The 59,599-nt window shown below is 47.6% G+C and overlaps 2 protein-coding genes across 4 annotated transcripts; one reads left to right on the top strand and one right to left on the bottom strand.

The window, feature by feature from the left end:
• Positions 1 to 673: 673 nt before the first annotated feature.
• On the top strand, positions 674 to 5,978 carry SPMIP11 (sperm microtubule inner protein 11). Its single transcript, XM_081845493.1, has 4 exons — positions 674 to 977; positions 1,775 to 1,912; positions 3,483 to 3,627; positions 5,798 to 5,978. Exons 1-4 carry the CDS (start codon positions 893 to 895, stop codon positions 5,844 to 5,846), a joined length of 417 nt encoding a protein of 138 aa, XP_081701619.1. The 5' UTR covers positions 674 to 892; the 3' UTR covers positions 5,847 to 5,978.
• A 2,910-nt stretch (positions 5,979 to 8,888) lies between these two features.
• ADCY6 (adenylate cyclase 6) lies at positions 8,889 to 57,711 on the bottom strand. Of its 3 annotated transcripts, XM_081844331.1 has the most exons (24): positions 57,230 to 57,711; positions 55,143 to 55,511; positions 53,474 to 53,586; positions 52,072 to 52,894; positions 45,928 to 46,077; positions 45,475 to 45,596; positions 45,068 to 45,179; positions 44,270 to 44,397; positions 40,925 to 41,083; positions 39,201 to 39,342; positions 38,333 to 38,461; positions 26,568 to 26,593; positions 26,229 to 26,376; positions 25,992 to 26,089; positions 23,814 to 23,901; positions 22,874 to 22,990; positions 22,197 to 22,358; positions 21,425 to 21,600; positions 19,884 to 19,919; positions 17,952 to 18,081; positions 16,331 to 16,594; positions 14,547 to 14,751; positions 14,286 to 14,410; positions 8,889 to 11,784 (listed from the first exon to the last, which is right to left on the bottom strand). In XM_081844331.1, the coding sequence occupies exons 4-24, from the start codon at positions 52,891 to 52,893 to the stop codon at positions 11,659 to 11,661; spliced, it is 3,465 nt and encodes a 1,154-aa protein (XP_081700457.1). In that variant the 5' UTR covers position 52,894; positions 53,474 to 53,586; positions 55,143 to 55,511; positions 57,230 to 57,711; the 3' UTR covers positions 8,889 to 11,658. The 3 variants fall into 3 exon arrangements, with proteins under 3 accessions (XP_081700457.1, XP_081700459.1, XP_081700458.1); XM_081844333.1 differs by lacking the exon at positions 55,143 to 55,511; XM_081844332.1 differs by lacking the exon at positions 57,230 to 57,711 and having other exon boundaries at positions 55,242 to 55,736.
• Positions 57,712 to 59,599: the final 1,888 nt, after the last annotated feature.

Below are 59,599 nucleotides of genomic sequence, written 5' to 3'. Positions count from 1 at the left end.
TTCAGTGTGTTTTATGCGGATTCATAAACTGAATGAATAAAAATATCTGTATATAAACTTATTTCTAATTGTTCTACTGTCTGAATGTTCTACTTGTTAGAATTGCAGTGCAGGAGAGCATTGTCGTGACAATGTATTACACCAATAAAATGCTGGTTAAATTGGAAATACTAAATAAACACAACAAACTAAAATAAAATAGCTGAGAGTAGATTATAAAACTAACTTCAGACAGACTACACCTCTTCAGTACAAAAGCTTAGCAAAAGAGGTAGTTTCTTCACCTTCCCCCTAAAAGTGTATAAAGATGAGGTAAGAAACACCTCAGTGGGACGATCATGCCTGAGTTTTGGAGGTGCCAAATATTTGCCTATTAGAGTCGGAAACAAGGCTGACACACAGCACACACTTATCTATCTTTACTCAGAGCACTCCACTGAGTGAACCACTCTTCATGGCTGGCATTTCAAGAAGACCGTTTGGCTCACATCTACTAGAGACAACACTAAAAGCTGCAGTGAGTGCCAGATCTCCCTAGAGGAGAAAATACAGCCATCTGGTTAAATACTTATTTCATCACTGGGAATCACATGCAAATAAATACAAATTAATGAAGTCATAAAGCTGGAAAAAACACAAGGTTAAGGGTCACTTCTCCCCTTTTCCTTTCTAGATACCTCCTCAAACCAAACCTCAGTACATTTTTCTCAAGGTATCACAATTGCCCTTTCACACACTCAAGTTTTCATTGCTTAAGAAACTCCCAAGAGACAGGGCCGAGCTGCACATCTCCATGGTAACATAGCAAACATGCTTTAGAAGGCTGAAGGCAGAAGGCTGCAGTTGGGAAGTTGTGGAGTCAGTTGAACCTACAGCAAATTAGGTGCAGGAAATGTCTTTCTTTGGATTAACTTTTATGGGATATCAAGACCCCTTTCGGGACAGAAAACTAGAATTACCAAAGTATGAAGTACCAGGTAAGGAAATTATCCAAGAACACTTCACTGAAAAACAAAGCGCTTCCTGGGATTCACCAGTGGTGATTGCTCTGTACGCACAAAAGTCTTAACTGTCATTCCTTCATCTCGGAACCCTGGGAATGGCAGTGCTCTGAGGAAGGCTGTGGGTCTTTAATGGAATTCCCACCACTGTCACTAAACTACTATTGCCAGGATTCTTGCCGGGAAACCATGACTGAAGATGGTAGAAAACTGATACAGAGCAGTTGCACAGATAAGCTCTTTGTGTGCTGTTCATACACATCACCCCTACTGTACAGGAGGTTCCTGGTTTTGTCTATTCAATCCCTTTCTGAAATTGAAGGGTTGATGGCCATCCCACAGTCTTTCAAAGGCGAGAATCATGCACTGGTCCACATCAGAGAGAATGGTTTAAGCCTTTCTCCCTCAGTGTGCTAGTTTTATGCCTAGAGATTGTTTGTATATTAGTGAGATATTTTTCATCCATGTTGTCTTCCAGCTGCAATCTGAAGTGGTACATCTGGGATCTAGATTGGACTTAATTCCCTGGACACGAGGAAATTCTCCTGTTTCCAACATGACCATTTTTGTCCCTAATTTCATTACTTCTTTATTTGGCTGAGGCCCCATCTGCTCAACACATTTCAAGCAGCATCACACCACTTTAAACAGTCATGGCTTTGCCCAAATAATTTTGGGAACTCTATTCCCCTAATCCTCTTGTTCCATTTGCTTTCCGTTTTGCTATATTCCAGAATTGCATTAGTTTTCTTTCTTCTTCTGTCCATCTTCAGTGGGAACACCAGCCCCTAAACTGGAACTTTTCTACCCAAAGCTGCCACCCATAGGACCAAGTGGATATGATGGCACAGTACACAGGGGAAGCTGCAGGAAGTATCGAGAGGCTATCAAAAAGATGAAGCTCAAAAAATGTAGGTAAATAATTACCAGAGGCAGGGTTTAAATAGTGGTTTCAGCAAAAGCACAAGGAGCCTTTAGGATTCTGTAGAGGGACATCCATACTTATGAGTCAGAGCACTGGGACCAGGACTAGGAGCACTGACCTCTGGGTTGGCAGGAGCTGTGTGTGTGCATGCATGCAAATCTAAGAGGCAGGTTTGGAGGAAGGAGGAGGGTTGAAGGCCCCATGGTTCTTTGAAGAGGATGTCCTTGCAGGATTTCCTGTACAGATCTGGTTGGCCAGTCTGAGGACAGGATGCTGGACTAGCTGATCCTTTGGCCTGATCCAGCAGAGCTCTGCTTATTCCTACGATGTTGGGCTCCAGGCAGGTGCGCCACCTCCATACTCGCTGCACAAACATGACAGCTGGCCCTTCCACACAGCAGGGAAAGACAGGGAGGAAACCTTTGGCCACGTAAAAAGGAAGTTTGTTGTCACAAATTTTTAGTGAACATGCAAACCAATTTGCTATACTGTGTATACAACCAGGTGGAAATGTGATGTTCAAGAGTGCTCCTGAGGAAGAACAGTACAGTGATACCTTGGGTTAAGTACTTAATTCGTTCCAGAGGTTCGTACTTAACCTGAAACTGTTCTTAATTTGAAGCACCACTTTAGCTAATGGGGCCTCCTGCTGCTGCCGTGCCGCCGGAGCACAATTTCTGTTCTCATCCTGAAGCAAAGTTCTCAACCTGAAGCAATATTTCTGGGTTAGTGGAGTTTGTAACCTGGAGTGTATGTAACCTGAAGTGTATGTAACCCAAGGTACCACTGTAATTTGAAATGTGTTGGGTTTAATAATCAAAAGCAATTTTTCCTGTGTACCTGGGGTTTTGATCTCTTTCTCTGATTTCTTTCCTCCTCCTCCTGGACAGCAGGCTAGTACCTCTAGGAAACTGATAATGAGGAACCAGTCACCTCCCACTGCCTCCTAAAAGGCTCAGGACATCTTGGGAAGCCACTTGTCTCCTAAGTGCCTGTGTCAGCTGTCATTGGAGCTTGGCTTTCCAGCTTCTCTTGCCTGTTTCTCTGTGAGCACATTTTGTGCTGACCTAGCGATGGGGAAGCTGTGGCCCTCCAGATGTTATTGGACTTATAACTCCAATCATCCCTAGCCAGCAAGACCAATAGTCGAGGATGTAATCTGAAGTCCAACAACATCTAGACCTGCAGTGCTGAAACCAGGGCACCAAACAGGTTCAGGAGCATTAAGGACACAGTAGTTATTAGTTTCTGGGGGAATGGGAGGAAAAGACAAGCAGGAAATATGATAATTCTAGAAGGGAAGGGGCCATAAGTCAAAAATGGCAGATCCCATGTTGAGCTTCTGAACTCAATATGTACAGTGGTAATTTAAACCCACAGATTATTAGCTATCTTCTCAAGCCTCCATTGTTGCTCAAGCTCCTGCTCAAGTCAGTGGATTTTTAGCAAGTGTTGACAGCCAGCCCAAAGCCAAGATCCTTCTCTCCCACACCTCCTCCAGACAGCTTTTGGTTTCTCCTTTCTAACAGCCCAAGCTCTCTGTCTCTTTTTTCTAGACCCAAATGAAGAGTACAGGGAACCAATGACCTGTGGACAAGAGATTGGCTGGTGGCTGCCTAAGAACTGGTCAGTCAAGCCAGAAGATGCCATCCCTTGGATAAGGGTGCAAAGGCATCCCCAGCTACGGAGCTCTATGACCAAGTGAGCATACAATGGGAAGCAGGGAATCAGCCCGACCACCACTTCACCCAGCCAGGGTGCTTTTCAGCATTTACATGCAGCCGCTGGGAGAGATCATCAGGAGGTTTGGGCTGGGTGTTCATCAGTATGCGGATGATCCCCAGCTCTACCTCTCTTTCAAATCAGAACCAGTGAAGGCGGTGAAGGTCCTGTGTGAGTGTCTGGAGGCGGTTGGAGGATGGATGGCGGCTAACAGATTGAGGTTGAATCCTGACAAGACAGAAGTACTGTTTTTGGGGGACAGGAGGCGGGCAGGTGTGGAGGATTCCCTGGTCCTGAATGGGGTAACTGTGCCCCTGAAGGACCAGGTGCGCAGCCCGGGAGTCATTTTGGACTCACAGCTGTCCATGGAGGCACAGGTCAAATCTGTGTCCAGGGCAGCTGTTTACCAGCTCCATCTGCTACGTAGGCTGAGACCCTATCTGCCTGCGGACTGTCTCGCCAGAGTGGTGCATGCTCTGGTTATCTCCCGCTTGGACTACTGCAATGCACTCTACGTGGGGCTACCTTTGAAGGTGACTCGGAAACTACAACTAATCCAGAATGCGGCAGCTAGACTGGTGACTGGGGGCGGCCGCCGAGACCATATAACACCGGTCTTGAAAGACCTACATTGGCTCCCAGTACGTTTCCGAGCACAATTCAAAGTGTTGGTGCTGACCTTTAAAGCCCTAAACGGCCTTGGTCCAGTATACCTGAAGGAGCGTCTCCACCCCCATCATTCTGCCCGGACGCTGAGGTCCAGCGCTGAGGGCCTTCTGGCAGTTCCCTCATTGCGAGAAGCAAAGCTACAGGGAACCAGGCAGAGGGCCTTCTCGGTAGTGGCGCCCGCCCTGTGGAACGCCCTTCCAGCAGATGTCAAAGCGATAAACAACTACCTGACATTCAGAAGACATCTTAAGGCAGCCCTGTTCAGGGAAGTTTTTAACGTGTAATATTTTACTGTATTTTTGCTTTCTATGGAAGCCGCCCAGAGTGGCTGGGGAGGCCCAGCCAGATGGGCGGGGTATAAATAATAAATTATTATTATTATTATTATTATATTATTATTATTATTCCCTCTTATCCATTAATTGTTATGTGTACAGCAGACATCATGGCCAAATCCACCCCATACAAATTACATTTTATCACATAGCTTCACCCAAAGAATCCACGGAACTATAATTCTCAGCACCTTAGCAAACTACAGTTCCCAGGGTTCTTTGGAGAAAAATGTGCTTTAAATGCATGGTCTGGGTTTGCACCGAGGGGGTTGCATGATTCCTGCCACCTTCCAAAAGCAGCCGCCCAACATCTCCTTTTACTCGCAAAAGACAATGCCATTGCAGTTGGGAGTTTTCCCAGCACCATTTCATTGACTGCTGCTTGTGGTGGGTTTGTGTGTGTGTGTGTGTGTGTGTGTTTAGGGAGGTGTAATTCTGAATGCCATGACACAACAGCTTGCACCTCCTCCCATTAGGTATCATTGTGCAGATGTACAGAGGAGATTTTGGGTGGCTGCTTTAACTGGATCCAAGCACCCTTTGTATTGTCTAAGAGATCCATGCTTTTGCTTGCCTGGAGGGCAGATGGAGGAATGGCTGCGGGTGTGTGGAAACCTTTGACCTTTGTGTGGCTGGAATATAGGCTACTGTACAAAGGTTAAGAGTAATATGTGTTGCTGTGCCAGCTTTGCCTCTTACCCACTCATTTGGCCCACTGCCCCCCCCCATAAGGCAATGTGGTCCCTGGCTGGAAAAAGGTCCCCCAACCCTGTGCTAAGATGTGCTTCTCAAACACTGAACCTTTCTCCCCAAGGAACTGCTGTTTGCTGCCCACAGAGCTAGTTTCCAGTACCCTTAACAAAATACAGTTCCTAGGATTCCTCTGTGTGTGCTTTGAAGACCTTCCTCTTTCAACAAGCCTTTTAAAGTTGAGGTCTTTCCCAGTCTGCACCTATTTCGAAATGGCTTTAAAGATGTTTGTTTTTATAGCTTTGTCAATTGTTTGCCACCCTGGGCTCCTTTGGGAGGAATGGTAGGGATATACCGGTAAATTTAACAATAGATAAATAAGGTCCTGGCAGCTGAAACAGTACCCCACGAGACAATGGAACAGCAATTTAAAATGTTTTCTTTGTTTATTGTAGATTTGTTGACAGCATGATAGCGAGCGACCGCCTCTTCAGCATGTTTTGAGAACCATTTGGAACCATAATAGGAACCTGAGGCGCATGGCAGCACCACTGTGTCAGTGAGAGCTCATTGGCAATAACCGGCTCCCATGTTTTAGACCTATTTATTCTACAAATAAATAGGAAATCAGTACAATCATCTGTGTTTGGGGGTTTTTTGCCCGCAAAAAAATGGGAAAAGAAAGTGGGTGGATATAAATTACAAGTGAGAAACCTGTGGCTTCTAAGTGTTGTTGGGACGCCAAATCCCATCAACCCAGCTAACATGTTCAATGGTCAAGGATGATGTGAGTTGTGCTCCAGAACATCTGGGGAGTCCACAGCTGGTGAAGGCTGGTCTATGGCCTTTTATCTTGTGCTATATCTATGCACTCCCTGCTTCTTCTTTTAAGAATTAGTACAGGAATGAGGATTGTTCCTGACATTTCAATATCAAAGCTCGCTGTGATTTAAGTAGATGCTGGCAAATGTGTGCACCTGAGCATGTGTTATGTCTACATTTGACCAATACAGTACATGTTTCATCCAGGGACAAATGGATGACATATGCCATACAGGCAAGGGCAAACTCAGCCCTCCAGATGTTTTGGGACTGGACTGCAACTCCCATCACCCCTAGCTAACAGCACCAGCGGTCAGGGGTGATGGGAATTGTAGTCCCAGAACATCTGGAGGGCTGAGTTTCCCATGCCTGATGTTCTAAAGCAGAATAAAATGTTTATGGGCAGCATTATTGAACTTCAAAATAGATTATCTCCACCCCAGTTCTCCCTTGCATTTTCCATTACAATAACTTTACCTGTCACTATAGCAGTGCTTCAGGAAAGGGGAGGAAAATCAATGCTAGAAGGACCCAAATTGATAAAGGCAGGGCCTGCAGGCAGACTAGTGCTGTCCTCTTACTCTCCCCCCCCCCCACCTGCATTTCTCAACCACCTTAACAGAGAAATTGAACAACTCTGTTTTTTCATAAATTTCCTGCTTCCCAATCCACTTCCCTCTAGGAAACTTAAAAGCAAGCTTTAGAGATGCTTGCACACAACCACCAAACCAACCCACCCTTCTGTGCTCTAGCAAGGGTGATCACTAAGGTGATGAGGCGGCTTTCAGGTTTTACTATTGTTTTACTAGCTTAGCATAGATGAAGTCAGAGGAGAACAGTCAAGGAGAGACTGGAGACACACTTTTCTTTGATGGGGGTCTAGTTTGCCACTGTAAGAACAGGACACTTTTCTAGATGAGCCACTGGCCAGATCCAACAGGCTTTTCTTACAGGTTTCTGCTTTGTGCAAGGAGTTTAAATGTATGACCTATTGAGCTTAAGGAAAGTTACTGTCACTTAACTATATATAGAATTGCAGTCATATGGTATAAATGCAGGTCATCTTAGCAGCTACTTTGTTGTTGTTGTTTAGTTGTTTAGTCGTGTCCGACTCTTTGTGACCCCCTGGACCAGAGCACGCCAGGCCCTCCTGTCTTTCACTGCCTCCCGCAGTTTGGTCAAACTCTTGCTGCTAGCTTCGAGAACACTGTCCAGCCATCTTGTCCTCTGTCGTCCCCTTCTCCTTGTTCCCCCAATCTTTCCCAACATCAGGGTCTTTTCCAGGGAGTCTTCTCTTCTCACGAGGTGGCCAAAGTCTTGGAGCCTCAGCTTCAGGACCTGTCCTTCCAGTGAGCACTCAGGGCTGATTTCCTTCAGAATGGAGAGGTTTGATCTTCTTGCAGTCCATGGGACTCTCAAGAGTCTCCTCCAGCACCATAATTCAAAAGCATCAATTCTTTGGCGATCAGCCTTCTTGATGGTCCAGCTCTCACTTCCATTCATCACTACTGGGAAGCAGCTACTACAGCCTAGCCAAAGTTCCAGCATGCAAACCCTCTGCAGTACTGGTCTGCAGTACCAGTGGGTCACAGCCTGATCCAAAGTGGGTCACAACAGGAGCACTACCTTCATGCAATTATATGGTAAAATTTAAGAAATGGGTTCCCAAATGCATGTTTGGGTTAAGCATGAGACTCTCCATCTCAGGGTCATGGGTTCAAGCCCCACTTTGGGCAGAAAGATTCCTGCATTGCAGAGGGTTGGGCTAGATGACCCTTGTGGTCCCTTCAAACTCTCAAATTCTATGGCTCTAAATGTGGTTCCTGGGACTAAAAAGGCTGACAATCCCTGTTCTACACCACCCTGTGGCAGCTCACCTTTCTATAATGATTAGATGATCCCAATACCTTGGGCATTATCCTATATACTGTTGGCAGTGATGTGTGTAAAATATGTAACGTGTTTCTGAATTCTCTGTTTTTGGTATAAGCTTTCATGCGCATGCACACGTCTTCAGATACCTGAAGAATTGTGCATGCACACGAAAGCTTATACCAAGAACATTACACTTTGGGTTCTTCACAGTGATAGTTGTTCCTTAATGCCTGAAATAATGTAAGGAGATTTAATCAGGGATGTACAAGCTTTAGTATATTGATGATAAACCCTGCAAAATACCAATGCATAGGCATGTAAGTGTACACAAACTGCTTGGGCTGCAATGATTACAGTCAAATTGACTTAACAAATGTCTTTAGCCTGAATCAATCAGGTGCTGATATCCATCTATATCAGATTTAAAAATTCAAGAACTGTTGTTCACAGGTACTGTCTTGAGAGGTGCATCATCTAAAAATTAGTGAGGTGTTTTCTTCAAAAGCATCTTTATTCATACACAGATGGCATGCAGTTTAAAATCAAATAAAAACCCATGTGATTCAATTGTACAATAGTGAAATCTCATGCAAGTGTGCTCAGTGGTCAAGTCCCACTGGGTTCAACGGGGCTTACACCCAGGTAATTGTGTTGAGGATTGCAGAATAGAATTTCCTAACTGTATGATAGCCCTAACATTCACAGTTCTCACAAGTTTCCATCTCCCTATATTCCATGTATTTGTGCACTGAGCAACTGGGGTTGGGAGGAAGTTGCCCAGGGAAGAAGAGAGGTAGTATATTCAAGTTTATGGCACTGGGAAGGGAGAAGAGAAAGAAGGAAACAATGTAATAGAAAGTGATCTTTAATATATAATTTATATATACACACACAAAAAGAAAAAAAGTACCAAATAAGTGCCATATTGCCCACTCTGCTCATACACCTCGCCCAAGGAACACAACTGAGCCATTTTCGCAGTAGCCCTAGAGGGAGTGGGGAGATCTGGGTTAGTTTTGTCTTTTTTTACAGCTCACTCTCTCCTCCTACATAGTCTTCCCCATGGTGAGCATAAATAACTCATAGGCTATGCACAATGACAGTTGTCCATTAAAAATAATCTTTTCTTTTTAAAAAATTTAAGGAATATTAGAGCTTTTTAAACCATAAAGTAAACTAAAAAAGAATAATCTTCAACTTCTTTCCCTTCTTCTTTAAAAGGCTCATTTTTTTCAATTAAAAATAGTTGTTTTCCACTTTATCCATCCTCTTCAATGGAATAGAGATTTCACAAAGCTACCTTGCTTCCCCATGGCTTAGATGTTCCCCAATTTAGGTGTCACTTGTGACAAAGAGTTGAGCAAAATAAACCTTGTTTCCAAGGAATCTGGTTCAGTACTGGAATCCTATGTAACAAAAGGTGGAAAGGGGGACTGTAACTTGCCAACATCAGATATGAGAGGGACAAGACCCAAACTATGGTAGTGGGTGGGACATACCCATACACATGCTTGCAACCAATTCAGTCCACAGCTGCAGATAAAAGACTCCTTGGAACAGGGTCAAGTGAAAATAGGCCAAAGGTGGTTCCTCCAAAGGGGGAATTGCACCCACTGCATAAAATGGGAAAATTATAGAGGAAACAGGCAGAATGTAAGCAGGCAGCATGCCTGCACTATCCAAGGTGCCCCTACAGGGGCTAGAGAAGTAGATGGAGCATTTCAAAATGGCAGCCACAACTCCATCGACCTGGGAAATAGCAAGTGCTCAATAACTGTGCCATTGGCCAGCCACGCCAGCTACTGACCACATGGACCTGCCCTTCTACACCAAGCAGACACGTACTTCTTTTCAACACACTTTCACCACTCAACAGTGAGCTCTCTTTCAAATCCTTTTTACACATGGTTTCTGAAGTTCCTATGACCAGTTAGTACTTTGGTGCAAATAGATCCCCCTTCCCACCCACCTAGGCTAATAAAAATAAAAGGAGTCCAGGGTCTTCTCCTCTTCCACCTCAGTGCCATCTTCTCGCCAACTTAAATCCGGCAATTAACACAGAGCTCTCACTTTGCTGATTTTGTCATCTACTGTATTTCCTGCCAATCAGGAGGGTCAGAGCAAACATTCACTAGGGCAGCCAGACCCCAAATTTGTGGAAGTCCATTTTGCTTAGGATAAGCACACCCACCCACCCTCAAGCCTTCCAACATCTGGGATAAAGAGAAGAAGGGGGGGCGGGTACGTTATTATTTTTCTGGAGCTACATATATAATATGTATGAGAAAGACGGGAAAATACCCTAACACCCCCCAAAATCAAGGTCAGTTGAACCAACTTGACCAACCTAAAGATGGATAAAACAGGGGGCAGGATGAGTGGAGAAGAGACATGGCACTTAATAGCAAAAGATCCATGAGAGTGGGCTAGAAGGAAGGAGCTTGCTCTGTCTGCCAATTCCAGCTCCTGTTAAATAATTTCTACTTTTTTATTTTGGGGTCCCAAGTGAGTAGGGAAGAAGCTCCCTTCTGCAGAAAGGTGGAAGGGGAGGGCTGCAGACAAAACAACCAGTCCCTTTTACTTCAGGCACCTAAGGCAGGTTTGCATCTCCACAGGGCAGCAAAACCTCATTCCCTGGCTATTACAGGAGATGGAGTGGCGGGGGAGGCAGGGGAAAGAAGGCCTGTTTCCTTCCCGTCTCTTTGGCATCAAAACCACAACCCCCAGCCACCGTCCCATTTCCCCCCCCCCAAAGCACCCCAAGTGCTTGTCATCACTCCCCTTCATTCCAACCAGACATAGCAATTTGGCAAATAAGAACTGTACCCCAAATGACAATCCCTCAGAGAGACAGACAGAGAGAGAGAGAGAGAGAGAGAGAGAGAGAGATATTCCCAAACATCACAGTGAGTTTGTGAGAGCGTGTTATGTGTGTGAGAGAAAGGCACACACACACACACACACACACACACACACAGGAACAAAAAGACAGAGTGGGTGTTTGCTGAGAGATGTGACCAACAAAACGCACTGGGGGAAAGTCACCTCCCCCAAGAGAAAAGTGCCATTGCTGCGCTTCTGGAAAGTCTCAGCAAAATGGCGCCATGAGGAAAATGGAGCCCCGCTCAAAAAACATCCGAGCAATGCTTCAGGGTGGAGGCGGGGCAGAAAGAAAAGGGTATAGCCTCCCTTCAACAATAAAATAAAAATGTCAGCTTTCTGGATCCACAGATAGAGAGGGGTGGGGTCTTCTAACCCCTACTGCAACCTCCCTTCACCAGGTCCTTTGGTCGATCCCAAGAGCGGCAGAAGGTTCACAACAAACTTTACCCCAAAATAGCACCCACACGGGCCCAAAAGGAGGCACTCCAAGTTAGGCTTTGCTCCAAATAAATAAAAAATAAGTCTTGTATGGGGTAAAGCGACCCCCCTGACATCTCTTCTGTTTCCAACACTATCAAGGATCCCATTTCAGAAGCTGTAGGGGTTTTTCCCTTTTTAGGAGGGTGTGTTCCAAAATCCAGAGCAAAGAGAGAAAAACAGAGAACCAATCAACCCCATGGTGCCTGACTGAGCCCAGCTTAATGGGTCCCTTTGTTAAGCAAAGGCTCTTTTCTTGCTAACTGGTGGGGCCTCCATTCAGGAAATACGTGGTCATTTCGCCTTTGCCCTTGACCTTGATGACCCCACGACACTCCAGCTGATAACCTTTGGCTGCCAATACCTGATATAGGTCAGTTGTCACCTAGAGAAGGGGAACAACAAGTGTTAGGAGGAAAGGGAACACGCAGTTCTGGGCAGGTGGAATTACGAGTTTCCAATTTTGTCCCTCTGCTCACAGAAAGCCTGTTGCTCCAGAAGAGGATTCTGTACATGGGAGTGGGAGGCAATTTCCACAAATTCTCCCCTTTATCTTGCAGTCATATCTCCCCATCCCCCAGCACTGTTCCAAAGGGTCCCCAAATCCTCTGGAGCAAAATTTGGATGGTAAAAGGAGCCTGCAGAAGGTAGTTGCAATCAGCAAAAACTGCCTTCTTGCCCTGTCTTGGTGAGAGGGGAAAAGCCAGACTGCTGAATAAAGCCAAACAGGTGATGTGAATCCTGCTGTTTTTGACAGCAAGCAGTTTGTGACTGAGGACAGCAAGGAAGCCAATGCAGCCCCCACCCTGCCCAAGCCTGGCATAATTAGTGCACATTTAAGCAATGCAAAGATCCAGCAAATTCACTGGAACTGACATAGAGATACTATAGAAACAAATCTTTTGCCACATCATCCAGGGTTTAAATCACCCAGAAAAACCATAGCAGCCCCTCTGAAATACCTGTCATGGAATATCTCAGGTTGGGCTAATAAGTCATGTAGGGTTGCCATACATCAAGAATTCCCTGGAGATTGCTGGGATTCGGCCATCGGAAAATGGCCTGAAAAGCGCAACAACTTTTGTGTCCGGATGTTCACATTTTGAAATATGGCAACCCTAAGTCATGGGATTTGGGGTTTTTTTGAGCATTTGTCTCCACTTCAGTTATTTGGCTTACAAGAGACCTAGTCCCAAAGTATTGAGGTTCAGGGCTTTAGTAGGCTTTCTGTGTCCCGGGGAAGGACCATAAGAAAGGAAAATGGTGTTGCTTTTGGTGTAGCCACTAGGTCTACAAGCAAGGGCTCAGTCAATTGATACTAACTCATTCTGTCTTCAGACTATTTCCCTTGGTGAATACAGCCCCATGAATTCATTATCTCAAGATTCTGTGATGGCCACCCACTTGGATGGCTGTAAAAATAGACTAGGTAGCTTCATGGAGGATGGATCTACCCGTGACTATTAGTGGCAACAAGCGGAACACCCTGAGGCAATATACACCCAGATGCCACAAGGGGGTGCTGCTGCTTTTAGGTGCTGCACATGGAATCTCTGGAAGCGTCTCATAGACCATGCTGCAAACAGGATGCTGGGACTTTTGGCTTGGTCTGGCAAAGGAGTTCTTACTCATATAGTAACCAGAACTATTCAGAAGTGGTCAGCAGAGGGAGCCTTACTGACACAATGCTCCCGTAATATTATTTAATAGAAATGTGGATATCCCGCCCCTCCCACTCCCATGGTCTCTGAGGCAGCTCACAACAAAGCCTGAATTGCTGCTCTTCTCACTGAAGTCTCCTCTGGACAGGATTTCCAGCTTTCCCCACCAGCCCCAATAGTGCCTCCCCCCCAAAAAAACCCATTTGCCAGGAAAAACTGGCAGCAAGTAACAATTTCAAAGCAGTTGGTGGAAAGCTTTTCCTCCACCAGAAATGACTCCCAACAATTGGCAAAAAATAAAAATAAAAATAAATAAATGGTGATGGTGGCACAGGAATGAGTCAGCAACAATCCTCACTCCGATCCAGGTGTTCCAGCTGCTGGGTCTTAAAAATATCCCATCATCTCCTCGTGGGCTGTGTCACAGCTGCCCCCACATTGAGAAAATGCTAGCTATCAACAGCAGGGCTGCCATGCTTGAGGGAAAAGAACTCCTTTTTTTTTTTTCTTAAATTGCTACCCAGAAATTCAGCAGCTGTTCAAAGTGCTGGCACTGTGTTCTTAAGGTTCAAATGCCCCCAAGAGCAGGATAGATGGGTTTGCCTCCTTCTAAACATTTGTCCCTTATCCTTAAGGAGAATCTTCAAGATGGTCCTAGTTAGGGTGTCCTTACATTTGAAGCTCAGCAGGAGGCTATCAGATCAGGTGGGAACTCTTTCTTAAGGAAGGCTTGTTTGGACACTACTCCCTTCCAACTTTTAACAAACCAACCCCAAAACATCATCTCTTTTTAGCAGGGCTTTTAGATGCAGAAACGATGGGTGCTAGTGTGGAGTGAATCTTGCTGTTCAATGTTGCTGCTTGTTTTGTAAGGTTTGCTGTTTTGTTGATTTTTAACTGTTTTAACTTTGCATGGGATATATACTTTTTTTGTTAGAACTCCTGTGACTAAGCCGCTCGGCATAGATTATATTATTACAGACCTATTGAACCTCTCCTAAGGAAGTAGACTTCCAAGGTTAAATCCTGGCAACCATGAGCCTGGGATGGGGGTCTTGTTCTTCGCATGACAGTGTAAGTCAGGCAGGCCCCCTGGCGGGGTCCCCGGCCAGCTTATCCCCCCAAGGCTGGGGGCAAGCTTACCAGGCTGCACCCTCGACCTCTGCATGGGCCTGCCAGCAACCTTAACCATAGTCAAAATAGGTCATGCCATCACCACTCTCACCTGAATACGGTCAGGGACACCAGTGCTGTCCATACGGCTAGAGACATTCACCGTGTTGCCCCAAATGTCATACTGTGGCTTTCGGGCGCCAATCACCCCAGCCACTACTGGCCCAATATTTAGCCCTGTGGAAGAAAAGGGAAGAAGGGATACAAAAAGGAAAATCAGTCAAAACTGAGCAGCCAAGCCACTTGCCTTAAGGACACCCAATCTCTCCCCCCAGTGTGGAACACCCACCCACCCTTCCCAGGCTCCACTGACCAATTTTCATTTGGAAGTTATTGAATGAGTGTTCGTTGATATATTTCATCTGCTCCATGAGCCGCATTGCGTAGTCTGCCAGCGCTGTAATATGGGAGCGCCCCTCGCGGTCATACGTGCTGTCATTCAGCCCTGAAGCCGCCATGTAGGTACTGCCAATCGTCTTTATCTTCTCCAGCTGCCTGAATGGCTCATCACTGATAATCTACAGAAAGAAGCAATGGAAGGTAATTTCTACGAATGCTGAGAGAGTCTCCTTTCATCAAAATTGCACATCTGTTTTAAAACACATACAGCTCCCAAGTTAAAACAGTTCAACGCATTGTCAGAGAGTTACGACCTCTCCTAGACAACGACAGTTCTCTTTCCCAAGCTCTGGGAGGAAGACTTTTCATTGCCTACAGACAGCCGCCCAATCTTAAACAACTCCTCACCCACAATAATACAGCAAGCAGACTTAACATGGACACTGGTACCAGAGCCTGCAATAAACCCAGATGCCAACTTTGCTGCCACATACACCCAGACAACACCATCACTGGACCTAACAACATCAAACACACCAACTCAGGACTATTTAATTGCTCATCTTCTAACATTGTGTATGCTATCAAATGCCAACAGTGCCCTTCAGCTCTCTATATTGGACAAACAGGCCAAACCCTATGCCAAAGGATAAACGGACATAAATCTGACATCAGGAATCACAAGACAGAGAAACCAGTAGGAGAACACTTCAATCTCCCAGGACATTCTATACAAGATCTCAAAGTAGCTGTCATATTACAAAAGAATTTCAGAAATAGACTGGAAAGAGAAGTTGCTGAATTACAACTTAGTACCAAACTTAAAACCATGGAGATACCTGGTCTGAATAGAGACATTGGATTCTTATCTGATTATACATGATGTAGCTATTTTTAGCCATCTCACCCCTCGCTTTTTCCTGTAAGACCAATTGCAGTTGTTAACAGTCGTCAACAGGTTTACCACACCTATCAGCCAATCACCCATTCCCACCACCCTTCTGAGTAAAACCCCTCCCCACCCTCTCACTGTATATAAAGGTCTGGTGACTTCTCTTTCAGTGTCACAGCTGTCAACGTTTCCCTTTTTTTAAGGGAAATTCCCTTATTCCGAATAGGATTCCTCGCAAGAAAAGGGAAAAGTTGACAGCTATGTTCAGTGTATCTGAAGAAGTGTGCATGCACATGAAAGCTCATACCAAGAACAAACTTAGTTGGTCTCTAAGGTGTTACTGGACAATTTTTTTATATATATTTCTACTGTTTTAAAACCTTCCACGGCCACTGCTGCACTTCTCCTGAGCGGCAGAGATTTTGCCTTGGTTCTCAAAAGTCTCTCCTATTTCTGCTCTGTACTCGTGCAAATGCCCGGCACTAGGTGAGAGCCGTCCTCAGAAGAATGCCATGCAGAGAGCGCCAACCTCACCCTGGCACAGGGCCCCCTAGTGGGCACAGAGCCAGATCCGGATTAAGACCCCTAGAGGCCCTATGCAGCTCAGAAAAGATTATGGTGACGCCCCCTGTGTAATTCACAATAAAAACAATACTAAACCACAAAACAGTAAGGAAGACTAACCAATATCAAATATCCATTCACGTGGCACTTTCAAAACTGAAGTCACAAACAATAAACATGTCCTCCTCCAGCATCTTTTTTTGGGGGGGGGGGGGAGGGGGAACCTACTCATCTTTCAACCTCTGCCAATCTTTGGTACCTCCCTTTTTCCAACCCAATGCAGACAAAAGACACGCGGTTACCTCATCGAAGTCAGCAATTATCTCATTGAGGAGCCGCAAACATTCAACGCCTTCATTGTTGGCTTCCAGCTCCACGTAGAACTCTGAGAAGTTACTGATCGAGGCAAACATGACGGCGACACATTCACACGACTGGTGGTACAACTCGTCGTTGAGGCGCTCGCGGGCCAGGAAGTGAGCGGCCACATCTTTGGGCAAGATGTTGTGCAACAGCCGACGGTTGTAGGCCTGAAGCTCCTCCATCTCCTCTTTCTCACCTGTAGCCTGGGAGAGTCGCAAAGGGAGGAAATGAAGAGGGTACCAATTATCCAAGACGTGCGATTTCATTAAGCCTTTTGAACTTCCACTGTTGAAGGTACTGGCCCTCCAGATGTTCTTGGGATTCCAACTCCCAGAAGCCTTAGCAAACAAGGCTGGTGGTCAGGGATGACAGGAGTTGGGAGTCCCAACATCTGGAGGGCCACAGTTTTGCCCAGCCTGCACCACACACACCAGGCACAAATTCTGCAACCTGTAGAAGTTCTGTACATCCAGCAGGACTGCACATATCTGCATAATTTATTCTTTCCTGCTAGTCACAGAGAGGGGGAAAGAGCAATGTTTGGGACTAAAACTTACTACTACTAACAAAAGATCTTGCGCAATCCACTCTTCAGTTTCAGGTTTCATCACTTGTTGCACTGTCAGTAGCCATAATCTTTTTTTTTTTATAAAGATTTTTATCAAAATTTTAAAGGTTACATAAGTACTAAAAAAAATAACAACAGAAAAACACCCAATTAAACCAAAAAAGAAAGCAATACATAAAAACAAGTCACATCCAAGAAAAAAAGATAAAAAATGGTCAGTAGCCATAATCTTAAACCACAGAAGCTTACACCCCTAGTCAAGAGACGCAGTACCAGTCACTCTCCTTCCTACCATTTATTTATTTAACTTGTATATGCTTTATTTTTAGATGAATCTCAGAGACATTTACGTCTTCATTCAACACAAAAATACAACAAAATACACAACAAAATGCAACATTGTGTGTGTGTGTGTGTGCATTTTTATATAATCACATTAATATTACATAAAAGGATCCTCACGCGAAATAATACAATTCAGGAATTCAAGAACCATGCTGTCATTACACTCTCCTTGCACCCATCACATCACTCCATCCTCTCAATTCTCACTCCAGTGAAACCCTCAACAACCCATAATTACGTATGAATCCAACAGGTGAAAGCCAACCCTCCCCCAATCATTTCATCTCCATCTCTCACCTTTGGGGCTATACAAACACCTTCTCCCTCTATCTCCCCTGGGGAGATCAAGTTCTCCCTCTCACTCTGGGGTAGAAGGGTCTCTGGACACAGCCACCCACAGGCTTGACTCTCACACCCTCAGAGGGAACATCCCAGTCAATCAAACAAAAATAAAGCAAATGTCCCTTAAAATAACTTTGAATTTACAAAAGCACCAAACTAAGTCCTTTAGTTCAGAGCCAATTAAAGAAGGCATGGCAAAGAGCTGAGTAAACAGCAAGAACTAACAGCATCCTTTGGAATTCACTGGCACCATGAGATCTCCAGAGTCATCCCAGCCTTGGCAGAAACCTCAAACTCTCCACTACCTGTTGTTTCCAGAGAAAGTCCAGCCGGGCCGTAGACTCCACCTGCTGGGCATGCAGGTAGAGTGCCAAAGCAAAGAGCAGCAGGATGACAGGTGTCATGTACTGTAGGGCCACTTTCCCCTCGGCAGAACTAGGAGAAAAGAGAGTAAAGGCAAGCTGTTATCTTTCTGCGCTCCTGTGCCCAATACAGCCCTGACACAACCCGTTTGCTCTGCCTGCTGCCACAGCCTAGGGAAGCCCCCTGCTCTTTAAAAACCAAACTCAGCCCATTCTCCCTCTCTGTCCCTTATGCTTGGAGTACCTTCCTGCCATGACACCAAGGGGACAACCCAAATGCACTGTCATTACATGGTTGTTATCTGGCTTGGGTACTACATGCAGAAGGTGGAATATAAATCGAAAAGGGGAAAAATTAAACCACCGTTGTTACTCCGTAAAGTTCATCACTTCCACAAAGCATTTGGCATTTCCCTTTAGCTGCCATCCCAAGCTGAAATAAAAGCTGTTATTTGTGACTCCAGTTTTAAAATTTTTTTATTTGTGGTACACAGTTACGTCTTGTTTTTATTTAGCTTTCCTTAGGAAGCTTTGGGTTGTAGCCAAGTTATTCCTACTCAGAGCAGACTTGACTACCTTGGGTCCATTAATTTCAATGGGTCTACTCCAAGTATAAGTTGGATAAAACCTTTCACCGAATAATGCATTTTCATTCAAATCACTCAGAGATTGTTATATTAAGTAGTACACAAAATCCATATATAATTTGCTTAAATTTCATTTCACCTCAACGATTTATGTATATATATCACTTAAACCTAACTACATACAGTGGTGCTTCGCAAGACGAAAAGAATCCGTTTCGCAAGTCTCTTCGTCTTGCGGTTTGTTCGTCTTGCGAAGCAAGCCCTTTGACAGCTTAGCGGATTAGCGCTATTAGCGGCTTAGCAGATCAGCTGATAAGCGGCTTAGCGGATCAGCTAATAAGCGGCTTAGCGGATCAGCTGATAAGCGGCTTAGCGGCTTAGAAAAAGGGGGGGGGAGGAAAAAACCCCGCAGGAACTCGCAAGACATTTTCATCTTGCGAAGCAAGCCCATAGGAAATTCGTTTTGCGAAGCACCTCCAAAACGGAAAACCCTTTCGTCTAGCGGGTTTTCCGTCTTGTGAGGCATTCGTCTTGCGGGGCACCACTGTATACAGTGGTACCTCGGGTTACATACGCTTCAGGTTACAGACTCCGCTCACCCAGAAATAGTACCTCAGGTTAAGAACTTTGCTTCAGGATGAGAACAGAAATCGCACGGCAGCAGCTCAGTGGCAGCGGGAGGCCCCATTAGCTAAAGTGGTGCTTCAGGTTAAGAACAGTTTCAGGTTAAGAACGGACCTCCGAAACGAATTAAGTACGTAACCAGAGGTACCACTGTAACTGCATTTGCTTATCGGTATATTTGTCCCTTGCTATCATTGCTTCACCATTGCTAGGTTCTCTCCTCTCCCCTCACGTCTAAACGTGGACAGTAAGCTCCTCAGGGCAGGTACCTATATAGTGCTTCTGTCACATTGTTACTGATATAGCACCACAATATATAAACGAAACAGCACAATCTGATGCTTGCAAATCCAAAAGACTTCTAAAAACCAGAATCTACCACTGTCCCAAAGCCTAAAAAACAGCCTTTGGACAGTTTCCCCCAAACTAGTACCCTCCAGATATCGTTCGACTGCAACTCCCATCAGTATGGCTTATTGTCAGGAAAGGTGGGAGTTGTAGTCCAACAACATCTGGAGATGTCACCTGTACCTCCTTGCTGTACACTTAACTTTTCCAAAGCTTTGGTAATACCTTCACCAAACCTCTAGGTAGCCTTTATAACCACAACCCTCCATTCCCTACAACCACATCAAAATTGGCTCCATTTCTGGTTCCAACTCACCAATCTTGACTACTCTGGGTCTCATTGAAGGCTGGCCTGTTGTGAGAAGGGGGAGAGAAGAATTTTTATAGCGAGAGGCCCAAGTCACCCAATACCAACACCCCAAGCCACCTCCCACAATGCAAGGCAAATGAGATTGAGGGTGAGTTAGACATGGGGAAATGGGCTGGGGGACAATGAAGATTCTGGTAGTAGATGATGCACCTGAATTCTGCCCCAAGCATCTTGCAATGGGAAGAGACTGAGTAGCCTCCTCCTTAGTTTAACACCCATGTCCAGATAGAATGGATCACAATTAGAGGTTTCTGAAGCTTTACAGAACACCGCAGGCTCAGCGTGGTTTCCTTTTTCTCTGCTCCCCAAATTTAGCTGTTTACAAATCATGTTTGCCTATGCCTGGTTTATTTTTTGTAAACCACTTCTAAGTTTTTTTACAATCCAGAGGTATATAAATTTTGTTTAATAAAAATATGCAACATTAAGTTACAGTTGTTTCCTTTCTTTCACTTCTTAGCTAACAGAGCTGCTTCCATATATAATTTGAAGCAAATTATTTTCTCAGAGGAAGGGATGTTCTTACTCCTTTCACCCAGAAATAGATTTTTCTGCTTTAAAACTCCCCCCCTCCTGAGGAAGCTGTTCTCTCCTCTTCCTGGGTGGGGAAAAAGATGTGGGCACCCAAGGTGGGGGGGAGGTGAGCACAGAAAATACAGAAGCAGTTTGCCCAGTGATGGCTTGATGGCTTTTTCCCCCACACATGGTAGAAATATGAACAAGTCAAGAAATATTCAGGAAGAATGGGTTCAAGTTCATTCTGAAAGAATTTTTGGATACAAAGTCCCACTGCATCCGGTCATATTCTTGCTGGATTATTCGGAAGGGTCAGTGAAGGAAGAACATAAGGATATAATTTATTGCTGGCTAGCAGCTGCTACGATCTTACATGCAGCTAAAAGGAGAATGGTTACAGCTCCTGACGATTAAAGAACAGCACAGTAAGATACAGGATTATGCAGTAGCGGCAAAATGAACTTATTATATAATATTGTAATTGTAGATGACATATGTTAAAATGGAATAAGTCTGTCAATTATTGTAGGGCATATTGTTTTATCTTCCAGTGCCAATTATGGATTTTCTATGTTGTGAGCTGGCTGGGTTTTTGTTTTTAAGTGGGAAAAGTGCCAAAGGAATAAGAAGCCCCTCTCATGAGATTATGCATGAATGAGAACCTTTGGGAATCCACAATTCAGCTGATATCTGAAGGGCCACATAACCACCACCTCTGGTGTAAAGTGACAGTGCTAGATCATCTTTGTTTCTGGTGTTATTTGCTATTGTGGTGGTTTGTAGCTGGGCCCATTTTCTCTCGGTTACTCATGGCTGTTTGGAAAAGTTATATTTGAGGGCAACATGGAAGAAAACAAGTGCAGGGTGAAAGCTGGAAGACCCTTCCCAATTTAAATCACCCAGACAACTTCAAGGCCCAGAGCTGAAGGTTTGAGATTTTTCCAGTCCCAGAGGAGAGGGGGGATTCTTACAGGGCATTAGCAGCCACCATCAGGTCGTAGTTGTTGAACAACACCCCCTGGGGGCCCTCGGCCACGGCCAGGTACACCACCTCCATCCCTATCAGCAACGCCAGCTTCCCAAGGCTATTGATGTGCAGGAAAACAGAGGAAGCCAGTAGACTCAGCAACACCGAGTATGTGAAGTACTGCAGGGAGGAAAGGATAGAGATGTCAGAACGCCCCTTACAACAACTAAACGTGCTCCCCAAAGCCCACACTCATTCCCTTGAGACAAGCGTGACCTCTCCTTCTCCCCACTCTTAAGTTGGATAGTGTTTGCTGCCAAAAGATTTTTTTAAAGGAGAGATTAGATAAGTTCAAGGAGGATGGTTCTACCAACAACCACTATCCACGGACAAGCAACCAGGGTAGATCATCGCCCTCGTGCCTTGCTTGTGGAGTTCCCATAGGCACCTGGGTTGTGTGAAACAGGATAGTCAATTGACCTTTGGTCTGATCCAGCAGGATCCTTTTGGGTTACATTCTCCTCGTGTCTTCACAGATATGCCACCCGCCTCAGATTTTGCACCTGAGCAACCTTCAAGGCCCAGTCAGAGCCACAAACCCACAAGATATCAACGCACTCTGTGGGAGCAAGGATGTAAAGGAAGGGAGGAGAGACCATCCTTGGACTTAGAGGTAAATGCTGACCCCAGGCCCAGTGACTGAACCCCCAAGTCCCACCCACAACTCTTCACACCTCATGCAACCCCCCCCCCCGATCTTTCAGAAATACACGTACCTCAGGGAAACTGCAGCTAGAAGCACCATTCCCCTGGCAGGGCAGAGTGTCTGATGCCAACGAGTAGTTGAGGGCATGTAGGTGGCAGGGCCCCACGGCGGCTGGAGTAATGTTGAGAAACCCGGCAGCACAGTCTTGGAGGCGGAGCCGGCTGCAAGCAAACTGGGTTGAGGGGGGAAAAATGGCCGACTATGTAGGGCTGACAGGGAACTCAATGCTGCTCTTGTTTGCTCTGGACTTGCCCGATCCCACCCAATGCCAGAGACTTAGGGCAACCAGGATAATGGAGAGCCAATATCTGGGCTCTGGGGCCGGAGACAGACAAAGGGTTCTTCGGAGAGTTGAAGGTTCGGAGAGGGTTGGAAGTGGGACTGCTGCTCATAATGTATATTTTCTTCCCACTTTTGCCCACTGGTAAATACAATTTTGCACTGTTCCAAACACCTGCTTGATCCGGGGAAACAGCAGGACATGAGAAGTATGTGCATAACTCCCCCAAAGCACTTTAGTGTCTCTCTCTCTCTCTCTCTCTCTCTCTCTCTCTCTCTCGTGTGTATCTCCAGCCTAGAGCATCCTTTGTGCTCTTTCCTGACTCCCATATTGCCTTGGTTCTCAACTGTCCCCACACCAGTCAAGGCCTCACTACAAGACCTGCCCACCTCTCCCAACCCTCATACCATGTTGACAAAAGCAGAGATGAAGACCAGCAGGATGGCAGCAACACCAGTAATTGTGCTGTTCATTCGGGACTGAATAATCTTGCGGGAGACACGCTGCAAGGCGGCTGGAAAAGGCTGTAGGGAGTCACGAGAGGTCGTATGAGATGGGGGGGCCACCACCACACACCCTGTTATGCCCAAGAGGCTAGAACAAAGGACGGCTCCAGGAAAGTGGACGCCTTGACTGCCCCCTCACCTGCACCAGCCTGGTTACACCAGAATCAGGTGTTAAGCATTCCAACCCACAGCAGGTTCTGAACCCAGGCGAAAACAGGTGGGGATTTAGCTTGCGCACTTAGGGGCAGAGCTCCTGCTTGGTATGTAGAAGGTCCCAGGCCTACTCCCTGGCATGACCAGTTGAACAGACCAGGTTTGAGAGACCTTAGAGAGCAGTTGCCAGCCAGGGCAGCACCGGGAGAACAAAAAGTCTGGCTTGGTATAGAAGTTAGCTTCCTGAGTTCTGACTGGTCTGAGGAGGAAACTGCAGGGAGATTAGCCAGAAAGCCTCTTAGCTACAGTAGGCCAGAGGTGGTCAGAAGATACTCTCAGATCCATGTAAAACCTTCCAGACCCAACTTGTTCATTGGCCTGAACAACTAAGGGACCCTCCTCCTCCTGGCTGCTGACTTGCTTTGCCTTTCCTCACCCTTAAATGGACAGGAGCCTGACACCAGGGCAGCAGGGCACATCAAGGGCTTAAGGGGCAAGGGGGTGACGCTGTGGCAAAAACCCAGGAGCTGCACATGGAACCAGACTGAACCCACACACTGCACCCTCAAAAGGCATAAGGGGTGTTCCCAGGCAGGGTCCAAGGGCTGGCAGAGGGAAGGTCAGGGAGTCCTTGGGATAGTCATGAGTCACAAAGACATTGGGTCCCAATGAAGAGAAAATCACTCACGCCAAGGCAGGAGTAGATGGCACAGACAAAAAGGATGGTGGCCAGGATGACAAAGATGCTGATGTAGGCGCCAAGCATCAGAGGGGAGCTGTGGGGAGACAAGGCAGAATCAGCCCCACCAGTCAGGAGAACACCATAACGCGTGTAGCTTTCCACCACTCATCAAATGTTGGTGGACTCCAACTCCCACCAGTCCCTGTCAATGTGGCCAATGGTCAGGGATGACAGAATTGTGGTCCCAACAAGATCCAGGCCCCAGGTGCAGGGAAGGCAGAAGTACTGCGTAAGTTAACAATATTGTGCATATTGTTGGAAGACAGAATGTTAAATTTAAAAAATTTAAAATAGTGTATTGTGTGGGTTTTCCACTTGTGGTGACCCCTGACTCCCAAGACCAGTTTGGCTGTGTTGGTAAGTCACTTCTCCTCCTCTTTTTACTTAAGAATCAGCCTCAAAGCAAAAACCTCCACAACCACAGACTGTGCTCTCCCCACTTCCCCATTTACCCCTCCTTCGCTCAGTGATATCCCCAAATTAGCCATTTAATCAGTCTAGCGTATCGCCTTTTCTCACAATGTTGTCACGTGGCATCTGCCGACCCCTTCTGCATCAGGTGTGTAACACAGGCGAGAGGGGGAACTTGGGTGTCGTGGTTCAAAGTGTAAATATACTCGCAGGTAGACAGCACATCTATGCTCCCTAATAACTGCAACTGAAATTCTTCCCTCCTCTTCCCCTAAAACATTTGTGGCAGCAAATAATTTTACTGACTGGAATCCAGGCAGAGTTGGCTAAATATATGAGGGATATCCTGGGTTATCCAATTGGAAATTGAAACCCATTGGTTCAAGCAGCGTTCCTCCACACTTGTGGACAAGGAGATGGAGTTGAGAGAAGGATTGTGGTTTAGTGGTATGACACCTGCTTTGCATTCAGGATGTCCCGGACTCAATCCCTGGTGTCTCCAGGCAGGGATCGGAAAGACTCCCGTCTGAAATCTCGAAGAGCTTCCACCAGCTGGTGCTGACAATAATGAGCAAGAAGGGGGCAATAGCTGGAATTGGTAGAAAGCAGCTTCCTAAGACTCTGAGGTTCCCCCAGCCCAATTTCTTCCACAGTGTCAGGGTGTGCCTGGATTGGGAATCAGCGGCTTGAGGGTCCTGTGCATCTGTTGGTGGCACATGATGGCAAGTAGTGCATAATAAGCCTTTAAGAGAACTAGGTGTGCTTAGGACCAGTACGTTTCCGAGCACAATTCAAAGTGTTGGTGTTGACCTTTAAAGCCCTAAACGGCCTCGGCCCAGTATACCTGAAGGAGCGTCTCCACCCCCATTGTTCTGCCCAGATGCTGAGGTCCAGGGCCGAGGGCCTTCTGGCGGTTCCCTCATTGCAAGAAGCAAAGCTACAGGGAACCAGGCAGAGGGCCTTCTCGGTAGTGGCACCTGCCCTGTGGAACGCCCTCCCATCAGATGTCAAAGAGACAAAAAACTACAGTGGTGCCCCGCAAGACGAATGCCTCGCAAGATGCAAAACCCACTAGACGAAAGGGTTTTCCGTTTTGGAGGTGCTTCGCAAAACGAATTTCCTATGGGCTTGTTTCGCAAGACGAAAATGTCTTGCGAGTTCGTGCGGATTTTTTTCCTTTCCCCCCTTTTTCTAAGCCGCTAAGCCGCTTATCAGCTGATCCGCTAAGCCGCTTATCAGCTGATCCGCTAAGCCGCTAAGCCGCTTAACAGCTGATCCGCTAAGCTGCTTCACAAGACGAAAAAACCGCAAGACGAAGAGACTCGCGGAACGGATTCTTTTCGTCTTGCGAGGCACCACTGTACCTGACATTCAGAAGACATCTTAAGGCAGCCTTGCTCAGGGAAGTTTTTAATGTGTGACATCTTAGTGTATTTTTGGTCTTTGTGGAAGCCGCCCAGAGTGGCTGGGGAACAAATAATAAATTATTATTATTATTATGCATCTGTACGTGCTACCTTACCTCACCTATGGCTACCATATGCAGCGATGGAGAAGTGTAGGATGCAGATCCACTGCACATACTGGGATCCTGTGAAGTGTGTGCCTTCACTGCGTGTGCACATGAAGGCACACACATGGGCATGAATGCATATGTACCACGTTTGCAGAAAGAGTACATGACCAACGTACTCTTGCATATGTGTCACTCACTGCGGGAAGATGACAATCTGGATGCAGCAAATGAAGCAGAAGACAAGCACGGTGCAAGCCACGTAGCCGCCAAAGCGGGTGTCCACCTTTTTGGAATACTGCAGAGTAGAAAGAGAAGAGAAAGGGAAGTTACCAGCGGGGAGTGGGGGGTGGTTCTGCCTGAACTGGAACAAAGAAGTGTGGGATTCCCATGCCCAGATTGAAAGCTGAAAACTCCAGAAGCAAATGGGAAGGTACCTTCTTCTCCAACTCTGGCTTCTGGAAAGTGAGCAGGAAGCGCTTGACATGGTCCTTGCGCAGCTGGTCAATGCTTCGAGCATCAATGGCTCTGCCCAGAAACTCATCAACTTCATCTTCAGGGTTCAGGGCCTCCTGCGTGCTTCGGCTGCAAGAGGCAGATGTCTCAGTTTTATGACTAGTTGTGGAGGCATCAAGTGTCAGTAGAGCAAGCCTTGCCGGCGAAGTCCCTCCCCCCATATTCATCTCGCCACTCGTTGCACAATCAGCTCCCAGACTCTAACTGGCACAGCCTCCCTGCCCGCTGCTAGGGTCCCAAGAGCGAGGCAAGATACTCACTTGTCTTTGCTGGAATCATCAATACCCTGAGAAAGGAGAGGGAGACACAGAGAGGAAACAGATATTTATATTTATTCATAAAAGTATTTTTGTACCACCTTATCTTAAAATACTAGGGTGGTTTGCAACACCAAAATATTAAGAGCCATTAAAAACAATTCAAAAAATCATCCAAGTGACTGGCTAATTAAACAGCTGCAAAAGCCTGTTGGCCTAAAAACAGTATTCAAGAGACACCAGAAAGTCAAAAGCATGGATGCCCATCAGATCTTTGCTAGAAGACTTCTCCACAGTGTGGATATCATTCAAATGTTCAAGTGTTCACAGCAGATTTTAAGAAAATTGTATACACATGCACAAAAAATGTAGAACTTGTGCTATTTTTAGAATATTAATATATATAATCATGCAATCTTTACTGTGAATGTCTAAAGTGCAGAAATGGCTAACAACTGTGAGGGAATGCTATTAGTCTTAAAATACAGTGGTACCTTGGGTTAAGTACTTAATTCGTTCCGGAGGTCCGTTCTTAACCTGAAACTGTTCTTAACCTGTTCTCATCCTGAAGCAAAGTTCTGAACCCGAGGTACTATTTCTGGGTTAGCGGAGTCTGTAACCTGAAGGGTATGTAACCTGAAGCGTATGTAACCTGAGGTACCACGGTACCTGCAATATTTATTTATTTATTTATTTATTTATTTATTTAAGAGAGCGGTGGGGAATCTCCAGTGCATTGGTCCATTAGGGGGTCCAATTAGGGCCCTGGGGTCATATCCCCCAAACCACACACACACACCTGTCAATCAGCTGGTGGGTTGGGAGGAGAGTTGTTTAAAATCCTGCTAAGTATTGCTTCACCAAAATACTGCTAATGTGGTATAGTGGTTAGAGTGCCTGGGAGACCAAATCCCCACTCAGCCATGAAACCCACTGGCTGACCTTAGGCCAGTCACCACCTCTCAGCCTAAACTGGGATAAAATGGGGAGGGGAAGAACTATCAATACCAACTTGAGTTCCTTGGAGAAAAGGTGGATAAAAATAAAATATGAATAATAGTAATAATAATAATAATAATAGACAAATATCTATGTAAAATATTAAAACAGCAGAGCATAACATACAGTTATTAAAACCACATAAGATCAGGACACAGCAGTAGCAAAAAGACCTGGGGGGAGGGAATGGTATTTATTCACCTGGTGCTGAGAAGATAAACCAAGTCAGTGCAAGGCAAATCGCTCTTGGGGAACACATTTCAAAGGCAGGGTGGAAACAGAGAGAAAGTTCCATCTTGGCTCCCCTCCCACCTCTCCTTAGATGGAGGGAGCACTTGAAAATGGGCTTCCAAAGTCACCCAAGTCATTTAGAGACCTGAAGGTCAAAACCAGAACTTTGAATCGTGCCTAGAAGCAGACAGGAAGCCAGCACAGTTGTTTTCAAAACTGGTGAGAGACAATCAAAACCCCAAATTCCCAGCCGCAATCTTCAGTATTTTAAACCACCTGAAGCTTCTAAGGGGGCTCCTCATATAGCACACTAAATACAATAATCAAAATGGGATGTTATCAGTGCATACTAAACTGCAGCTTGGAATCTCGGCCAAGGAGAAATCACATCTGGTGTACCACCCAAGGTGGCAAAAAGGATCCAGAAGCCGAGAAAGCCACTGGGTTCTCCACCAAAAGATAACGTCAGTCCGAATAGCATACAAAGACTAGAGATTTAATCCTTAACCGCAGCCAGAACAGGCTGAACCACACTTTCTTGGTCAGATAAGCCATGCATAGTAGCTCCATCCTGTCTGGATTGAGTTTCAGTTCAAGAACCTTGCCCCAAAATGGAATGTTTGTAATGTTAGGGGGGGCGGAGGAGGGAATCTTTGGGTGCCCTTTATCAGGGATGGTCATAGAATCATAGAGCTGTAAAGTTGGAAGGAACCCCAAGGGTTATCTATTCCAACCCTCTGCAATGCAGGAAAATGGTAATACCTTGATTTTCTTTAAAAGGTAGTCTTATCTCAGAAAGAGACATTTTTAGCCCCTAGACCCAGCAGATGAAACTACCCCAGGCAGATGTAATGAGCCAGGAAGGGCAAGGATTGAGCATCCAGGCAACAGGCTGCCCCCATCCCTCATAGCAACCTGTCGATGGCCTCAGGCCTCAGCGACAAAATGTGACTCAGTGGTGTTCTGAACATGATCACAGAGACGGCAGTAAAGGAGGCATTCCAGTCCGTGCAGATATGAGCAATTCTGCCTTTGAAATGATTAGCAAATAAGTCGCAGCTGGCCTCTGGGGAGTCTTTAACACCTGGATATGGGCTCAGATGGAAAAGGTCACATACCCTCCAGTGGATGGCATTGTGAGGTTACAACGGTGAGGGGGAAGTGTTGTTCCTTCACTGAATCTACTCTGTGTCAATAATGGCAATCATGAACAGTTACCTGTGTTTGGTTGGATTCGCTACTGCCAACACCATGCTAGCCAGTGCAGCAAACCAAGGAGCAAATGGATTCTTTCTAGTGGGAATGATTACCGTATTTTTCGCCCTATAGGACACACTGTCCCATAAGGCGCACCTAGTTTTTTGGGGGGGAAATAAAGGGGGAAAAATTATTTTCCCCCCCAGGCGCGGGGCTGGTGTGGGGGAGGCCCGAGCTTCCCCGGACCCCAGCCCCCAAACAGGCAGCTCTCTGCAAGTCGTGGGAGCCCAGCGCTGGCTCCCGCTGCTTGCGGAGAGGTCCGCGAAGCCTGGACGCGCTGAGCTCAGTGAAGGGAGGCTTCGGCATGCAGGCAACTCTCCGCAAGCAGCACTGACCCCTCTCGCTCTCCAGGCTTCAGCGAAAGCCTGCATTTGCCCCATAGGACGCACACACATTTCCCCTTCATTTTTGGAGAGGAAAAAGTGCGTCCTATAGGGTGAAAAATACGGTATTTCACCTGTCTGAGTCACCTCCATGTTCCACAAAGCAAAGCATTGACAAAAACACTAGCCCCAAACTGCCCAAGGCCCCTCAGGAATCCAACAGCCTCTGAAAGCAGGCCATCTTAACAGGTTCCTCTTCAACGGGATAGCCGTAATTCTAAAGTCCTGTTCAGGCACTTCAGTCAAACTCATAAGGGCCCACCCAGACTGTGTACGGGTTGAAGGAACATTGGCCCCGCCTTGCAACATCCCCAACATGCAGAGTTCTTGGTCATCATCCAGCTGAATACACTTTTAATCTCTTTCCAGTCCTGAATGTGAGAAGCCTGGGAGCAGATATGTGGGGCATTGGGGGAAAGGCTGTTGCTGGTGACCACAACACAGTTTTTTGCCCTCACGCCTTTGGCCAAGTAGGGCTTAATCTGAGCAGAAAGCGACCCAACCATAATTAGAGGAAAAGGTAAGTAATTCAGAAATTCATGTAGGGCTGAAGTGCCCCCAAACTGCTTCACTCCTAGGCCCCAAGCACAAGTCAAAGCCTAAGCCCAGAGACTTTCCTGAGGCACCAGAACCACCAACAAACCATTCCACTGTACTGAATTAGCTAAACCACAACAACAGGTGCTGGGAGCAAAGGGCACTGCCAGATCACGCAACAGCCACCAGTATCGTGGCAACCAATCAGCCATTACCAAACCATGTCAGACAATGGGCTGCCACCACTGGCAGAGTAGCTCCTTCTCCCATGCTAATGAAGCTCCTCCTAAGATGCAAAGAATGCCATGGCAACAGATGCCACACCACAAAACCCACTGAGCAACCAGTGCCATAGCAACAACCTGCAATCGAGCAATCAACAAAGTAACAGCAACCCTTCACAGTGAATGACACAAGACCACGGGTCGTCCCTTAGCAACCAGCAAACTGTGACAATATGATGAAGAAGAGCACATTAAGTGGTAGTGGTGGGTTTTTAAAAACTCTGGAATTATGCAAATTGGCTTAAAATCTTGCTCAATTCACTCTTTACACTTTTGAAATCAGGGTAGCGGCTACAAGGTTCTGCATAGAAGTTTTCTATTGCCAGAAATTGAGATAGTCTCTATGACCTATCATTTCTTAGACTAAGAAGTCTGGATAGATATTGCATTAAAAAACCAACCTCAATGCAGAGCTGACAGTGTTTAAAATCCCTAGACAACCATGTTTTATTTATGCAGGGCAAATGGGATTTTTCCAACACAGAAAAAAGGAAGGTGCAGTGAAAACAAACAACTGTTGCAATGCAAGAAGTCTCACTTTAAAAAACCCAACACTCTGGTTTTGAAACCAGGGAAAGGCAGCTTCAGTATCGGGGGATCTGCCATCTATTCTCAAGAAACGTGTCTGTGGGCTGGGAGTATATTTTGTGGCACAATCGGATCCCTTCAGATGCGGTCAGGCTCTGTGATAAAGTTATCAACATCTAACAATAAGGGCCCTCATAGCCGTTGAACAAGTGTGTAGAGACACAGCCAAGGTCATTCTGCAGAAACTCAGAATTTAAATGTCACAGAGTTTGCTTAAGCATTGGTGATCAGCTAAAAGGGTCTTGTGGGTCACACCCTGGCCATGAGAGCTGAAAACTTAGCCATCTGTATTTTCTCATTCACACATGGGCTGTGGGGGCTACAAACTTGCTTTGGTTTTGTTTAAAATAAAAGCCAAGGCTCTCAGGATTCTGCAGAAGCTGGTAGATTTCATGCTAAAGCCTCACTCAGTTCATAGACTCATAGAACTGTAGAGTTGGAAGGGACAACAAGGGTCATCTAGTCTAACCCCCTGCAATGCAGAAATATTTTGCCCAACATGACTTGAACCCACAACCCTGAGATTAAGTCTCTTATGCTCTACTGACTGAGGTATCCCAGCTATTTAAATAGGTTGTCACCTTGGCTTTTTGTGAGAATCTCTCAAAGCAAACAACATGTAGTAACTTATTTTTTTATATACAAAAAAATGCTTCCAAAGTCCTAAAGCTAGCCAGCACATCAAGATAATGGTCATAGCCATGTTAGTTTCGAAATCTCCCCCTCCCTGTCACACACAAATTGGGAACAATAGCTGCCCCAATGTGCAACAACTGTTGCTATAACAATGCTTCATGCAATTTATGAAGCAAAATAGGGCTGGGAGGAGGGAGACTTAGAAAAGCAGAGCATTGTGCCGAGGTCACAGGAAGGAAGTAAGAAAGACTCAGGGGAAGCAAGATTCCAGTTCTCCTAGAAAGACCAAGGGTGAGGCGTGCCGGCGGGTGGGAAGAAAAGGGTGAGAGAGAGATAGCTGGTGGCTGTGGCGGCTGATAGCAGGAGAATGAAACAGGGTCCAGAAGGGGACCTTCCTCCAAGACTCTCTTTGAGATGTGCTCGACACCTGCAGCAGAACGGAGGCAGTAGAGCAGACCGACTCTAAGCAAGAGGGGAAGGGACGTTTTTGAAAGCTTTTCCATAGAAGAGCACTCCATGCACAGAGAAAGTAGGTGAGGAGCTGGTCTTAAAATGGATCTCTTCTCAGCTATGCTTCTTTTATTACATGGGCAGCATACAGAAGTGACCCCATACCTTGCGTAGTCAAAATAGCACCATTCACACATAAACATACAGAAGAACCCCAGAGTTTGCCAGTATTTTTTTTTTTTTTTTTAAAAAAACAACCTTCAAAGCAGCCCAAATATGTTCAGCGGGCAGAGAATGCTGGCCAGTTGCATGTGAAGTGGGAACAGAAGAGGTCAAAAGTGGTTGGGATCCTGAACAGGAAACTCAATCCTACTACAGTGGTACCTCAGGTTACCTACGCTTCAGGTTACATACGCTTCAGGTTACATACGCTTCAGGTTACAGACTCCGCTAACCCAGAAATAGTACCTCGGGTTAAGAACTTTGCTTCAGGATGAGAACAGAAGTCGTGCTCTGGTGGCAGCAGGAGGCCCCATTAGCTAAAGTGGTGCTTCAGGTTAAGAACAGTTTCAGGTTAAGAACGGACCTCCGGAATGAATTAAGTACTTAACCTGAGGTACCACTGTATATTTTGTTGCAAGCCTCACATGTACCAGCTCTCGAGACCTCATCCTGCTCCATAGGCAGACCCAGCCTAAACTTCATATACTGGGAGGGGGGGCGGTGGGGGGGGATGTGGATGATTAACAGGGAGGGGAAGAATTACTCCTTCCAATGCTAGATCAGTAAATCCTAAACCATATGCCATGTAATAAATTTAACAATTTATGTAATTTGAGCCGCACCAAACTTGGCAACAAAGGAAATGAATCCACTGCAACTCTGCACAATTTCACTGGGTGGTATACAATACTTGTCCTACTCAAAGTAGGAGACCCACTGAAGTTAACAGCCATGAATAACAAAGGTTGGTTAATTTCAGTTGGTCTACACCGAGTAGGACCTAGCTGAATAAAACTCATAGACCTTGCCTTGCCCCTTCACAGCAGCCTCTAGTAGGAGCAATTAATTCTGCTACATCACTCCGCTGGGTGCATCTGGAGCATGTAAATACACTTCATGTATAGATAGACATGGCAGAATTCCTCACCCACTAGGAGGCCAACAGTTACATCTCTGCCTGAGTAGCAAAACCAGGTTTGCACACTGGCACCAGGGTCTTGCACAGAAATCTAGGGGGCGACCTCCTTTGAGAAGTAAGAGACCTCCTCTTACTTTTGCACATTTTCTTAACATAAAATCTGTTCAGATGAAATGGAGGCGGGAAAAGGTGTGCCCTACTTATCAGAAAGTAACTTGGGGAAACACCGGATTAAGGGCAGAAAGGGCTCAGGCTTTTGCTGCATGAATGCCCAGAAAACCTTGGGAGGTTCCCCTACCCACCGAATAAGCACACAAGCAACTCTCATTCTTTCCACCCAAGCAAGATAGTCCAGAGTAATTCAGGCACAAAATTCTTCCTAGTTAGCTGCTCACTTCACCTCTCGCTTGGGTGAGTGACTGATTGGAAACAACCTGCACTGAAACTGCCCCAGGCAAAATTCACCAGCTCAGAATGGCCGCTATCAACCCACCCACCCAACCAACAAGCCATAAAAAGAGAATCTGGACATTCTCCCGCTCCCCACAAAAGCCACCACTTCAAAAACCCCTCACACACAGAATATGGAGAAGAACTGTTCTACTTGTTTTCCACATGAAGGAACAAACTCCCCACAACTCTGCTCCTGCCTTCTGTGGTAAAACAATCCAGAGGGCTGTAATAAATGCTCTTTCACATGTGAATGTGTCCATCAGCCCTAATGCTTCAAAATAATCCTCCTAGTTCCTGAAGCAAGCACCTTCTGTCCTGATAGCTGTTGTATTTCTTAAACAGCCTAAGAAACCCAAATGCTTCAGATTTATTTGGCAAAGCCATGTAGTCCCAACGCCTTCAAATTCCGCATTGTAACTAGACATTTCTTCACCTGAGGCCAGACTTTTAAGAATCCACACTATGCCTCCACCCATTCAGTTTTCAGATAAAACAGTCAATTGTGATTCTCCAGTTGTAGAACGCTGCACTTTTTAGCTCTGCTCCACATCTGGGTCTCCAGACATTTTGGAAATCGTCCTGTTTCAGCCAACACAGAGCCAGGGTGGGTGGGTTGGGGTGACATGGTCATGGTACCCAATTCCTGCCTGCTTACACAGTCCATTGGAAGCATGAAAGAGTTTCCTTCCCTCAGCCCCTTGTTGTGCCCCCCCACCCGAGACAGCTGGGCCCCAGGTATTCAGGAACCGAGAAAGCCAATTTACTTTCTGGCATTTCTATCCTTCCTATGCTCTGAGGAGTTCCCAGTTGTGAGCACAGTTCTCCCCCTATCCCACTGTATCCTCACAACAACCATGTGAGGTAGCTTAGGCTGAGAGAAGGTGACTGACCCAGGTCACCCCATGAACTTCCTGGCTGAGTGGGGATTTGAACCCTGGTCTCTCAGTCCCTAGTCCAACACTCTTAACTGCTACTCCATACTTGCTCTTTAGTCCCTTTATACACCTAGCCTGGCACTATCAACTCTAGTCTCTTTCCAAGGTCTCGGGCAGATAGGAGAAGAAGAAGAAGAAGAAGAAGAAGAAGAAGAAGAAGAAGAAGAAGAAGAGTAGTTTGGGTTTGATATCCCGCTTTATCACTACCCTAAGGAGTCTCAAAGCGGCTAACAATCTCCTTTCCCTTCCTCCCCCACAACAAACACTCTGTGAGGTGAGTGAGGCTGAGAGACTTCAGAGAAGTGTGACTGGCCCAAGGTCACCCAGCAGCTGCAGGTGGAGGAGCGGGGAATCGAACCGGGTTCACCAGATTACGAGTCCACTGCTCTTAACCACTACACCACACTGGCATAGAGGTTTTTCTACTTGATCTGTTTAACTGGAGACGCCAGGGACTGATGCCAGGAACCATCTGCATGCAGCATATGTGCTCTACCAATGCTGTCCTACTTTAACTCCAATTCCTTCTATAACTTTTTTTTCCAAAAAAAGAAGGCTAAAAGTATTTTTGTTCTCTTGTTTGTAGGATATTTGACACCTCCTTTGTCCAATTAGCTTGTCTCTCAGGATGATTATCTCAAGGGAAAATATGATGTGCTGACACAACACATCAGATCTCCCCTATCTGCATGGTATCAATAGATTTCCTTTTAACATTGGTCAGCTAGCCTCCAAAAGGTTGACAGGGTAAATAGCTGGATCTGTGCTGGTGGTGTAGTCTACTTATCTGCCCTTCTGCTGACCTCATGGAGGGTGCTCCTAGACAGAAAGACAGCAGGCTTCATTCCACACACATATTCAAAAACACACATGGAGGAGATTCCCTATGCTTCTTCGCATCTGCTGCAACACCCAAGCAGACTCTTGGACATCTGGTGTGCTGACATCTCATTTCAAAAGCCAGTTCCTCTCCAAAGTTAAAAAGCGGTGCTACTCAATATCTCCATATGGATCTAGGCTTTTATTTATTAGAAAATTTATATCCTGCCTTTTTGAGCCAAAGCATCTTAGAATCATAGAATCATCGAGTTGGAAGAGACCACAAGGGCCATCGAGTCCAACCCCCTGCCAAGCAGGAAACACCATCAGAGCACTCCTGACATATGGTTGTCAAGCCTCTGCTTAAAGACCTCCAAAGGAGGAGACTCCACCACACTCCTTGGCAGCAAATTCCACTGTCGAACAGCTCTTACTGTCAGGAAGTTCTTCCTAATGTTTAGGTGGAATCTTCTTTTTGTAGTTTGGAACCATTGCTCTGTGTCCGCTTCTCTGGAGCAGCAGAAAACAACCTTTCTCCCTCCTCTATGTGACATCCTTTTATATATTTGAACATGGCTATCATATCACCCCTTAACACAGTGGTTAACAACAACAACCCAAATAAATATAATTCAAGAGGGGGCTTAATTTTTTAAAAAATAATAATAATCAAGAATTAATCAATCAATCAAGTTAGCAGCAATAAACAATGACCAAAAGCTAGCAGAAGGTGGGAGATTCTCTTCCAACTTTGAGGGCAGCCTGGGATGGCACAGCCTAAATCAATAACAGCAGCAAAAATTAACAGAGATCAGGGAAAGCGTGAATATCCCTTGGGAGGGACTTCCAGAGTTTGGATTCCACCACCAAGGAGGTCGTACCCCAAGTAATTCTGCCCTCAATTTACTTCAAATGGAAAAAGGGTTCAGGAAGAACAGGGTCTCCAAGGAAGTTCTTGTAACGTGGGTAGGTTCACGTTGAGCTGAGAGGGAGGTAGAGGAGGACCTTCCACATTATATACAGTGGTACCTCGCAAGACGAAATTAATTCGTTCTGCGAGTTTTTTCATCTTGCGATTTTTTTCGTCTTGCGAAGCACCGATTTTGGAAAAGCTTCAAAAATACCAAAGTCTTCAAAAACCTCAAAAAAGGCTACCACACCACGTGCTATGAGTTGCTCCTCGAAGTCAAGTCGCAACTGCACCCCCTGAATGCACGGTTTTAAGAAAAAGGAAACAAACTTGCAAGACAAAGGAAACAAACTTGCAAGACGTTTTCGTCTTGCGAAGCAAGCCCATAGGGAAATCTGTCTTGCGAAGCAACTCAAAAAACGAAAAACTCTTTTGTCTTGCGAGTTTTTCGTCTTACGAGGCATTCGTCTTGCGAGGTACCACTGTATATATTTATGCCATCCTCGTGATCTTAGAAAAATTACGTGAGCAGATTCAGCCCAAAGCCTCCAACTGGCTCATGCCACAAGGAAAAGAGAAAAACAGCCTGCTTGTTGAGCATCAAATATATTATCTGTACATCACATAAAGGGTGGGGACATTATTTGCTTTCTCAGCTGCTAGGATCAGTAACAGCCTGGTTCTCATGGATGCAATTTGCTGCAAGTGGGGTAAAACTGTAACTCTGGCATGTGACACGTTCGGTTTTATGGCTGGCAATCCAACTGTACTGGAAGCAACTTTATGGTTATGGCCTATGGCCTAAAAACAGCTACTCCCACCCTATCCCCATCCCCCTCATTCTGGGCCAACTCCTTTGGCACAGGGCTCACTATTGTCTCCTTGGCACAAGTCAAGGTGCTGCTCTGACCTATAAACAGCCTTAATGCACAGAAGCCTCAGGAAAATCCTCTCCCTTAATTCCACATACTTTCTCCTTTGCTCCACTGCAAGTTGCAGAATCAAGCAAGACGGATTTCTTCACTGCGCCACCCAGGCCACCAAAGAGGGGAGTTATTAGTGGCTCCCTTCTCAAGCACTCTGAGGATGTTTTAAGGCTTTTCCCATTTGGGCTGGCATTCAAGAGCCTGTGTGAAGCAGCCCAAATGGCAGCGGAGACAGGCTCTATATGCGTAGATTTCGCCATGCTCATTCCCCAGCTTCTCCAGTAAAAGGAGCTCACATAAGCAGCCCTGGAAAGATCCCCACCCAAAGTCCTTTTGCCTATCAATCTGGGCAAAGTAGATTAATACTGGACTCAATAAGAGACATTAGCTTCATCCGCGCCAATAATAAGAATAGAAGAGACCAGATTCTGTACATGCTGCCATGTGACCAGCTTGCCACACAGTCAGAAAAGCCCACACAGGCAAGGCTTTTGCCATGGGCACTATGGGTTGTAGCCAATGCTAGCCTGGCTCAGAGCAGACCCATTGAAATTAAGACATGGTTTAACTTAGGTCCATGAAGAGTAACAGGTCTACTCTTAAGCTGGCTACAACCCCCTGTGCTCAAACATTCATGAGAGCAGGCCCTTGTGGGGGCTTCTGCCTCTTTCTCTAAGGATAATAAAGGTAAAGGGACCCCTGACCATTAGGTCCAGTCGTGGCTGACTTTGGGGTTGCGGCGCTCATCTCGCTTTACTGGCCGAGGGAGCCGGCGTACAGCTTTCGGGTCATGTGGCCAGCATGACTAAGCCGCTTCTGGTGAACCAGAGCAGCGCACGGAAACACCATTTACCTTCCCGCTGGAGCTGTACCTATTTATCTACTTGCACTTTGATGTGCTTTTGAACTGCTAGGTTGGCAGGAGCAGGGACCGAGCAACGGCAGCTCACCCCGTCGCGGGGATTCGAACCGCCGACCTTCTGATCAGCAAGTCCTAGGCTCTGTGGTTTAACCCACAGCGCCACCTGCATCCCTTCAATATTTAGGATTTTATTAAGGATAATAAATAGTGTAAAATGTACACAACAGACCATTACCTACCCAGGACCTGCAAGCAGGTGTGTAACGTGATCAAAGCCCGGTTGCCTTTTTGCTCCCACCCTCTTGGCTGGATGTGTGCCCAAAGCAAGCCCTCTCTCTGTCCCTCGCTGGCACTCACCATCTGTCGGAAGGCCTTGGAGTCCTTCGTCCGGGGGAAGGAGCGCTCAGGCACCCAGCGAGGCACCAGTCCTTCAGTAGAATTGGCCTGAGCCCTCTGCAGCTTGGCTAAGATAACCTTCTCCTCTTTCTGTCAGAGAGAAAAACAGGCCATGGAGGTGCAGACAAAGAAGCTGGGGAGGGGGCATGGGGAGAGGGGGGAGGCCCTTTCCAATACCCTCCCCTGGAATAAGGCTGCTCATCTTGGCCGGCCAGAGTTGCAGCTTCCACTGCTGCAGCTTTGGATAGCAGAATGCTCACCTTCCCCGTGAACCACACCTACAGGGCATAAGCAGCGCCCTGCTGGCTGGCAGGTAGGTCTTCTAACCCCCCACACCCTAGAGAAGGGGGGGGGAGGCAACTTTTTTGGGCCACGGGACACATATCAAATTTTGAGAGTATGCTGGGAGCACCAGTCACAAAATTGCTACCACTGGGGCGGTACTGCATAACACACAATGGCTGCCGTGGGGAATGTGGCATAACACAAATTTAGAGACTACCACCCCGACTTACTAATGGAAGGGAGGTATGTCCTGCTGTGATTCTGAGGGATCACACAGTATTGGTTCTACTTACACACACAAACATTTGCAGTCTAAAAGCAACAGGGAACCTATCTCAGTACCAGGAAAAATATACCTCAGAAGGTATATTCACATTTTGCTCCATAACTTTTTTTCTAGGAGGGCTAGAGGCTTCCCTTTAAAAAGACAGAGAAAACGGGGGCACCTGCCCAGGAGCCATGGTGGGAAAGCCTTTCATGACCCCTGCACAAGAGCAAATGACTGTGATATTCTTCCCCAGTCCCCAGCCCCTCCAGGACTCACTCGTTTCTGGCTGCAGCCCACGATGAAGAAGGTGTCGATGTTGTGCTCCTTAAGGTAGGCATTGCGCTCGCCCCCGTGCCCTGGCTCCACTTCGTAGTCCTCATTCAGGTACTGCAGCGTAGCTCGCGTAATGTGGATCCGCCTAGCACAGAACTTTTGTCACTCAGCCAAGTCATCTGGTGGAGACCCCCCTCTCCCACTCCCTCTGAGCCAAACCTACAACTGCCATTAATATGCACGAGAGGAAGAAGAAGATACCGGTCGACATGTAAGTGGTTTGGTCTCTGCCCACGAAGCTGGAGAGCAAGAGGCTAGAATCATGGAATCATAGAACTGCTGAGTTGGAAGGGACCCCGAGGGTCATCTAGTCCAACCCCTTGCAATGCAGGAATCTCAACTAGATCATACATGATAGATGGCCATCCAACCTCTGCTTTAAAACCTCCAATGAAGGAGAATCTCCCAACTCTCATGGGAGGTTCGATGGGCAATTGAACAGAAAGGTTAAGTAGGTGGGTAGTAAAATTGGAGGAGGTAGCAATAGGACTCCAGGGCATACAAAAGTGGACTAAGCTGAATATCAGGGGAAAGCCTCGAAGGTGTGTCTTCAGGAACTAAGGTGGGAACGGGGAACAGCATGGCTGAAAGCCACAGAGACAGGACTGGGGGAGGCAATGACAGGTGGCTTTTCATGGGTGCAAGAAGGGGAGATGAGAAGGGAGATAGTTGGGGTCAAGAGTGTTGAATGAAGGGACTAGAAGTGTGAAGAGGCTGCAGGCGGCAACTGGGAAAAGCCATTGGAGAAGTTTCAAGGGAAGCGATGGAAGTCTTCCCAGTCTTTGGTCACCTTCACCACACCTGGCCCATGCAGTAGTGGAGAAACTCCAGCCCACATGCCCTCATTTGTGGCCTGCAAGGCCACTTCAAGCAGTGGAAACAGGGCTTTGCAAGACTGCCAGGGATAAGCCGATGGCAGTGACTTTGCCTGCAAGGATTGACTCCAAACCATGAGGGCTGAATTGGGCCACTTGCTATCAGGTGCTTGTCAGGGTGGTCCACCGTACCCACCTGTCAAGCTTGGCCTGCAAGCTTAGATCCAGTTCCCCACCATTGGGTCAAGACCATGACCACCAGCAAGCTGAAGTCCTGGCCAAACCAAGCTGCTTGTTTATGCAAAACCATGGGGCCTCTCCTGGCACAGAGGTGGGCAGAACCATGTGAGGGGGCTGAGGTGGTCAGACAACATTGCCCCAGCAAAAATGCATCTTTGTGGCAGTGGGACAATGGCTGCTGTTTATAAATAATCACATCTCTTGCCCCATTTTTTGGATAACAGCAACCCCCACTTCCAAGCATCAAGGATAGGGCAGGGCCTTTGGGACAGGGAAGGTGGCGCCTATTGGACAGTGCTTGTGACATCTGTCAAGGGGGAGCTCACAAATTCTCCTCCTGCCTACCCACAAATACATGTACAAGCTGTTCAGCTCCACATGATCTGTCTCAGGCAACAGACACAACCCTACAGTTCCAGCTATCAACTCATTCCTCTTTATGGAGCCACCTCTTAGTAATTCCACCAACCCAACTTTCCCCTCCTTTTACTCCAAAGACAGAGACTTTGTGGCTCTCCAGCCACAAGTTCCAGGAATCCCTACTGCTATCATGCCTGACCACTGGCTACTACTGCCCCTGCCTTTATTCAGGCCTATGGGCACTGGACTTACCCAGCTTTGCCACCAGCCTCCATGTGGTTGGCCAGGGTGACATCATTGGACCAGACGTCAAACTGCCACTTGCGTAGCCCCAGCACTCCGCAATGTACACGCCCACTGTGGATCCCGACACGCATGTTCACATTCACCCCCGTCACCTCACGCACCAGCCTGAAAAGCATGAGGAAAGGAATTGTCAAAGCAAGCCTCCCCCTCTTCATACACCCATGAATTCACTTGTGTGAAGTAAGAAACATAGTCTGTGTCTTGCGTACAGGGGAAGACTGATTATAATACCATCAACAAAGTGTCATATTCATGCAGGGTACAAGAAAACAGGTCACTGCCCTTAAGGGTGACGGCTGATGTTAAAATGGGCAATGAAACTTCCTGCAAGTTGCCAAGGTGGGGATGGAGGTAAGAGAACAAAATAATCTAAGACCAATAGACAAGCTTTGGCTATACAATATTATTATTATTGTTGTTTATTTATTTGTACCCCGCCCATCTGGCTGGGTTTCCCCAGACACTCTGGGTGGCTTCTAACAAAGATTAAAAATACATTAAAATGTCACACATTACAAACTTCCCTAAACAGGGCTGCCTTCAGATGTCTTCTAAATGTCAGGTACAGTGGTGCCCCGCAAGACGAATGCCTCACAAGATGAAAAACTCGCTAGACGAAAGGGTTTTCCGTTTTTCGAGGTGCTTCGCAAGATGAATTTCCCTATGGGCTTGCTTTGCAAGACGAAAACGTCTTGTGGATTTGCTTCCTTTTTCGTAAAACCGTTCATACCCTGGGAATCCGTGCTCCGCAAGACGAAAAAATCGCAAGACGAAGCAACTCGCGGAACGAATTAATTTCGTCTTGCGAGGCACTACTGTAGTTGTTTATTTCCTTGACATCTGGTGGGAGGGCGTTCCACAGGGCAGATGCCACTACCGAGAAGGCCCTCTGCCTGGTTCCCTGTAGCTTTGCTTCTCGCAGGGAGGGAACTGCCAGAAGGCCCTCGGTGCTGGACCTCAGTGTCTGGGCTGAACGATGGGGGTGGAGACGCTCCTTCAGGTATATTGGGCCGAGGCCATTTAGGGCTTTAAAGGTCAGCGCCAACACTTTGAATTGTGCTCGGAAACGTACGGAAAATACGGAATATGGAGCCTCAAACACCTGTAGATTAATTTGTCACTATATCCATACCCAAAGCACATCTTTAGACCCTTTTATCAGTGGTTTTGTGTTAGTCAAGTTAAGATTTACCTGTGAAAGAAGACTTTGTATGCTTCTTTTTATTTTCTGTGTTTTTGTTCAGATTAGTTTTTTTTGGGGGGGGGGGATAATGTCTCTACGCATACATATAGCAACTACTTAGGACTTGACTGAGCCTTCACAGAAGTGGGACACCATTATAAACCACTGGGTTGTATTCAATGATGCCCTTCTGCTTGTGCAACAGACTTCCTGCTCCAGAGGGTTGAGGGACCAAAAAGCATCTTGCTGCTTTGACACCAGCTGCCGCTTTTGGATGGTGCAGTGTGGGGCACAGAATACAGCCACCCGTGACTTCAGATGCAAGGACAAAGCTGGCGGCATTGCTGGCTTTTATCACGCACCTCTTCACCTCGCAGATGCTTCTGCCTTACAAAAAATGGGCCTATAGATAAAGCATTTCGATCCTCTGGAAAGGGCTCCAGTTTCACAGCTGTCCATCGATAACCCTGTGGGGTTCTCCTTTCTCATTTCCTTCAGTGACACGGCACAAGCGCACAGGGCTTGGCACAGAGAACTGACACCCTGAGAAGACTTTGGCTTTTATGGGGGGTGGGGGTGTTGCAAAAAGGAAGTTTCTAGACCATATGGCTGTAAAGATAATCCTGACATTACATAGGCAATGCCTGGTGAAGTATGAAGTTTCTGAGGACGACGAGGAGGGGTGCTGAGGAATGGCCAGGAAGCAAAGGCAGGGCAAGGCACCTCCTCCCTCCTGCCACCCAAAGCAACACTAAGAACATTATGGGAGAATAACAGAAGCTTCCCCAACATGTATGATTTATTCAGTTCCACAATTTTGCATTTCAAGGAACTGAGATTAGATATTTCTGCTTCATAGCCCGGGTGATGCTATCTCATATAAGCTATTATCAAGCCAGGTTCCAACTGAATGCTGCAAGTGTGAAAGAGACACTAAGTTTTTTAAACCATTCAGTGATCTGTATAAATGGAGAAGTAACGAATCTGGCTTTCTGTATTGTGACCTGCGATAAAGAAGGATGTTGCCACCTGTATGTTGTGCGTCAAGCATATGCGCAAACTGCCACAGTCATGGCTGGTGTATCTCACACATTGTAAGCTGATTCAGATATCCTGATAAAACACAGCGTATCATGATGGGAACAGGCTGCACCTGTGAGGGTCACACCATCTCCATTCCTCCTCCAGAGTGGCCATGAGGGGGTGACTGGAAGATTTGGCAAGCTTGTTATTAACAAGCTTGACATTCCACCCAAAAGTTATTAACAAGCTTGACATTCCATCCAAACTTGACAATTGATTTTAACCAGAGTTTATCTGAAATAAGCTGTGGGTTAAACCACAGAGCCTAGAGCGGCGGTTCGAATCCCCGCGACGGGGTGAGCTCCTGTTGCTTGGTCCCTGCTCCTGCCAACCTAGCAGTTCGAAAGCACATCAAAGGGCAAGTAGATAAATAGGTACCACTCTGGTGGGAAGGTAAACGGCGTTTCCATGCGCTACTCTGGTTCGCCAGAAGCAGCTTAGTCATGCTGGCCACATGACCCAGAAGATGTACGCCGGCTCCCTTGGCCAGTAAAGCGAGATGAGCGCTGCAACCCCAGAGTTGGTCATGACTGGACCTAATGGTCAGGGGTCCCTTTACCTTTTTTAAACCATGAGTTATGAAGTGGGCTTACTTCAAACAAACCACTGTTCAGATTAACCACAGTTTATGATTTGGATATACTGATAAATTGTCATTAATCTGACTATTCAAGTCCCCTCATCCAGTCCACACTAGAGGTGGGGAGAGCACAAACACCCTAGGCTAGCTGGTGCTTGTTCCCATCACGACAAACCACGGTTTACCATACATCCAAACTAGCCCATTGTGCAATATGAAACAGTACACACACAATTTTGTGGTATCCTAGCCAATGAAAGCTTATGCCATAGAAAATGTATTAGTCTTTAAAAAGTGCCCCAAAGATCGCTGTGACAGCCTAAAAAGGTTACCTTTCTGGGAACTGTCACAAGGAACATGTTACATGCATATGGTGAGGCACTGACTATCCCAAGGAAGGCATGCAGCCCTCGCAAACCAAACTGCTTCCCCCTCTCACACTCACGAAATGGCCTCGATCATGTCAACGCCCATCTCCACGCAGCAATGGGCATGGTCCGCCCGCGGTTCTGGAAGTCCAGAGACACAGTAGTAGCAGTCCCCCAGGATCTTGATGCGAAGGCAGTGATTCTCCTGCCAAAGGGAGGAGGAGGAAGTCAGAAATACCACCACCCCAAACTCCAACATGCCCCTTCCAAGCATATCTCACCTCAGTTCATTTTGAATTTGAATTTTCACTGGAATTTTATTTACAACAAAACACGAACCCCCAATACATAAATCCACCATCATTAAACGTGAACATAACATACAGTGAGCATAACACTGTGGATATTTAAATTATAATTAGAAAAATCTTATAAGAAGTAAATAAGGAGGCCAGATACAGGATAAAGGAAGTCTTTTATTTGGTTGTTTGTATTGTTGTATGTTATGATCTCACCTCAGTTCAATACCTCTGCCCCTGCGCTACAAAAAGACCCTCCAGCAGCCAAAAACTGTACTTCTATAGGGGAAGTAAACTTATAATAATAAACAGAGTGTTGTGGGATGTGCCTTAAAGGGTCTTGCTTTGTCTACAGACAGAGGGAAGGAGGTGGTACCAGAGCTGGGGATTTCTTAACATGGCAACTGTGTTTGCTACAAGCACACGTGTAATAAGCACAAAGCTCAAGGGATGCTTAAAACATGCAGACATTTGCCAGAACCCCAACTGGGCCATATTCCTCCAATGAGCAGAGACAGATCATCATTCCCACACAGGTCAGCTGTTCCACTGGCCGATCCTGCTAGACACACTTACCGCAGCCAGCTTGTCAAAACGGGCAAAAAGCTCGTTCAGTGTCATGACCAGTTCCTGCGCTGTGCACTGGGACGCCAGGCTAGTGAAACCCTCAATGTCAGCAAACAGAATGCTGTTGGGGTGAGAAGAGACAGGAAATGAGCATACGAACTTGCAAGGGGGTCTCTGTCTTATCTGGCTTAATAAACCCACCCAGAACCCAGCCAGCATTTTCTCTCCTCGAGCACCCAGCGGCCCACCCGCTCAACGTCTTGTCAAAAAGCAAGTGCCCTGCAGTTTAAGTTTTCCATGTTTACAGTAGAATGGCCTTTGCTTCACTGACGTCCTTGCCACTCCTAGGCCTCGGTCACTCCCAGGCATGGGTGCACACATGCAAACACACACCCCATATCCCAATAGCTTGGTACCTGACATTGTCATGTTTCTGGATGTAGATCTTGTGGAACATCATGTCCTCCTTCTTGGTGTTGATGTCCTCCTTCATCTCCATGGCAACATGCTGGGGCAGCACTGATAGCAAGAGCCGCTCCTGCCCACCACCCCAGAGAGAAAGCCACATAAATACTTCCCTCAGAGCAAGAATGTTGACACAACACACCGAAATTAAAGGCACTAGTTTCAGCCTCGTCACAGATAATCCTCCCTTCACCCTTCTCTTCCAACCTTAACATTCCTTCTGTCCCAATTCACAATCCCCCAGACATTGCCAGACTCTCAAAATTCTGGCATCCTCTCGTCTTCCAGCAGCCTAATGCCAGCCACACAAGATCAGGAACTGAATGGCCAAGCTGGCCCTTTAACTGGCAGCCCTGCCCACCAAGGCTGCAGCCCAACCCTGGCCCCCCACAATGACTCCTCACCTGCTGGCGGTTTTCACGTTGCAGGTGTAGCCGTGCCTGAATGTAGCCCCGGGTCTCTTGGAAGGCCTGGCGCTGCGACACCTCAGCTGGGTAGTGGGTGCAGATGCCAATGACGTTGGTACACAGGAATATCAAAATGTTGGCTCCAAGCTGCAAGCAAGAGAGGGACCCAAGTGAAACGCATACTGGAGCGGGGAAAGAAGTTACCTGCTTCAAGCAGTTTTCTTTCCCAGCAAGCTTTCAGCAGGAAACCTAGACCTACTAAAAAGCCCATTCATCTTCAACTCCAGTTCCTGACGTTTGTGAGGTGGACCACCTTCCCTCCACCTGAGGAGCTCTTACCCTCTGCTCCCTTCCCTAAAGAATGAATCGGGAGCTTGGTGCAAGCCAAGGAGACCCTCTTGGCCCATAATGGAGTCTCATCCTCCATTGCTGCCAGGATACAAAAGGGGTCCCAATATTGTGCCTTCGGGAGACAGAGGGTGGGGAGAGAAACAAGCAAAACACAGTTCCCTAAGGGTTAAGGCAGGGCTAGGGAACCGAATCTGACCACTGGGCCACACTCTTACACCCCTCACAGGCAGTGCTTGTGCAGCACTTTGAAAAGAGCTTTTGGATATTAGACCATTGGCTGTCTGTTCCTAGAAGCCCATTTTAGAGCACCATCTTGTCCAGCGCTTTGCAGGCACTGTTGATCAGCTGACCAGCAATACCTGCTAATCCCCTTTTGGCAGAGCCGGGTGTTCACCTGCCTCACACCTGACAGGTGGCTGCTGCTGGGGGAGGTAATAGGCAGCAGCAACAGCCCCTTGGCCTTATCCACTCTGTTGCAGGAGCGCTGTGGGTGCCGCATAGCCTGGCCTGCCTAAGCTGAGCCTGCTCTTCTGTTGCCATAATTGAAGGAAGATTAATCTAACAGCCTGCTTGGTTTCTGTTATGTGCAACAGGGAGGCACGGTCTTGTCTTTTGCCTCAGGCAATGACACATCTTGGGCCTGGCCTGCCTCCAGGACTCACCTGCCGCTGAGCTAAGGTGCTGCAGAGAACTGGGATGGTGCCGTGGATAAAAGGGTGAGCTGCAGGCCAGGAAGTTGCCAGCTGAAATCTCACTTCAGCTCTTTAACTTGATATCATTTAATTGATTAATGTTTTCTAGGTACTGCCCAAATATTAAGAAAACACCCTAGCCTCTCCCCACCAGCTTACAGTCCAGATGACATGATGGAGAAAGGGATTGGGAGGGAATGGGCAAACAAACTGACAGAGGCACAGATTTATTCAGAAAAGTTGAGGGCATGGTCCATGGTCACATGATGCAGCCGCCATGTTGAAGCCAAGCAGGCCTGGACAGGACCTGGTTGGGAGTGTGTTTTATCATGTATTTTATGTTTTGCTAGAAACTTCCGAGAGTGGCTGGATCAACCCAGTCAGATGGGTGGATGATGATGATGATGATGATGATGATGATGATTAGCTCCACAGGCCATCCCCAGCTCCTCCAGTTAACAGATCTCTAGTTGGTCTTGGAATGGGGAAGGCCTAAGATTAGGTGACAGGGCTGGGAAAGACCTCCGCTTGAAATCTTTGTGCAATTGCTGCCATACCAAGTAGGTATGAAAAAGAAATTGTCAGACCTGGTCTATGGCCGACGTCTATTCTCAGGGCAACAACCTCAATTAGAGACATTTCAACTGATTCATCAGCTGAAACTCTTATTTGATTAACCTATTAATTAAGTTTGTGTGATCAATTATGTCTGCATGCACATTTGCAAACAGTGGCATTAAGGGGGAAACAATGTTCCTGAAGCAAGATGCATTTTTTTGGCAGATAACAAAGCAAGTGCTATTTTAGAAGAGGCATTTCCTTGAGTGTGCGCGCATGGTTATGTGGACGGGAGAGACAACGACTCTTCTTTTACAAACATAAGAAACACAGAAAGCTGCCTTATAATAACAACAGGAAAGACTATTTATCAACTGAGCCCAATAATGCCTACTCAGAGTGGCAGCATTTTTCCATGAAAAATGGAGATGTCAAAGATTAAACCTGGAACCTTTGCAAAGCCTGTGACCACTCCTACCATCTATTGCACTTCTCCCCTGCATTTTTTGGTAAGAAGCTGCATTAATATACAATATGAAATACAACTTTAAAATCTGCTGCCTTGTTAATCAGCGGCACTTTTGCGCGCGCGCACACACACACACACACACGTAGCTGCACCTGCTGTTCCTTGGTCACTCTGGACTTTCTTAGTAGCTCATGCTCTCTCTCCATGCAATGTTTGTCACAGTGACAGGTACTCAGTATCCTTGTAAGCTTCCTGGGCAGCTTGGGTGAATTCGTTCTTACTCTAATACAGTCAATAGGTGACACCAATCTGTAATCTGCCCTAAGCCATTGAGATAGCATGGGGGGAGTCTAAATAATATATATGTAAATAATGCACAAGCTAAGGCTTCTTCCTTGGTCACCTAATAGTGCAATGATAACTGGAAACAGGATCTTAACCCATCTGCTTGGGGGTCAGCTGTGGGAGGCGGCAGGTGAAACCTCCACTCTATAAATGCTGGAATGCTCACAGGTAAAGGTGTGCTTATTACTGCAGGGCACTGATGGTAGGTTCTAGGGATGCTGACAGCATGATGAGTCTTGGAGCACAAACGTCAACAGCGGGCTCTTTCCCACAATGCCACTACGGTCTGATGGCTCTGATCTCATCTCACCAAGGTCAACCAATCCTCAAGGACCGCCTCTCCCCATGTGAAGTGACCCAGACCCTGCGATCATCATCTGTGCCTCCTCCGTGAGAGGTCTGGAGGGCAGCAACACGAGAACAGGCCTTTTCTGCTGTGGCTCCTCGCCTGTAAAATGCTCTCCCCAGGGAGGCTTGCCTGGCACCTTGGCTGCGTTGTTGTTGGTCCCCCCCCCTGTATTTTTGATGGAAGTCACCCAAAGTGGCTGGGGCAACCCAGTCAGATGTGAGGGATATAGGAAATGTATTATTATTAATCTTTAGGCACCGGCAAAGCATTCCTCACAGGCTTTTGGCTAATAAACAATCTATGGACTTTTAAACTTGGGGGGGGGGAGAGCATTGTATTTTTGTGTTTTTATATTGTAAACTTTGGTTTCTGATCTTTGTATGAAGGGTGGTATGGACATGTAATAAATAATAATAAATAAATCCTGACCAGAGTTTTGAAAGGTAGCAAAAATGAATGCCCACTAGGATGTCACTAACTTATGGCAGACAGTGACTGGGCCACTTATAGACACCTCCAGACTCCAAGCTAATTCCCCAATTGCTGCTGCCAGCACTGGATCGTTGAGGGTTAACTCTAATTTAGTTTATGAGTTGAAGATACAGCAATAATTCCAAGCATCATAGGGGAGCTATTTGTGTGTGTGTGTGTGTGTGTGTGTGTGTGTGTTTCTAAAAAAACCAGAAATCCACAGCAACCCAAAGCTTGAAAGTAGTTATTTCTTTCCTCCTGCACAGAAAAGGCTGATGTGAGCAGCTGTATCCTTGATCCTTTTTTGGAAAGGAGCACTGGAAGGCTGAACCGAGGAGGAAGGGGAACCAAATGGAGCTGTGGATGAAACCCAAGCAGGCCGTGAGGTTACACTAACAGCAGAAGCAGCTGCAAACTGACCACTACATTTGCCTCTCCGTCGCCAGTGGCAGCGCTCATCAATCTGATAACTTTGCAGACGCAGATCCTTCTAGTTATTCCCAGAAGTGAAATGCTGAAAGTTGGGCTAACCAAAGCTAACAAACAGTGCAAGAACAGGAGAGATCTGGGGAGCAGTGGGGGAGAAACAACCAGTGAACTTGCGGATTTGAGTGTTTTAAAGACCCTTTTCTAAAACCATGTCAATAAAGGGGCACAGATATAAATCATCGAGGGAGTCTGCAAGCTGCCAGATCATTATTCTATGTAGGCCACCCTCTTGTGGCCTCTTTCCTTTCCTCCCATTTTCTCCTCTCCACACACAAACATTACACATTTTAGAATTATGCCTCATTGCCACTGTAGTGTTCAACATCACAATTTTAATGACCCGTGTTTAAGAGGTATGTTATGTAGTAGTTCAAAAACCTAATTGCAATGCAATTATGTAAGTTTTAGACACACTGAATTTGACGGATTTCAAAAGGATAAAAATACAAAAGAAATGGGTAAATTATACTGCTCCATCCTAGGGCCAAAGAAATGGAAACACAAAAAGAGGTGATGGAACTGACTATTAAAATTATGGTTAGCTGAACTTCTGCATTTACCAGCTGAATAAATGTGGACATTTAAATTACACCTTTGCCTTCATCTCTGCAGCAAACAGAGCATCAGGGAAGTAAATTCAAGGCTTGGAATGTAAGCATATAAAAACAGCTTTATCCAGCCTAATGTCCACCAGATGTTTTAAAACTACAGCTCCCACAAGCCCCAGCCAGCATGAACAATAGCAAGGGATGGTGGTAGTCTACAACATCTGGAAGGTACCAAGTTGGGGAAGGCTGATAAAAAGGTCACCATAAATCTGGATGCTACACAGCACTGACTCTGTAGCACTAATGATACAGTGATGACAGCAGGTAGAGATGCTTAGGCATAATGTGTAGATATGGTTCTCTGTGGAGTGCAGACCATAATTAGCACATCACTCTCTAAGGTACAAAATAGGTAAGACTTTGTCTTTCATGGCACTGATTTATAATATGCAACTGCTGGACAGCAGAGAACTCTTTATCATACAAATTGTTCTAATTCACATTCAAATGCCTGATTTCCTAATTCATTCAGAGAAAAGGGGCAACCAAAATTATCAAGAGCTGAAGCAACTCCTGTATGAGAAAAAGGAACAGCACACCAGACTTGTTAGCTTAGGGGATTAAAAAAAAGGCACGTAAGGCCAGGGAAGGGCAAGGAGAGACCACCAGACAGGTATATAAAATTATGCAGGTGGGGAGAAAGAGGGCAGCGGTTTCTCTCTCATTGTCCTTGAGCCACGAGGTCATCCAATGGTTGCTGGGAGATTCAGGACAGACAAGGCAGAAACCTTCTTCACCCAGCGATATTTAAGCTATGGAAATGGCTGTCATGGCTGTGGCCACCAACCTGGATAGCTTTAAAAGGAGGTTTGATAAACTCATGATGGAAAAAGGGACTACTAGTCATGCAGCAACAAGAGGCAGGAGACTGAGGAGTCCAAGTGGGCAGCTTAAAACTGCCCCAAAATATCCAACCACCCCACCACAAAGAACGTTCCTGTGTTAAGTAGAGGATCCTGTGGACGTGCCATCAGATTCTGTGCTGGGAAAAGATGTTCAGTGCTAGTTCTGGCCAAACAAGATCCCCAGGCGTTCCTCTGTCACCACCAAGCAATGAAAAGCAGGCAAGAACCAAACAGATATGGGGCAGAAGCAAAACGAAGTTTTCACACACAAGGCTTTAGCGCCAACAGCCAAGCTAACCGTGTTATTTGGGGAACTCAGGAAATGGCCCACTTCCAGAAACTGGGCCAATCCCACAGCATGGGGAAGAGCCACAGGCAGGCTCCTCCTATACAGTGGTGCCTCCAAGACGAAATTAATCCGTTCCGCGAGTCTCTTCGTCTAGCGGTTTTTTCGTCTTGCGAAGCAAGCCCATTGACGGCTTAGCGGATTAGCGCTATTAGCGGCTTAGAAAAAGGGGGGAAAGGAAAAAAACCCCGCAGGAACTCGCAAGACATTTTCGTCTTGCGAAGCAAGCCCATAGGAAATTCGTTTTGCGAAGCACATCCAAAATGGAAAACCCTTTTGTCTAGCGGGTTTTCTGTCTTGCGAGGCATTTGTCTTGCAGGGCACCACTGTACTACCCAAAGCTGCTTCTACCAGCTTAGGAAGGGGCCACAGATTCATGTTCCCACGCAGCTCAACAGGAGAAGTAGGTTGAAGGCCACTTGACTGCTCCCCCAACAAAAGCCTGAAGCAATTACCATACGAGTCCCCGACTTGGCAGCCTTTTTGTTTCACACCCAAGGCCTTTGCCCAATTAGTGTACGGTTTCAAGTGTGCCTTTCCTCAGCTTCCAAGGTGTTTCTTTGTCCTCAAGGGACTCATTAATCCAGGCCTCCTCCGCCCTCACTCCTTCCCCCTTACCTGCTTCCAAAGGAAGGAGTCCGCCCTGTTCTGGTGCCAGGAGATTACCAGGTGCAGCACAGAGAGCAAGGCTCCAGACAGGACTGCCACCCGCATGCGGACGGGCAGGAGGGTGTAGATGATGTAGATGAAGAAGACACTCCACCAGACGCCCTCGGAGGCACTGCGTGGCGAGACCAGGAGAGTGCCCAGGGCCTGCACCCCGCACAACGCCCCAATGACCAGGTAGCTCACGGCCCACATGCAGTCCTGGTGGAAGCCAGTCCGGTTGCAGAGGACCATGAGCGAGAGGAACAGGGCGGCCGCCACGGCCAGGGCAGCGGCATAGGGCACGCGGGGAGTGCCAGGCACGCAGTGGAACAGCAGCATGATGCCACAAGCCAGCACCAAGACTCCCATGAGCACCGTCAATGAACTCTGGTTCATCTGGAAGAAGTAGCGCTGGTAGAGCCGCTCCAGCTTGGCCGAACGGAAGCGCTTGGAGCGGAACACTTGCAGCAGGCGCCGGCCACAGTCGCTGGCCGAGAGCCCCTTGGCCTCTCCGCCCCCGTCCTCGAAGCCCAGGTCCACGGCTTTGAGTCCAAGGTCCCCAGTGCCAGGCGGGGGTGGCGGCGCCGCCTTCTTGCCATAGTGGTCCTCCTGCCACGAACAGTTCAGGCCCAGTCCCCCGCTGCCTCCGCGCTCCAGCTCCGGGTCCTGCAGGCAGCTCATGTAGCGAGGGCCACAGAGCGCTGGGCGGTGGCGCTTGGGCCCATTGCGCTCCCCCCAAGCAGTCTTCCGCTCGTCCACTTTGGGCACCAGGATGCCGCTAAACCAGGACATACTGTGGGGGAAGGGCATTAGAAATAAGAACAGGCAGAGCAAGGGAGAAAGTCAGCTGGGATTGCCTCTCTGAGAGGACCAACCCCACATCGTTCCCCACACAGCCCAGTAAGGGGAGCAGTTCCTGCCATGGGTCCCTACAACCTAGAAGGAGGTGCTTTCTTTCCTTGCCGGACACAAAGAAAATCAAGGGAAGAATGAAATCCTGATCATTAGCAGACCACTGGCAAGGAGGGCTCCACCAGTTCCTGGGCAAAGCTATTCCCCTCTCTACGGGAGGCTGGGCCACAGAGGCAAAGCACACAGGGCACTGGGACGTCTCCAGTTTAGGTAACAAGGATGGCGGCCACCAAATAGGATGCACTTCAAGCAGGGCAGCCGGATCAGTGCCAGGGGCAAGGCTTGTGTGGCAAGATACACAAACCAGAGGTGCCTAACGTAGAGGTGGGACAAGGGAAGCAGAGCATCCACATTCTTGAAAAGAGCACCTTGAGAGCCTGCAGAGGGAGGGTTCAGATTTATTAGGGGTCGGTGCCAATGCATCAGAGGCTGCCCTCTCTGCCTTGGGGAGATTCAATACCTGGAAGGCCGCTGGGAACTGGACACGAGGAGGCGACATGGATCCCCGTAGGGAAGGCAAAGAAGCAGCAGTGAAGGGCGTCTCTTATTTCCTCTTCAACATTGAGCGGCAACCTGTTCAAAGAAAAGAAAGCAGTCAGGCTTGTTGTTCATCCTCGATGCTCTTCCAAGGCTGAAGCCCCCATTGCATCCCATTCTCCTGCTCTCTGGAACTTGAGACTGGATATTTCTCTACTTGCCAATCTGTGGTTACCTTCACACATTCTCTTTTGACTTCAAGTTCTACTACAGACACTTCCCCTGAGATGCAACTAGATTCCCACCAGGGTATGACACACACACACACACACACACACACACCGTGCATACTTTATGCTGAGTGACGCAAAGAGGATATCTATCCCTTTATTCCCCTTCCAACAAGGATGACAGTATGAGCGCGATGCTCTAACTAACAGCCCACAAACACAAGTAAATACAAACTGCTTTGTTTCAAAAGGACAGCTCAAACAATTCGCTTTGTAACCTCAGGTTGCGTGGTGCTGACAGAGGGAGACTTGCAGGTACTCTGGTCACTGAACCATCTGCTGCTGATACTGGGAATCAGAAATATGTGCATTCCCCCCCCCCCGCCCGACCTACACAAAAAGCAGCTAACAGAGTCTGGGGGTGGGGTGGGGGTGGCTTGCTTCAATTTAGCATCCCCGGTGCAGCAAAGTGGAGGACAGGCAGCAACAGTTGTCCTACCAAGGTCAGCTCCAACAAAAGAACAGTGATCAATATGCTAATCTCTCTTTCCTTCTTTAAAAAGGCTGGCTTCTAACATTTCAACCCACTGAAGAAGGACTAAGGAGGGGGGAAACCCCCAAAAGGATGGTGCTATGCGGATGAGGAGGGGTTTGTTGCAGAAGGGAAAACCTGCTTGATTCTTAATCCCCAAGATCAAGGAAGGGAGCAGGGAATGGGATTAGCCCCACCCCAACAGTGTACTTGCACACTTTCTGTCAGTAATTCCTCCAGAGAGAAAGTGAAAGTGCTGCACCTGGAGAATTAGTGGCTGCCTGAAGCAAAATCTCCCTGCGCATTGCTCTCACCAACATAGATCCCATGGGGAGGGGGTGCTATACACAGGTCCCCTCTCTATACGCATCCTGCCCATTGCAACAATAAGGGGACAGAGGGGATTGTTGGCATTGATCAAGGCCTTACAGAATGCTGTTGGAGGGGGTCGGGTGGAGCTAGGCCACTCTTAACTGGCAGGTTGAGAAGGCATGTGGCATGTTGGTGGCAAGGCAACTGTGCCCTCCCCCCCTCTCTCTCCCCTGAAGTGGGAAGAGTCTTTAGCGAGTGTCAGCCTGGCAGCAAAACCTGGTTCCTAACATTTCATCACACTCTTAAGAGTGCCCAAGAAACTGAAGCAAAGGTGGAGTTATGCAGATGAAGGGACCAAATTATTCAGAGACATCTCAAGGCAACACCACACTCCTTGGCTGTCACTAGAGGCAAAGGGAGAGGACCGAGAGAGTGTTCACACGTGCAGCAACCCACCAATCTCCACCAAAGCCCTTGCAAATCACAAGTCCTTTTCCCACACTGCCCATCAAAATGGTATCTCTGCACAGCGAATACACACACACACAAGCATATGGATACAAAAGTTTAAAACGTACAGTGAACACAGCCTACAATATGCAGCCTTCCTTATGAAGTCCAGAAAACTCCAGAAGTTCAGATCAGACCCCACTGGTCTCCGACACTTGCTGGCTCACCTGATCCACGCATCAAAGATCCAGAACACAAGGTGAAAGGAACTATATGGGCACAGCTCAGTCCAAACTCAGTTTACTTGTCCACTAATTCCAGCTCACCATTCTGCTGCTCTCTCAGCAATGCGCCCTTCCTCTTCTCCAAATGGTGTGGAGTTTTGCCCAGGGTGCAACAGGAGAGATTTCAGAGGCCAGGGAAAGTTTGGGGCAGGAGGGGCAGCGGTGCTAGTTTCTGGCAGCTGGGTCCTTCCTCTGGTTTAGCTTGCCCATTCACTGCAAAACCAAAGTGGAATAGTTTTCCCCTTTCAAACTCTATTTGTCTTGAGTGCCAGCCAAACCAGAGCTTGTTTTAGCTCCAACCCCTTCGGAGAGCGATTCCAGTGCCCTCCCACACTGTTCTTATCTGCATCCATCCAGGGAGATGGCGTCAACGTCATGACATCATTGCCCTTTACTGTAGGAACACACAGGCAGGCTTCAGAAGCTGGACCCCTCTTCCCCTCCCCTCCAATCCCCACACACAACACACACACACACACACACAGCAGGAATGGCTTCACACACACCAGCAGCACTCTGACGCAGCCTCCTGGGCTGTGGGAAGCAACAGCCAACAGCACATGAGGACAGCTTTGTGGCAAGCGGAGGAGGTCAAGGGGTGCAGGACATAACCCATCCAGGGGGAAGCCGGGCTGAAATAAAACTCAAGTATGCGGGGAGGAGGAAGGGCTTTGGTTTAATAGCAAGGTTTATTACAGCTCAGCTCCCCCAGCATGGATTCCCCCCTCCCCACAACCCCCCCACATTCGTAAGTGATGCAATAACGAAGCATAACAAAGTGATACAACAGCAACAGCATCTTCCTCCTTGGTTCAGCTTTGCATCCTAGGAAGAACACATGCCCCCTCGCATAGTCACTTTTACCCGACTCCCTGCAGCCCAACACCCCTCACTCAAGAGCCTGTTCCCTATAGCACAGCACCCTCTGCCTTGCACCAGGTTATAGGTCAACTTCCTTTCCCTTTCCATTCCCTTCTCCAGGTCCCACTAAGGGGCTTGGGAGAGGTGGTTCCAAAGTTCAATGGGAAAAGAGCCCAGAGCCCCACAGAGACTCTCAGCCCAGAGACCCCCTTCCCTCTGCCTGCTTTAAAGGGGAGACACCGCCAAAGAATAAATAAGTCCACAGCTCACAATACAGAGGCTTTAGGGGAAGCCCACCTGCTCCTCCTCCAGGTATGTAACCTGACCAGGCTGAGAAGCTAAGCTGCCCAGGCCAGTCCACATTCGGGAGCCAACCAATCCCTGCAGAGGGATCCCAGAAAACCAATCCTGGGGGAAGCAGAAATGGGGAGAAAGTCCTACCGCGTTCAGCCCTTACGAACACAAGGAAGCTGAAATCTTTCAACTCTGGGAGTTGCATTATCATTAGCCTTTTCTCCTGCGCTCTGCAAGCACCCTATTGCCTCCCCACCTAATTCAATAGCCAGTGTTCCAGTCGGGGGGCAGCCATGGAACTTTCCCGGCTCTGGGCAAGTGCGCCCCCCAAGGGCCCCGCATCGGCCGGCTGCTGTGCGCACCTGTCCCCACGCCCCTCCCCCCCCCCGCGCCCTCTTGCATTCCCCGCAGCCGCCGCGGATCTCTGGGCCTAAAGAGCGCCCCCAGCCGGCGCGCTTGGACCCAACCAAACGCGTCCCCTCTCCTCCCGTGCGCCAAGTCGCCGTGGGGACGGCCTAACTGCTGCCACCCCTTTCTGCTCGTTGCGCTGCCATCCCTCTCGGGACCACCTCCCCAGCTAGCTTCTCCCCGCCGCACCCCCGGCAGGCCCGGCCTTTCTGGACGCGGCGGTTCCCAGAGCCAGCCTCCCAGCGCCCCGCCGCCCGGCTCCGTGCGTCCTCCGGGGCGCAAAGCGTATTTCCCCCTCGGAGAGATCTTCCGTGCTCCCTGCGCGCTCCGGCTTGCTCCCGTTCACCACCTCCGCCACTACCACTCACCTCCGGGTGCTGGGCCGCCTCTGGGCACTGCAGGGCCCTCCTCTCCGGCGGGTGGGGCGGCGGGGGGTGTAGCAAGCAGCGATCTCTGGCAAGCAGATCCTTCTGCAGCCCCTCGCTATCTGTTTACACCATGCGCCCCCCTCTCCGTTTTCGCCTCCTCTCCATTCCTGCCTGCCTGCCCGCCCGCCCGCTCTGGGCCCGTCCCCTCCTCCCCGCGTTGTCCAGAGTAAACGCCCTCTAGCCCGGATCCACAAGGCTCGCCCCGCTCCGTGCGCTCCTGACCGGGATCGCCAAGCAGGAGGCCTTAAAGGCACAAGGTCCCTTTTGTCGCCTTCCCTTCGCCTGTTGCGCGGGGATGCGGGGGCAGTTGGCGCGGGGGAAGCAGAGATGCCGAGGGAGAGAGGAGCTGTGATTCCAGGCAGAGAGGGCGCTTGGCAACGAGAGGCGGCGGAGGCTGCCCAAAGCATGGGCACCTGCTGCAAGCAGGCAGAGCGGGGGGGGGGGGGCAGAGAGCGGCAGCTGGGCCCAGTGGTGCAACCCGCCTCTCCCCACTCTGCGCTAGATGGATTCGCTCGGCTCACACGCGTGCCCGCCGGGAGATACACGCAACACCTACCGCCCGTGGGGGCGACAATCCCCGGTGTCCTAAAGCACAACTCTTGGCTACAAGGGTCTCTGAGGCTCTCGCCTCTTCGTACGCACATTCCCCCCACCCCAGCATAAAAAAATCTCCCAATCCCAGGACACTCGTGGATCCCAAACTCTTGTCGCCTAGAGGGGGAATCTCTTAATGCCGTTTGGGTTTTGCTCAGGAACCACCTGTTGTTGCCATCTCTTAAACCAGGACAATCCCTCTCCCCTCTGTTTTTTTGCTTATTCCCAACGCACAACAGAAATATCAGGCTGAAAGTCTGTGCGGATTTACCTGGGAGCCAACCGCACGGAAAACAACGGCATTTACTTCTAAGTAGGCATGCCTCTGCCAGCCGTATAAGCGTCCACCCGTTTGGATGCCCACGGCTTCAGTCATCAGATACACTCCATCCATCAACAAGTGGCTCGCCAGCCTGTTTGGCCCAACTTGGAGGCCGCTCTGCTCCGCTCCAGATCCCGATCCCAGGCAATCTCTCAGGGCTGGTTTGAGTCTCTCTCTCCCCCCCCCCCCCCAGCTTGCTAGCAGCATACAAGCAGAGGAAGGGAAATGGTTAGTGAGCAGCTTGCCCTTGGCATGGGGACAGTGCCAGGCAGAGGACAAGCCCTAAATCCTTCTGTTCGTGCCACTCCCTTAGTTTGTGCCAGCGAGGGAGAAAGGGGAAGGCAGGCCTCCCCGTGGCACAATCCTCCGAAGAGGTAAGCTTAATTGTTAATTAACCGTGAGTCCCACGGGGCCAGGGAAGTGCCCGCAGTGGCAAGGATGGCATTTTGTTAAGGGCACAGTGGAGCGGTTCTTCCAGGGCACCTGCCCCTGTGCCGCTGGGTGTGTACAAAGCCTCCACTCTCTCCCTGCTTTGCAGATTGGCTTGGCTATGGAATAATGCCACCAAATCTCCTTAACCGAGTGACTTATTAAAGCGCTGTTTGGGGAGTGATTATCCCCTGCGCAAGAAGCTCTGGGCTTCCCCTGGGCCTTCTTGCTTGGCTTCTCCCCAGGCAAGGAAGAGGGGAAGGGGGTGTGAAAGGCATTAATTGATTCCGAAGCCTTTCTCCTGAATGTTCCATTGCATCATAGTTGATGGCAGGGGGATTAGGACTGGGTGTCATGTGATGGCCTTAACCCTTCCCAGACTGTAACTGGACACAGAGAGAATCAAGAGCCAGAAAATGTGGCAGAAACTCGTCACATTAACATATCTTTGGTGCCTCTTTTCTTTTCTTTGACTGCGTACACATCATGCATTTAAAGCACATTGTTTCCGCTATGTCTCCTGGGAACTGTAGCTTAACCCTCACAGAGCTACAGTTCAGAGCACCCTTAGCAAAACTACAGTTCCCATGATTCTTTGTGTGAAGTCATGCACTCTAAACTTGTCTTATGTACACAGCCATTGTCTTCTTCGTCATCTCCATTCTTCCTGGTGGAGCTCTAACATGGCTACTCTAAATATATGGATGCATTTTAACTCCTTTTCTAATAACCGAGTATGGAAGAAAATTCACCAGATTGTGAATTTGACATGGTGTTTTCTTTGCAAGTTCCCTTTTCACCTGACTGGTGGCAGTTATTTGGAGTCAAGCTTTCTAACTCCTGCTCCAATGAGTGTCATAGGAGAGTGTTTTCAAGCAGGGTTTTATGAAACCCTTAAGATTCATGAGCATCTGCTTACACAGGTTCTGCAAACATTATCATTGTCCCACTTCAAGGACATCACC

Source organism: Podarcis erhardii (genome assembly GCF_964252035.2).
Source record: "Podarcis erhardii genome assembly, chromosome: 2".
NCBI lineage: Eukaryota > Metazoa > Chordata > Lepidosauria > Squamata > Lacertidae > Podarcis > Podarcis erhardii.
This window is presented reverse-complemented; position numbering and strand designations above follow the sequence as displayed.

Coding starts and splice junctions, on each gene's coding strand:
- SPMIP11 (XM_081845493.1), top strand. CDS start 893: ATGTCTTTCTTTGGATTAACTTTTATGGGATATCAAGACCCCTTTCGG. Junction 1,913..3,482: donor AAAGATGAAGCTCAAAAAAT/GTAGGTAAATAA, acceptor TCTTTTTTCTAG/ACCCAAATGAAGAGTACAGG. Junction 3,628..5,797: donor CTACGGAGCTCTATGACCAA/GTGAGCATACAA, acceptor TGTTTATTGTAG/ATTTGTTGACAGCATGATAG.
- ADCY6 (XM_081844331.1), bottom strand. CDS start 52,893: ATGTCCTGGTTTAGCGGCATCCTGGTGCCCAAAGTGGACGAGCGGAAG. Junction 19,920..21,424: donor ATGGTGGCTGCTAATGCCCT/GTAAGAATCCCC, acceptor TTCTCACAACAG/GCCAGCCTTCAATGAGACCC. Junction 18,082..19,883: donor ACCCAGAGTAGTCAAGATTG/GTGAGTTGGAAC, acceptor CTTTTCTCCTAG/TTCTGCCGAGGGGAAAGTGG.